The sequence below is a fragment of the Leucopleurus acutus genome, assembly GCF_964270905.1.
Source record: "Leucopleurus acutus genome assembly, chromosome: 7".
In the NCBI taxonomy this organism is placed as follows: domain Eukaryota; kingdom Metazoa; phylum Chordata; class Mammalia; order Artiodactyla; family Delphinidae; genus Leucopleurus; species Leucopleurus acutus.
This window is the reverse complement of record NC_139150.1, coordinates 80,824,532-80,884,106: the sequence shown is the minus strand read 5'-3', so window position 1 is coordinate 80,884,106 and position 59,575 is coordinate 80,824,532. Positions and strand designations below refer to the sequence as shown.

Sequence of the window (59,575 nt, the reverse complement as noted above, 5' to 3'; positions counted from 1 at the left end):
GATAACTTTTACAGGTTTTTAAAAGAAGGGTTTAATTAATTTTAAAGGCCAGAAGAGGGGCTTTCTGAGACAATGGCCATGCCTGACCAGACCACCAGAGGGCAGCCTCTTTCCAGCTTGGTGCTTCCCAGCCCAAAGGTTCTGTACCTGCTCCTCACGTGATCACTAAAAAAAAATTAGAGACCCATCCAAGCCAAGAGCACAGGAGGGACTGTGGGGCAGTATTAAGTATACAGACAAGAAACTCTAGGGATAAATCTAGTTCCATCAGATACATCAGCACTACTGAGAGCTAATAAAGCAGTCTGAATCCCAGTCCTGCCTGTGGAACACATAATTATGCATGATGCTGCTCAGAGGACAAGGGGCTTGTTCCTCATTTCTGAGTGATTCCCCTGAAGGCCCAGCCTGTCTCACCGCCACAGTCAGTCTTGCAGGAAGGCATATGTCTATGTCCTTGACCCAGAGACTGGGCTAGGTCAAGTTTAAACAGACCCTTGTCTACACCTGCCTTTACAAACCGAAAACCAGGGCAGACTGGGGGGCCAGCTCCTGGGTCCCATGGGCCTAAGAGTTGGAAGAAAGTACTGAAATGACAGAAAATGGTTAGCTCCTGTTCCATCCCCAGCAAATCCCTTTACCACTCACTCACTTCCACCCTGCAGTATAACAGTCCTTGACAATAAAGAAGTTATCACAGCAGGATATACCTTTTAGATTTTTATTAGTAGTTCTCTCTGAAAAATCAAAATAGTTAGCAAATTACTTTAGATTCATCAAGACTGTATATCCTTTGTATTTAGATCTTTAATGATGTACAACATAATACAAAACAAACCAAAGACTAATTTCTATGACTAGGTGTTATTCATTGTGTCATCCTAGAGCAGGGGGCTGGAGGGAGAGGCTGTTCTCCAGGGAGAACTGAGGTGGAGTTAGTGCTGGGTGACTAAATCACAGCCTCTTTCTTCCCCACTTGATGTGCTAGGAAGGGGCCAATGATTTCTTAAACTGACAACTGTTTTCTAGAGCAGGGGGCTCTAAAATCTCGGGTAGCAGAAGACTGTGGTCCAAACCAGGCCAAAGAAACAGGCTGGGGCAGGGAAGTATGGTAACTGCCTGGCAGAAAAGGCAAACTCAGGGCCCCAAGGGGAAAAGGGCATTCTTTGCACCTCAGAGACATTGCAGAACCAGTGTTAACACTAAGTGACATCGTTAAAGGGGGAAAAAAACAAAACCCTGGAAGAACCTTTCAATTGCACTCAACTTGGATTAGAGGTCAGTCCACCCTTGCAGAGAAGGGAAACATCTAGCCCCACAGCAGCACTGAGTCTGGCCCTCCCACCTCCTTCTCCCCAACTCCTTTTGGCAGCTGGGACAGGTTTCGGCTGAGGCCATACAGACCCCAGAAAGACCAGGGAAGTCTCTCTGGATGGCCAAGGTGGGAAGGACACTTCTCAGAATACAAATACTTTTACTGTGGACGGAGCCGGGACAGTTCCGGGGGCATATGCACGCCCAAATCTTCCCCACTTTTTCCCCAGCTCAGGACCTAGGCTCATAGAGACTTGGCAAACACAGTCTCTACACCTGACCTTCCACCCCCAAAAGAAAATCCGGAAGCGTGCCCCTTCTTCCCCACAGGTGGTCTCCTCAGGGCCTTCGGCGGGGGGGTGGGGGGGGGGCTCCGTGGCAGGGCCTAGGCAGAGCCTGGTCTCAGCTGGCTCCCGCCCGAGCCATGAGGTCTTCCAAAGCATTGTCCTGGTCATTGTTGTGTAATAGCAGAACTTCCTTAATATCTTTCAGTTCAAAGCCCATTTCCTTAAATTTGCTCATTAACTGAAGAAACTCCATCATCTAAGGGAAATAAGAGAATACAGACTCAAGAAAGGGGTCCAAGCCACACAGCACAGCTGAGTGGAGGAATATGTGTGTAAGGGGGCTGCTTGGGGGAGCGTTCTTTGCCAGAGCCTCATGAGCCTCTCTGAGGTCCCCTAGCAAGCAGAGGAGGGCCATAGAGGAAGCGAGGCTGTGGAGGAAGACAGGTTGATGCCATGGCCAATCGTCCATCAGGAGCCATGCCCAGTCCCAAACCTTGCTGACCTTCACTCAGGTCCCACCATCCACATCTGTGTTCCCACCCAGCAGGATACTGAACCCAGAAATGGCTGCTTTCTGGCTAGCAGCCTAGGTGAAGTGACTAGCAATCTCCCCCAACATCCAAAAATATGGCTTTTTGCCCAGGTCATTTTTCCCGTCTCTTCCCTGGGATTCTAGATAGTCTTCAACCCGATACTTTATCTGAGCAAAACTAGCCAAATGCCTTTCTGGACATGAGAAATTCTGTGCTTCAACTACCTCTGCCTACAGTCACTGGAAGGGATGAAGGTTGTAGTCCAGGAGGACCAAGACAGACTACTTTGTCCCTTCTTTCCAGAGGGTTCCCGTGAAGCATGAAGGTTCCTACCTTTTCCTCTGAACACTGCTGCATTTCCAGAGCCTCTTCCACTAAAAGAGGGTCAAAGCCCTTCTCACAGAGCTGTCCATGTGCAAAGAGATAGTCGAGAATCTAAGAAAAGAGAAAGGTTTAAGCACCTATTGCCACTCTTGTCTGCGCTTCCCAAAAGTCTTACACAAACCTACAAGTGTGACATCTGCTCCCCACCCTGGCTATTAGATCCTAGATAGGACTTGATTTTGTGCCTTGAATTGTGTCCAACACAGCAGTACCTCAGTGGCTACTTGCTGATAGGTACACCCTTCTAAACATGCATAGCCATTTTTCAAAGGAGTTCCTGTCACAGCTGACTCACATCTCCCAGCTGATGTCAATTCCACAGCCTAGGCAGGATATTCTTTTTTTTTTAATGGTGACTTTTCTTTTTTCTAAATTTATTTATTTATTATTATTAGCATCATTATCATCATTGGCTGCACTGGGTCTTCATTGCTGCGCACAGGCTTTCTCCCTAGTTGTGGTGTGCGGGTTTCTCACTGCAGTGACTTCTTGTCACAGAGCATGAGCTCTAGGCACATGGGCTTCAGTAGTGGTGGCACGTGGGCTCAGTACTCATGGCTCATGGGCTCTACAGCACAGGCTCAGTAGTTGTGGCGCACGGGCTTAGTTGCTCCGTGGCATGTGGGATCTTCCCGGACCGGGGCTCGAACCCGTGCCCCCTGCACTGGCAGGTGGATTCTTAACCACTGCGCCACCAGGGAAGTCCCAAGATATTCTTCTAAGAAACCACCCAAGTCAGAAAGTGCCCCCAAGGTTTAGGACTCCAGTACACTATTTTGGAACTCCCTGGGCAGTCCTGACAGGATAAACATTTCTGGAAGAAGACATCTGACCATACCTCAAGCCTAGAATGCTGTCTCAGGAGAGGCAGAGAAGGGGATAACTGGGTAACAGTCAACAACTCCAATACTCTCAAAGCTCTCCTTCAGCCTAGGTCTCAGAGCAGCCCCCAAAGCAGAAGCTGCAAAGCACTGCTGCTGAGGCTGCTGGTTTGCCCAACAAAGCACCCTGAGTCCTGCCCACACCCCCTCAAGTCACAGGAAAAGACAATGGTGCTGTGAGTCTGAGGGACTCTAGGATAAAGGCAAGACACTATTCCAGCTCCAGAGATGTGGGACCTCTCTCCTACCCCCGCCCTGCCCCATGGCTGACTAACCGCTCACCTGCTCAATATTCTCTCCTTTCTTCTTCATGGCTTTCAAGACACACTCATATGAGTAGCCCATGCTGACCACCGTCTCCACACAATGCCGCTCACTGGGGGACAGCGTCTGCAGTTCAGAGTAAGCCTGGGGACAGCTGGGAGTGTTGGGCACTTGTGACATTGAGAGATTAGGAGGTGTGACCTGGTGGTGGAGAAACAAAAGGATTAAGGCAAGAAGAAAGACATGTAGCCCAATCCAGGGGCTTGTCGTTTCTGACCTAATGAAACCTCCCAGTCAAGCAACCTGCCTGCAAGCAAGGGCCAGGTTTCTGGCCAGACATCTTGAAGAAGACTGAAGAGTGGTAGGGGAGCTCCAGCTGAGAGAGAGAAAAACTGGGAAGACACCTGCAACTGTGGCTGTCCTCTGCCTTCATCCCACCTTGCAGAGTGAGGAACCACCACAAGAGCCACATGCTCTTCCATGCCCAAACCCCCTGGGCTTGAGGTGGAGAAAGAAGTTCTGAAAACTACATTCGGGACTGATGCCCAAGCTGGCTGCTGTTATTTCTCTCCAAGGCTCCTTTATCCCTTTCGTAGCCTGCCGTATCTGAGTCCTAAAGGGATCAGTAACCTCAAACACCCCCACTCTGGACTGACTCTGCCAGTAATGTGTCCATCCTCGCTTCTACTATCGCTGGCTGGGCAGAGACTGCCAGCGCAGTTCCCACACTTGGCCAGCTCAGGGCTCCCATGCTCTGAGGGCACTCCATCTCTGCCCCACACCATGCACTGTGCTTTGATTCCCTGCAATAGCCGCTGTTGTATGGAGCCAAGACTGAAGGACTGCTACCCACTCCAGGCTGTGCCCTCAAGGACTGGACTGTGGTCTCTAGGGCCCTGCTGCTACTGGACCTTACTAACCCCAGCCTGACTGGTGGACAGATTCCCAGGATTAAATCCTCCCACCACTTCTGATAATGAGTCAGCCCCAAGGCAAAAAGGCAGCTCACTCCCAGGCCAAAGGACAGAACCACCATGGGAACAAGGTCACAAGCTGTTTGACAGCTTGGCCCAGCTCTGAAGAACCAGGGAAAGTTTTTCAACAAAATTTTCTTTCTTTTTTTTTTTGCGGGGGGCCGGGGTGGGGAAGGGAGGAGGGAAAGGAGCCTGCTATCCTAAAAGCATGTTCAAAATTATATAGCTCCGGACTTCCCTGGTGGTGCAGTGGTTTGAAATCCGCCTGCCAATGCAGGGGACACGGGTTCGAGCCCTGGTCCGGGAAGATCCCACATGCTGCAGAGCAACTAAGCCCGTGCACCACAACTACTGAGCCTGTGCACCAGAGCCCACGAGCCACAGCTACTGAAGCCCACGCTCCACAACTACTGAAGCCCACGTGCCTAGAGCCCGTGCTCCACAACAAGAGAAGCCACAGCAATGAGAAGCCCGCGCACCACAATGAAGAGTAGCCCCTGCTCGCCGCAACTAGAGAAAGCCTGTGCGCAGCAATGAAGACCCAAAGTGGCCAAAAACAAACAAATAAATATTTTAAAATATATTATTAAACTAAAAATAAAATATTAAAAACAAATTATATAGCTATAACCGGATGCTCTCCTCCAAGTCAGCTGGGAAAAACCAAGAAGATTCTACAGGCCTAAAAGCCAGTAGTTTCTGCTTAACCATCTCACCCACAGCATACTCCAGGCAGTCCAATCGTGGGGCTCAGTCATTAGGTTACAGGAGTCACGACAGGGCATGGGAACTGCATCACACCCTCTGGCCACTGCAGGCCCCAAGATTGTCTCTCTCTTTTCAGGGGCAGGCTCTACCTGGGCTTGAGAATACCAATAGCCAAACAGCATTTTGGTCGCACTGCTGGCACAGTACTTATTACACACAGTATGAGCTCCTAGAGGTTAGTTTCCATGACACATGCATTTCTAGATGCCTAAGGCCTGGCTTTGAGCTTGAAACTTACCCCTAATCAGTTACTGAATAAGTGGAGCTCTATTAGGATTTCAAAGGGGGGATTTTCATTTAACACAATAACTTGACACTGATTCTCCTCCCCTCCAAAACCCACTAAAATGATAATAAAACAATTAAAACTGTATTAACCTTTAAGGTCAAAGAAAAAGAGGGAACAGCAGAGGACAATATATTTCAATGAAATTTTAGAAGGTGGAATGCTAATGGAGGCAGAGTAATGGGCAGAGGCAATGAAGTTACACGCCCCTGGAGACCCCGAGAGAGACGGGTTCAGCATTTGGAAGCACCGGGTACTGTTGGGATAAGGCAAGAAACGAAGGCAGTGATCAGAGCAGAAAACCCTCAGGCAGACCTTCCCCACCTCACCTTTGCAGGAGGCAGAACATTAAGTCTCTAGAAAACGTGAGCCAAAAAGGACTAAGGATACCAAGCACAGCATATGGCAGAGTGAGGTGCAAGAACCAAAAGGGACTAAGTAACTACACCAGCATTCCCCACCTTCTTTAGCATTCAAGCAGAACTCTCTAGATAAATTTTAATAGCCCCCAAGACCTTCACATGTTGATGTTTTGCAGAGCTCCCCTCAAAGCCAACTAACCTTCAGCCTATAGTGAATCTTCATGATCAGCAAGCACACCCCAACATACACATTCTCCGTTTTGATTTATTTTAGTGCCTCACTCTTAAATGTGAATAGAAAGCCAAAGCCAACATAAGACCAAACCAGAAGACGGAAAAGACAAAACACTTGGAAATTTAAAATAAAGTAAAAATTTTATTTAAAAGATTATGATATTAAAAAAAAAAGGGTTATACACAGGCAAGGATATATCCCAGAAAGTAAAACATAAAGTCAAAGAGATAGAAAATACAAAAAAGAAAATACAAAGCAACGAACCACATCAACCAGATTTTGAAAACTGAGCTGAGCCTTTGGATCCAGGAGGGCCAAGCACAATGAATGAACAAAGCCCATCACTGGTAAATTTCTAATCTCCAGAAATGAAGAAAAGAAAGCTTGTGGGAGTAGGGGAAGAAATCAGAATAGCACTGTATTGCTAGAAATCAGTGGAGCTTATACTTAAATTTGAATTTTTTTTTTAAGGGAGCAATGTCTTAAAAATTCTTGAAGAAAAATGACCTTCAACTAAGAAATCTAAATCCAAAGTATTATTCACATGTGAGGGTAAAATTAAGACATTTTTAGATATTCAAGGACTCAAAAATAGGACTTCCCTGGTGGCGCAGTCGTTAAGAATCTGCCTGCCAACACAGGGGACACGGGTTTGATCCCTGGTCTGGGAAGATCCCACATGCTGTGGAGCAACTAAGCCCACGCGCCACAACTACTGAGCTTGTGTTCTGCAGCCCACGAGCCACAACTACTGAAACCTGCACACAACTACTGAGCCCATGCGCAGCAACTACTGAAGCCCGTGTGCCTAGAGCCCGTGCTCCGCAACGAGAAGCCCCTGCACTGAGAAGCCCGCGTGCCGCAACGAAGAGTAGCTCTCGCTCACTACAGGTAGAGAAAGCCCGCACGCAGCAACAAAGAACCCCCCCCCCCCAAAAAAGACAAAATCAGACAGGTTGACCAACATGCTTGAATGTATTTGAACAAGAAAATTATCATTAGGTCTTTGGCAGCTCTTTTGGAGCATTTGGACAAAATTAGCAACAGGCACAAAGAAACCATGCAGACTTTTTTAATGGGGCAGTTAAACTAGAGAAACAAAAAGCTACCAAAAAAATCATCATCATCACCAGAGTACACCATCTGAACTCAGTAATAAATATTTACCCAACCATAATAATATGAACAATAACATTAACTGAACCGAAATTTGTGATATAAATATGATGGGAGGTACAGGAAGAAGGTAGAGGAGGGGCTATTATCAGAGCTAAATCCTCAACTACTGCAACAGGAAGTATAAACCTGTCTAAAATTGATAAATTTAGAAAAATGTAAGCATCTAATTCAGAAATACAGAGATAAATCCCAGCATAAACAGTTTAAAGGTCAAAAGTGCCTGACTATGGGAAGCAAAACTGGAACTGGGGAGAGGTGAGGCAGGGAGCTACTGTTTTTCAATACAAGCCTTTTAAATGCTACTTGATTTCATTAAAATATGTTTGTAGTACTTTGATAAAAATAAATTCATTTTTTATTTTTATTTATTAAAAATTTTTTTCATTTGTTTATTTCTTTTTTGAGGCTTCCTATTTCTTCCTTTTCTTTTTCTTCTTTTTTTGGCTGTACCACATGGCTTGTGGGATCTTAGTTCCCCAACCAGGGATCGAACCTGGGGCCACAGCAGTGAAAGCGCCAAGTCCTAACCACTGGACTGGTAGGGAAGTCCCTCATTTTTTAAATCTAGAGATGGAGAAGGACTCTACTGTAAGTATTAAAGCAATGGCAACATAAGAAACGATCAACAGATTCAAACACCGAAAAGCTAAGAGATTGTATGTAATGAAAATTATTTAGGATACAATTTAAAAGCAAACTGGCACTACTCGTATGCTTCTTGGCCAAAATTAGTAAATTGAGAACTCAGAAGTATAAGGAAAAAGGCAAATATTTTGCTGAAGTAACTGTGAAAAAGTGGGAAATAGATATCCATAGCCGGAGAAAGAGAACCCAATGGCAGAATGAGCCTAACCTGTGAGCAGAGCAAGACTCCTTGAAGGGTTGAGGGGCAGTGGGAAGAGGCCCTGGTGCTAGGTCAGGCAGGTCTATGCTGGACACAGAATAAGGGCATATCACAAGATTGTTCCTCTTAACATGATCCCATGGAGTTCTCAACTTCTAAGATTAGTTTATATAAAACAGTGAAACATGAAATCAAAATCTAAAAAATGAGACCCAAACACTGGGCCTGAAATAGCCGACAAGAATCAAATTCCAGGAACACTTCCCTAGGAGTTCCTATTTGAAGAATGTATACAGTCCAGCTGACCACCGTCACCACCCACCTGCCTCAAGTCCCTATCTTGGAGAGAAGTGCTTCTCTCACTGGGAAGCTCCTACCGTGGGCCTCAAAGACTCGCACTAAGGATAGAAAGCCAGGATGGGAACTAGGCTTTGCTCCCTGGAGGTAAGGGTCATGACTTCCTTAAAAGATCACCAGAACTCTGGGCTTCCCTGGTGGTGCAGTGGTTGAGAGTCCGCCTGCCGATGCAGGGGACGCGGGTTCGTGCCCCGGTCCGGGAGGATCCCGCATGCCACAGAGCTGCTGGGCCCGTGAGCCATGGCCACTGAGCCTGTGCGTCCGGAGCCTGTGTTCCGCAGCAGGAGAGGCCACAACGGTGAGAGGCCCACATACCGCAAAAAAAAAAAAAAGATCATCAGAACTCCAACTCTGTTTATATTTGCCCCCCAAAGGCAGTCAGTCCCCAGGCCAGGGTGAAGCATGGTTTCCGCTGACACTCTAAGTCGGTGGGGGTGGGGGAACCTTTCAGAGTGCTTTTAATTCCTCTAAAGCACACAATGAGTCACAAAGCCAAGAGGAGTATCCTGCTGACCAAAGTCCAACCACAAACCAGGAGGAATTAGGATAAGGTCCACCCTAGGAGATGTTATGCACTCTATTTAGTTTCTCTGGGCCAGGGTCCATGGAAGTTTACGGGCAGCAGTAAGCTCTGACAATGGAAGCACTCACACAGAGAAAATCATTTACCAAGAATGTCACTGCTGGGAACTTGCACTCTTTGTAAGGCAGGCCAAGGCTCATCTTTTCTACCAGCTAATAGCTGGCTTATTATGGTCTCTCAGAGATTTCCCACTAATACAATCAGGCTCCTTTCTGGCTCTAAATACTGTCTTGATATGCTGTCATTTAAAAAATCTGAACTGGTGTAGCAAAAGGTTCTTGGTCTTCTGTGATTTCTATTCTATAATGCAATTGTTCTGTGGGGCTGAAACAACCACATAAAGTAACCTCCCTGTATATGTATGCATCTCTCTTGTGTGACAAATCAGATTTTCTTCAAGATGATACAAATTACAACTTTCGTATCAATCCACCCTTCAACACTAAATCTGACTTCCAACCTTCCCCTCTCCCTCCCTTTGGAGAAAACTGCACAATTCTTAGTAGTAAGAAAAAAAAAGTAATTGCAGGATTAAAACCTATAGGTTTAAAAATGACAAATTTCTATCTTTTGCTGAAACTTCCAATACAAATTATGCCCCAGTTACTAAAGTACCGCCCAGTTTGAAAAACATAACCCCAAATTAGTCAAACACAAAAGAGCCAAACTTCAAGGCAGAGTGAGATGGAAAGAGGAAGGAGAGGGAGGTAGGGAGAAGATAAAAGGAGGAATACCAAGCAACCATAAAAAAATTAAGAAAGCTAATAGGAAAAAGTAAAAAGGTACAAAGAAAGAAAGCCTTTAAAAAATGCAAACACAAGACATGGCAGCACAGAAAAGAACTAATTGATTAGGCAGGAAAACATCATTCACATGATACACATTATCTTTTTGAAGGAAAAGACCAAAAAGATGCAGGGAGGAACAAGCCAACATTAACCAGGTTAGGTGCAAAGCTAATAATCTCTGTCCTCAGAAAAATAAACAGAACTACATATACTTAATGTAAGCAAGGTCAATTTGGTCATGCCCCATCCTGCCCTAAACCTTGCAAAGAAGAATGTGAGGGTGGCAACTGCTGGGTAGAATTTAGAAATCTGTGGAGCTTTAATTCAGGGGGATTTAAAAGGCTTACCGTGGGACTTCCCTGGTGGCACAGTGGTTAAGAACCCGCCTGCCAATGCAGGGGACATGGATTTGATTCCTGGTCTGGGAAGATCCCACGTGCCGTGGAGCAACTAAGCCCGTGTGCCACAACTACTAAGCCCTAGAGCCCACGAGCCACAGCTACTGAGGCCGTGTGCCACAACTACTGAAGCCCGTGTGCCTAGAGCCCATGCTCCACAACAAGAGAAGCCACCACAATGAGAAGCCCGCGCACCACAATGAAGAGTAGCCCCCGCTCACCACAACTAGAGAAAGCCCGCCCGCAGCAATGAAGACCCAACGCAACCAAAAATAAATAAATAAATTTATAAAAGGCTTACCGTGGGACAGGTATTTGGAGGTGATGATTCTTCTGTGCACACAGACAAGACAGAGAGGGAAGGCATCTGGGAATGGGTGAGGGTTGGCACCTCTGTGCCACTGTCCAAGTTCAAAGCTGAAAGCCCAAGAGCATGATGCCCATTGAGCTCACTGGCACTGCTTTGGGTGGAAGGCTTTAGGGAATTCCGGAACGTGCCACTGCGGAGGCAGGATGTGCTATGGAAAGTGCTTGCCATCTTGGCTGTCTTCTGACTGCTGTCATCAGAGTCAAGTTTGGGGAAGGACAGGGACTTGATATTGCTTACTGCAGGGATGGGGGGAAGGGACACTTTGGAAGACAGCGACATCTTTTCACAGTTGCCCAACTGTGGTAAGGTTATAAAGCCATTGGGTTTGTGAAGAGGCTTGAAATCTAGGGTTGCCCGCTCCAGGGATGCCAGGACCTCCTCATCCTGTAACACAGACCCAGAGCCACCTCTAGGCAAGTTACTGTCCAATAACTGGGCCATAATGGGTCCACTGGTTCCTACCAGAATGTTTCTCAGCTCTTCCTTCTCATCAATAGTTTTTAACTCCAGATTATCAAACGGGTCTTCTTCACACTCAAAGTCAGCAGGATTGAAATCTGCCTTTGTGTGGGGTGGGCTGAGAACTTTCTGTTTTGTGGCACTGCTGCTGACCCGAGTCGGCATGAGGATGCTGTTGTGCTGTAAGCTGGCAAGGATGGGATTGATAGGAGGTGGCATTGTGGCTGTACCGTGAGTCTTGGAGAAGCTCATTTTGCTGTCACCCTCTGGGCCACTCTTAGAATTCACCTTAGCTTCTGCTTCCTCAGCCTTGCGCTCTGCTTCCCACTGGGCTTCTTGGATTTTCTTAATATCTTCAGCCCACTCAATGGTTTTCTTTTCCAAAGAGAAGTCATACTGCAAAGATATATCAGATAAAGGAAGTGTGAACCCAGGTGGCTGCCCCTCCCCCACCCAATTCCTCCACCCAATTCACTTCTTCCTCACCCTGGCAAGGCAGCATTTATTAAGGTGTCTGGGAGGATCCCCACTCAGGAAAACTAAGACTTCCTAATCTTACTTGATTTAATCAAACTATGCTCCCTGGTTACTTCTAGAAATTAACTAGAAAGGGCTCCTCTCACCTCTAATCCTACATACCAGGCCAAATGTACCTTGCCACTTCCCTTGCTTCTCTCCCCTCAGGCTATTTCCCTTCTTAGAATTCTTCATTGGTGGCTCAGGCAGAACTCAGCTGCCTCCTCTATAAAGCTTTCCTGATGGCCCATTCCTTCCTCTGAACTCTTACATAGTGTCTGTCTCTATTATTTGATGCTGAGCACATGTGACCACAAGTAGCTTTAGTCTTCCTCTAAACATTTCCCCAACACTATCACAAGCCTCTTGTGGGCAGCAACTGGGCTTTAGACCCTCTTAAGGTCTCCATTATCTAACACAATGCCCTAAATAGATCCCGCACTCAATAAAAACAACAGCCCCTAGTATTTAAGAAGCACTTACAAGGTGCCATGCATGATTCTAAGCACTTTTTATATATTAGTTCTCTAGATTTTTTCAGCAATTACAGGGGCTATGCTCAAGGTCATAAAGCTGTTCAGCGGTAGAGCCTGGATCTGAACCCAGGCAGTCTGACAACAGATTCTATGCTCTAAACCACTACCAAATTACAGTGAACAGACTGTACTCTAAATGTAGAAAAACTGCTTATTAAGAAATCTAGACATAACCAAATTAAGATTTTACGATACAAACTCAACAAAAAGCAAACAACCTGATTAAAAAATGGCCAGAGGATCTGAATAGACATTCTTCCAAAGAAGCCATATAGATGGCCAAGAGGCACATGAAGAGATGTTCAACATCACTAATTATTAGGGAAATGCAAATCAAAGCCACAATAAGATATCACCTCACACCCAGCGAAATGGCTATTATCAAAAAGGCAAGAAATAACAAGTGTTGGAGAGGATGGGGAGAAAAGGGAGCCTTCATACACACTGTTGGTGGCAGTGTAAACTGGCGCAGCCACTATGGAAAAGAGTAAAAGCTAAACAATGTGTGCACATTCAAGGTTGGAGGCGCGATAAGAGTAAAGAGGAGAAAGGGAGAGGAAGGAGGCCTACCATGACCTAGAGCCACGGTAGGCCTAGAGTTTTAGAGTAGAAGAAACAATAAAGTGCCTCAGGTCATCCCTAAACGTTTCAGCTTCAAACAACACAAAAGAAGCCTGGAAACGCACATGTCAAGAAGTTCACTTACACACCCTGAGCCAGTTACTGGGCCCCAAAAAGACACTTGGGGGATCACAGGGCTTCCTTTCTACCACTAACTGAATAGTGAGAAAATAGCACTGGGCAAAGGTTGCTGCTTCTAACTGTGGAGGAAATGCAATTATGCAACTGGTTTCCTCCATCAAAAACTGAGGCTGTGACCAACTTCCCACTGCCTGTAAACACAGATCTCTGAAGTTTTACTCCCAAAAACAAGTGTAAATTTCTTTCCTCTTTAGTGCTTTTTTGTTTTTTTATAATTACCAAAGTAATGTAGAATACTTGGAACATAAGAAAAAACAAAGGAAAAAACAGCAGAAATATTACAGTGAAAAACAATGTGATTTTTGAGTGTACAATAATAAATAATAACATCATCTAACATTTATGGAGTACCAGGAACCAGAATAAGCATTATAAATGCATTATTTTACTTAATCCTTATAAAAACCTTAAAATATGTACAAGATTACACAGCTATTACATGGCAATTCCAGCCCATGAATCGCTGAACCAGAGTCTGCTCTAAACCGTGACACTAAAGGCCACCCTCCACTACTGTGGCCACTACCACCATTTCAGTGAAAACTTTCCGGACCTGGGTGCAAAGGTTTATGTATGTTTTACTGGCTCACTTTGATGATTTTTAATCTGAAATCTCAAGTTTGTATTGTCATGCAAGGGCAAATATGAAAAAGTTACAGGAAGCTTCAAGCTGTCTAGGGCTCTAGGTCTGACTCTTCTCTGGATAGAGAGGGAGCCAGCGCCAACACCACACCAATACCACAGCCAAATCCCCCGCTGGAGACCCTAGGCAGTCAAAGTTTAAGGAAGCTATCTGCAATTAGAGAACAAAAACACTGCAGCCAGCCCACACAGGAATGGAGCTTGGAGCCTTGATCTCCTCTTTTGTTATTAGTGGGTGTGATGAGTATGACAGGCACAGTACCAGGCACTCATTAGTGCATCACACTGATCAAACAGAAAATTCCCAGCAAAGCCTATTAACAGCAACAATGTGGGATTCCAAACAAGCCTTCTGAATGAATCAATGAGGCAGCAAATAATATGAGGACTACTGAAATAAAATGGAGGTGTTATTTAAATCATATTGCTAGCAGTATTCTGCACACAGAGTGGTATTTACTGAATATTTGTTGCTGCCAATAAAAAAGCCACCAAGGAAACAGAACAAGGTAAAACTTCATAAGGGAAATCTCTATCTCTTCTGGCCCAATAAAGTCTCCATACACAAAAGGAGTATCGATTCAGTATTCAAAAACATCTAAGATAGTCAACATTATTAGTAGCTAGAGAAATGTACATCAAAACTACCATAAGAGGGGTAATTCCCTGGCGGTCCAGTGGTTAAGATGCCATGCTTCCACTGCAGGGGGCGTGGGTTCAAACCCTGGTCTGGCAACTAGGATCCCAAATGCCACGCGGCCAAAAAAACAAAAACAAAAACCGTAAGACCACTGCACACCCATTAGGATGTACATAAATAACTAAAAAGACAGATGATAACAAAAGTTGGCAAGGATGTAGAGGAACTGGAAACTTCATGCAGTGTAGGTAGGATTGTAAAATCGTGCAGCCACTTTGGAAATTAGTCTGGCAATTCCTCAAAAGGTTAAACATAGTTAATATATGACCCAGCAATTCCACTCCTATGTATATACCCAAGAAAGCTGAAAGCATATGTCTGCACAAAAACCTGTAGACAAATGTTCACAACACAGATTTCCCTGGTGGCGCAGTGGTTAAGAATCTGCCCGCCAATGCAGGGGACATGGGTTCGATCCCTGGTCAGGGAAGATCCCACATGCCGTGGAGCAAATAAGCCCGCTCACCACAACTACTGAGCCCACGTGCTGCAACTACGGAAGCCCGCTCGCCTAGAGCCCATGCTCTGCAACAAGAGAAGCCATCGCAATGAGAAGCCCACGCACCACAAGGAGGAGTAGCTCTGGCTTGCCACAACTAGAGAAAGCCCACACGCAGCAATGAAGACCCAATGCAGCCAAAAAAAAAAGTTCACAGCAGCATTATTCCTAAAAGCCAAAAAATTGGAAACCATCAAAAATGTCTATCAATTGGGGACTTCCCTGGTGGTCCAGTGGTTTTAAGACTCCACGCTTCCACCGTAGGGGGCGTGGGTTCGATCCCTGGTCGGGAACTAAGATCCCGTAAGCCACACAGCCAAAAAAAAAAGTCTATCAACTGATGAATGGATATACAAACTGTGGTATATATCAATACAATGGAATTATTCAGCCATAATAATGAATGAAGTACTAATACTTCATTCATACAATATAGATAAAACTTGAAAACACTGAAGTAAAATAAACCAGTCACATATATATTTATGAATAGTTATATATAAAAGACTAAATATTGTATTATTCCACTTATATGATATTCCAGAATAGGCAAATGCAGAGAGACAGAAAGTAGATTTAGTGGTTGCCAGGGGCTGGGGGAAGGGGAAAATAGGGAGTGACTGCTAATGGACACTGGGTCTCTTTTCAGGGTGATGAAAATATTCTGGAATGAGATGGTAATGATAGTTATGCAACTGTGAATATACTAAAAACAAATTTATTTGCATACCTTAAAAGGGAAAATTTTATGGTATGTGAATTATATCAATAAAACTTTTATTTAAAAAATATAACTGAAGTTCTCCCACTACGATTATTTCCTAAAAAAGACTGGAAGGTAAAACAAAGAATACATTTTATTTTATTTATTTATTTATTTTCATTATTATTATTTTTTTTGGCCACACTGCCTGGCTTGTGGGATCTTAGTTCCCCAACCAGGGACTGAACCCGGGCCCTTGGCAGTGAAAACACGGCATCCTTTCCACTGGACTACCAGGGAATTCCCAATTTTTTTTTTCAAAGAATACATTTTAGAGTAACATGGTAATTCCTTAGTAAATCCCCCTTCTTTGCCAGGAAGTTGTATTTTAAAAAATCTAGAGTCACAGGAAGAAGTGTTTGGGTGAGTAGCGTACCTTTCTGTTTTTCCATGTAACTCCTTCTCTAAACTGTAAGCTCCTTGAGGAAAGTGGTTAAGGCATTTATCTTTATCCTCAACCCTAGCAGAGCGTCACTCAAAAGCAGGCAGTCAATAAGTGTGTAGGAAGTCACGTAACATGGCGCTATTTGCTGCTTTCAAGATGTAATTTTATACATTTATAAATAACTGAGCTTTAAAAATGTAAGGGCTGAAAAAGAAGCTACTGAGGAGATGGCATTTAAGCACAGTCTAGAATAGATAAATTTTTAACAAGCAGACAGCTTTTAGTATGGTGAGAAAGAGAATAATATTTCAAGTGGGGATAACAACTCATGAGAAAAGCATGGTAAAGACAGGTAATACACACAGTACATTCAACAAATTGCTACAGTATCCTGGTTTGGAGGGAATATAGAGGAGATGATGAGCTAAGGTACTCGACCATAACCTTATGTCTAGACTTGATTCAGTAAGGTTGGTGAATCACTGTAAGTTTTTAAATTCAGGAATATTATTCTAGAAACAATATGAAAAATAGAAGGAAAATGCTGTAAGTAGAGGAGCCCATTAAAGAGGCTACTGAAATAGCCCAGGTGAAAAAATAAGGTAAGGAATAACTGAATGGCAAAGGGAAGACACAGCAGAGAGAAAATACTACGTAAGGTAATGAGGACATTAATAGAGAGAAGGAAAGAGAGGAAGAAGCACGTCAGATGAGCAATGGGGATTTGTTTTGGACAAGGTACAGAATCCCAGGAACATACAATCAGATTACACAAAATCTGTAACAGATATATAAACATATATAAATGTGCGTGTGTGTGTGTACGCACGCCTGTGTGTGAGTGAGTGAGACAGTGTGAGCCAAGCGATAACAGGAGCTATCAGAAACACAAATAAGAGACAGGAGAAATTTTTTTTCTATTTCACTATACAGCAAATTCTTACTCCTTAAAATGTTAAATGTACTAAACTTTAACTAAAAATTACCACTTACCTGTACTTCTCTGACAACCTGCAAACAATCAGGCAAGGAGAAGCCAATAGGTAGACCAACTTTAGCTGGTGTTTTGAATTTGTCTCCTATCTTAAATGGGACATCATCAAGGTAACTGAAAGTCCCTACAATCAAAAATAAAGTACAAAATATCAGCAAAGAACTTATTATTTGTTTTGGTATAATCTTACGTCTAGGATACAACATTAATTTATGCTATCCTAAGACTAGAAGTTACAGAGTTCCTTCTCTGACTGCTTACCTTCTCCTGACCCTAGATCTCTAATAAGGACTCCTATTTGAGGTTACTTGATCTTATTAGGGTTTATATTCACTTATACTTAGCATAAAAGCCAAAGTACTCATAGTAGCCTAAAAGTCCTCCCCAACGCCCATTACCTCTCTTGCCCTCAATTCCTGGCTCACTGAACTAAGTCACAGTGATCCTCTGTTCCTCAACTATGACATGGTCAAAACTACTTCAAAAATTCTGCACTGGCTGCTTCCTCTAACTGGAATGTTCTTCCCTCAGATATTCACATGGCTTACTCCTTCACCTCCTTCAAGTCTTTGCTCAAATGGCACTTTCTAAGTGAGGCTTACCCTGACCACCCTATTTAAAATTACTACCACACCCTCACCGCAGTAATCCCACATTATCATCTATCTTTTCTCCATAGCACTTATTACCTTCTAACATATATGTAATTTGCCTTTTAATTATATTTATTGTCTGTCTTGCCCAGTGGAATATAAGCTCCCTGCAGGTAAGTATTTAAGTCTGTTTTATTCACTGATGTACTCTCAAAACCTCAGCACTTCCTGGTACATATTAGGCACTTATTAAATATTGATGACAGAATCTTCACAAAAGAACCTCCTTGATTAGGATTTCTTTAGTAAGAATCATTTTTTAATTAACACAAAGAACTACTCTAGATTTTTTTTTAAGCTACATTCTAGAGATATGGAAATATTTAAGAAGTACAGCACTTATGGAAAAAAGGAAAACCAGACAAGACCATGAGAATCAGACCAGGATTATCAAGAGACACAAACCATACACAACTGAACTGCTTTAACTCCCTAAATGTTCTCTGCCCATCACAGATGCGTAATACAGAAAGATCGGGACATTATCATCGATTTATAGGGTCAGACAAAAATGAGAGTGGTTCTTGTATGTGACTCTCACTAGGTATACACTCCAAATCAGGTCATGATTTCTTTTCTGGACCAGGTTTGGGGCTAACTTAACTGGCAGAAGCATCAGGGAGAATGAAACATAGTTCATAAAATAAATTTTGCTTTTTGAGTATTAGCAGCTAGTAAAATAAGGCTTACTTCTGGGTCTCACACTAGTATATTTTCTTGAGTGCTCATGTCCAGAATAAGACAATTACACCTCTTCCATAAAGAGATTTCTCTTCCTTTTAAGAACTCTGTAGATTTCAAGACTTATCAAGCAAGGTCAGGATATACTTGTAATCTTGTCATCATTCCCATTTCCCAAGGTAGATATTGCTCTGATATACCTGAAATCCTCCAAAAGAAAGAATAGGCCCCCTCTCCCACTCCTGGGGGAGGGCGTCTACCTCTTTCCCATATAACTTCTAGCTAGAATTAAAACATTTTAACTATCTCTCACTCAGCTAGCAAATTAAATCTACAACTGTGTTCAATTTAATAATTTTTCTGAGGCATAACCATAACTGTTAACACTCTAGCAAAGTTTCCAAGTTGGTCATACCTTTGTAAGTGTTCTCTCAGGGGCAATGCCTGTCACATTCCCACCCTTATTTACTTGATTAATTATGTCTTGCCCTTTAAGAATGAGCTTAAGAACAACTCCCTTCTCAATCTCAGAATAGGTCTTACCATTCTGTATTGTTAATAGTTTGTTTCCTTATACTACTCCCCAACCTGCACCAGAGACTTTGATCAAGGATTTGATCAAATTCCTATCCACACCCCCCCAAGCTCAGCATAACATCCAGCAGATGAGATTTGCTCAATGAGAATAAATAAAGAAGACATGGTCTTACACTTCTCTTGTATTTAACTCTCACACTAACTCACACTCAATTAGTATTTATTAAAATTCAAAATGACTTACCTAAAATGGCAAAGCTAGTCCTGAAAATGTTTTAACAGAGTACTCATGCAAGATGTAAGCACATTTCTAAGGTTCTGCAGAAAGTCACAAAAATGTACCAGAGGTACCAAAAAAAAGTATCAGGTACCATCACAGCTTGCCAACAAAACTCTGGTTATAACACTAAAACCTTCTGCCACTTATAAAATGCTTTATATTATAGAGATCAAAAGCAACGCTCTTTTTAATTGTAGAGAACTTTTATCCGTCTTCCATGGAAACGGGTGCTCAAAAGTTACTGAAAGTTAGAGTCTAACTTTGGCTAGTGCCCTGATTAACTGGAAACAAAGCTGGAACTAGCATTTTCTAGGAAGCATTGGAAAGATTTACAGTCAAGTTAATAATCACAAAATTAAGTCTTTTGTTTAAGAAAATTTTAAGTATACATTCAAAGTAGGTTCATTATATAACGCACACATATTAGAAAAATCCTATCTATAATAATACTTATATGCATATATGATATACAAATCTAAGAAAACCTATCCACATTAATACTAACAAAATTTTCTTAAATGAATACTTCTATTATAGATTGGTAATGGGGAGTTGAGGGGAGAAAACCATCTGTTAAAAAGTACTATACTTGAGATATCTGAGCCAAATGATAATATCTTTCAAGAAGGGTGTTCAGTTTCCTTGCCTACCTTTCAGTTAGGAAACTATGACAGTGTTGTATACACTGACAATTTATATTCTATAAATGGAACTAGGCCCTGGCTTAGAGACAGACCAGATCAAGTAGAACATCTTGAAACAACTGCCGTTTCCCTTCATTAGCACCAATTACAGGTAATTGCTTTAAAAAGCAGTTTCATTTCACTAACAAAGCCAATGCCAAGGTGACTTAGCACATCTTCTAACCTTCCCCCTCCCCCCTTTAAGCTCTGTTAACCGGGAATGAGTAAACAGTTTTGTGATTATTGGGAGGAGGGGGTAGGGCTAAAGGGCAAAAGGCATTAAGAGGCGGCAACAAGAAAAGCAACTTTTTGAATGATGGCCAGAGACTACGTAAGTACAATGAATGATGTTGCTGTGAGGATTAAAAAGAACATTTTTGCAAATATAACCAACTATGCCTTAGGAACTATTCATTTTTATCCAATATATCAGAATATCTATTTAAAGACATCAATTTCTGTTATTTCTCAATACATTTTATTTTTTAAATAGATTCAATAAAAACTCAACCACATGGCCCAGAGAATTAAGCACTGTGGTTAACAATCTTCTGGCTCACCCCCAAGTACCTTTTAGTTTCAGTCTTTATTACTGAAAATCTTTCTAAGATGTCTGAGCCCATTTTCCTCAGTTCCATTTAGAAAAAAGAAAGTACATCTCTGATGGCTGTGGCAGTTCCTTGAAGTCAGGTTCTGCACACTGCTCACCATTATGCTATGGTGGAAGGAACTGGGCTGAACGTGTAATGACTCAGGATAAATTCTGGGAAGGTTTCATTCTGTTTCCTTTCTTTCTAAATTGCTGATAATGTTTATGATCTTGTGACCTGCCTGTTTTTCTGAAAAAAGGTAATTCCACGTGGGGAGAGAAATTCCTAATAGAGGGTAGCAACTGGATTAGGCTTAATTTAGATTTTACTGTGCGTTCAAATTGAGGTTTTTGAAAAAGAAGAATAAAACAGATCAAACTCAAAATTAACTGAAAATTGCAATCCCATGACTATCATTACCTTAAAGCTGTAAGTCAGGTAACACTTGCAAAATTACATCAATAGATAAATAGAGCGAGACACACGCATACACACACACACACACACACACACAATTATACAGATATCGATACAGGATGTGAAGTCAAAAGAAAATGTTACTCATGTCCTAACAAAAAACAAGATAACCTACAAAATCAGCTTTTTAATATGCAGTATCTGGCATTAAATTTTAAAAAAGACACACAAAAAAGGAAGAAAATGTGATCCATCATCAAGAGAAGAAACAGTCATCAGACCCAAATTCAGGGGTAGCCAAGATACTGGAATTATCAGAGAACTTTAAAATAACTATAATAAATAAGTTAAAGGATCTAATAGAATAGGTGAACATGTGTGAGCAGATAGGGAATTTCAACAGAGAGATGGAAATAGAAAGAGACAAATGGAAACACTAAAAATGAAAACTTAAGTATCATAGAAAAAAATTTTTGATAGTTCATAAGCCAGGCTATGCTAATCAGAAGACAATACTCATAAGATGAAAGAATCAAAGAACTTGAAATTAAGTCAAAAGAAATTAAAAGAATTGAAACACAAAGAGAAAAAAAGAAAAAAAAAATGGAACAGAGCCTTAAGAGATCTCTGGGACAATATCAAACAGCCTATGCATATGTGATTAGAGTCTCAAAAGGATAAGAGAGAGACATGGAGCAAAAGAAATGTGAGAAGAGATTATGGCTGCAAATTTTCAAAAGTCGTAAAAGACATCAACTAACAGATCCAAGAAGTTTAGCTAACTCCAAGCAGGATAAATACATAGAAAATCAAACCAAGGTACATCATAGTTAAAATGTTGCAAACAAAAGAAAGTCTTTAAAGAAGGGGGATGGGCAGCATATGACATACAGGAGAACAATGATTAACTGATGGCTGACTGCTCTACATTACTCTGTACTTAAAAAGCAATAACAGATTGGGATTTCCCCAGCAGTACAGTGGTTAAGACTCCGCACTTCCACTGCAGGGGGCACGGGTTCGATCCCTGGTCGGGGAACTAAGATCCCATATGCCGCACAGTGTGAACAAAAAATTAAAAAACAATAATAAAAATAAGAAAACAATCTAAAATAAAACACCTTTTTCTATCACTCAATAGAAAAAGTATTTCAATATCTTAGTAGAAATTAAACCAAGAGAAAAATAAACCTTTCCAGAAGTTAGCTAAATGGTCATAAATATGACAGCTTGGCATTTCAAAGGAGGGAGTTTAGTTTTATTAAGTCCAATTACAGAGACTTATTTTTTTTCCCAAATTAGAATATCAGGGCATTTTTCCAGATATTAAAAGAGTAACTTATCTGTTTGCTGAAACATTTTAAAAAATCCTTTAAAAGTCACTTCTGGAAAATAACTTTTTTCTTAGATTAAACAAGTGGAAAATGAGTCAAAAATTAAAGAGAATTGACAGTCGGAAAGGCGTGCTTTAAACTAAGCCAAAGGTTTGCAATTTGCATGATATAAGGACAATATTTTTAAAGGCCTTTGAAAAGTAACTGTTTGTATTTCTTATTCTATTATTTAGGGGTATGTGGTTATTAATGACAGTGGAAGAAGTTCAACCTCGGTTGAAAAGAATGAACTTGAAGAAAAATCAAATACTAGTGCTAAGACAGCACAGCATAAGATATAGTCAGCCCAAGTATTTAAACAGAATAAAAAGCATTTTCATATCCAGTCATGAGAGCAGTTGTCACCTCCTTGTCCACACCCCAAGTGCCCTAGAATTACACACTTACACTCCCTCTCTCTCTCTCTCTCTCTCTCTCTCTCTCACCCCGAGTCAGATAATACCTAACTTAGGGGGAACCAACCAGAGGCTCATAAACTAAAATGTTCCCGTCAGATACGCCCTTGACCAAAAGATACAAAAACTTCAGCTATATGATGCTAGCCACTATATGATCAAGCAAGAAGCACCATAACTGGGGTGGCCATTTTTAGCCCTGTGCACTCTACACAAGTAGGCCAAAAAAGCAAGTCTATACACAGAAGAATAAAAATGGAGCACATCTGCAGAGAAAAGCAGTGAAAAGATGGAGGGAGTAGTAGCCTCGGTTTCCTGGCTTTCTAATTTCAGCCTTGTAAGGCCAGTCTGAATTTGATTTCCTGCATGCAGATGCCTACAAGATTGCCTATTAAATATTCTCCACCTATTCCCTTTAATTTCTATTCCTTAAACTACATGATATCTAAAAATAAGATTCGTTATTCTAACAGCCCAACTAAAGCCACTGAAATTCAAGTAGGAGCTTAGCAAATTAAAGCAGAAGCAGCCAAAGAGAGAAAGAGAAAATCCTTCTCAAATTTTACTCAGGTAGAGCATTTCATTTAAACAATAAAATTTTGGTTAGGAATGTAAAGAGATGGAGGAAGTCCTAAAAAAATAAGTCATCATTGATCAGGTAACTTCAGAATTATAATCTTCTCTCTGGATTGTTGAGCTGGAACATATAAACTGGGGTCCAACTTATTTTCACTCCAATCAAAAAGGAGTTTCTAAAGATTCAAGATAGAAAACATATCTTTTGAAATAAGATTATAAATTTAAGTTTTTCATTTTTGCTCTTTTCTCTCCCTAGGTCTTTCCTCTCTCCTTGGCTCTGTCCTCTCTTTTCCCTTGAGAAAGTGATCAGAGGCAACTACAGATCTGCCTCTCTATATCATTTGAAGACTTTGAAAGAGCCCTGTAATAATCCTTAAACAACAGGAGATAGCTTACCTGAAGATCTGATGCCTGACAGGTTATACAGAATGCAAATTCCAGAGTCTAAATGACTTAATTCCAAAAGAATTTAACAAAACATACGCAAGCAATGTATGTAAGTATATGCACAGTGGCAGTTCAAAATATTAAAGCTGTTGTATAAAAATATACAAGCAAGTTAAAAACCAAGGAACTGCTGCACCACCCTGACTCAGAAAAGTGATATTATCAAGTAACCATTTGTAGATCAGAAGAGTATAACGATACATGTTGCCACACAGTCTAACAAATCATTCTTACAATGACACGATTTTTTAAATGGAACATTAGTTTTAAAACCCCTTTTAAAATAATTGTGTTGTCTGGATATTTCTGATGTTTAATTCTTATCTTTGTACAAAAAGAGGGTCTAATTTTAACTTCTTAGGCACCTCCATTCCTATCAAATGCAGATAATAAAAGTTTATTAATGTACTCCATTTTGGAAGGCCATATCTTAGAAAAAGATGATAAACTATTAGTTTCAAACGCAAAATTGTAATTACTACCACTGATACTTCTGGAATATATTGATCTGCTAATCATGTCTTATTTGTAGTAAATCATTTCTTTTTATGGGAGGAGAAACCTAAACCAAAACATCATAAAACGTTAACTAAAGGCTTAGAATTTTTCACATCTGATGGAGAAGAGATGGATTTTTCACACCTGATGGAGAAGAGATGGACCTTCTCCTGATGGAGAAGGAATGGTAACTACTTCAAAATACTGCTGAAAAACAACAAAAATAGGCAGGCTCCCTATCCACCTCCAGCAGTTTCAAGTACAATAAATACAGAGATACTCTAAAGTTTATCCATTTGAACTTCACATTAAAGTTATGTGAAGTCCTATGGAATGAATGTTACATTGTTGTACAACTTTATTTTCCTCAAGCCGCTCATTTAAATAAACAAAAAGGGACACTTACTTAATGTGATTTCAAATTCTCTGATCAGATCAAAACTTAAACCATGATATCTAACAGTCCACTTACCATGAAAATCTGCACCCAACTTCTTAGAAGCCATTTAGAACCTGAAAAACAAAGAAATATTTCTTAGGCGCATTATGCCTTGAGGGGATACAAACAAACCATTATAAGAAAATTGAGGATTTCCCAGGTTGCGCAGCGGTTAAGAACCCGCCTGCCAATGCAGAGGACGCGGGTTCGACCCCTGGTCCCGGAAGATCCCACATGCTGCGGAGCAACTAAGCCCGTGCGCCACAACTACTGAGCCTGCGCTCTAGAGCCCACAAGTCACAACTATTGAGCTCGTGCGGCACAACTACTGAGCCCACACACCGCAACTACTGAAGCCCTCGTGCCTAGAGCCCATGCTCCTCAACAAGAGAAGCCACTGCAATGAGAAGCCCATGCACTGCAACAAAGGGTAGTTTCCGCCTGCCGCAACTAGAGAAAGCCGCAGGCAGCAACAAAGACCCAACGCAGCCAATCAATCAATAAATAGCTTAAAAAAAGAAAATTCAGACTACAAAAAGAAACCAGAAGACTAAAAGGTTCCAGGACTGACATAACCCTCAAACTTCTCAGTCCCAAAGTCTCAAAAAAGAAAGCAGAAAGGGGGAGAAACCACTTTTCCAGAAAAAAAACATTTCTGAATCTGCATGTTCTGGAAAATAAAAACATTAGAACAGCAAACTGGCCATTGACCAATTTATACACAAACTGTCAAAAAAAAATTACTAAACATTTATCTTCCTGATATAAGCTACTAATGTCAATATTTGTAGTTCTGTCAAGATTTTTTATATCTCCCATTTTATTCAGTATGTAAATATAGACCTTTTACTGACAAATGTAACTGTAAGACTGACATTTCTGAATTAGGGAATCAATGACATACAACCTTCTGTACTGTTTTAATTTTGTATACAATTTCAAAAAAGGGGAATTCCCTGGCAATCCAGTGGTTAGGACTCGGAGCTTTCACTGCCAGGCTGGGTTTAATTCCTGGTCGGGGAACTGAGATCCCACAAGCCGTGTGGTGTGGCCAAAAAAAAAAAAAATCCAAAACAGGAAGAAGAAAAACCCATAAAACCACACATCTAGCTTAGTATTATCTTTGCACTTTGAGTAGTACAAAGTCCTTTTCTTGCAAAGACAATCTGAGACCTTCAACCTAAAAGTTTATTTCCCTTGATATGATGTTTAGACCTTTAACTTGCCTGAGACATAAGCATATAATGAATATATGGTATGATTTCTACTAGCCTGTATTACCTACAGTACAATGCAAGGCATCATACTTAAAATGATCTACAGGCATACCTCATTTTATTGCACTTCACTTTACTGCGCAAATTGAAGGTATGCTCAACCTTGCATTGAGCAAGTCTGAGGCCTAAGGCACCATCTTTCCAAGAGCATTTATTTGCTCACCTCGTGTCTGTGTCACATTTAGGTAATTCTCACAATATTTCAAACTTTTTCATTATAATTATATTTGTCATGGTGATCAATGACCTTCGATGTTACTATTATAATTGTTATGACATTTTTTAGCAATAACCTTTTTTTTTTTTTTTTTTTTGGCTGCATCAGGTCTTAGTTGCAGCACGTGGGAAATTCATTGTGGCACGCAGGCTTCTCTCTAGTTGTGGCTCGTGGGCTCTGTAGTTGCGGCACAAAGCTCTCTAGCTGTGGCCCACGTGCTCGGTAGTTGTGGCCCTCGGGCTTAGTTGCCCACCCCCCCACCCAGCATATGGGATCCTAGTCCCCTCACCAGAACATAACTTCTACATGCACTGGGCAACCAAAAAACCTTGCATGACTTGCTTTATTGTGATATTCGTTTTACTTCAGTGGTCTGGAACTGAACCCACAATATCTGAGGTATGCCTGTATGTTCTACTGTAAGTTTTTTTTAAAGAAGGCGAGTATATTGCACCTATCATGTGAAAAGTATTCAAAATAATTAAATCTGTACAGGATTTTAAGAAACTGACAAGTTGATTTTAAAATTTACATGTAAAGGCAAAGGAAACAATAGCCAAAACAATTTTGAAAAAGAACAAAGCTGGAGAACTTACCACCAAACTTCAAGACTTACTATTAGAGTAATTAAGACAGTATGGAAATGGCATAAATATATCACACAGACCAACAGAACAGAGTACAGATAGACCCATATGAAAAAAATGTCCCGAAGATGTACCATAACGACCAACCACGCAAGTACTTTAGGCTGTACTTCACTGAGAAAAGAATTCAAACTGACCCAGATATGTGTAGATCAGAAGAGCTGCGTGCTGTGAAGTATGCAACAAGTGGATTTTTTGTTCAAAATGAAATTAAAATAATGACAGTGAAAAAAAAAAGAAATATACCCATATGCATATAGTTAACTGATTTTCAACAAAGGTGCAAGGCAATTCAAAGGGGAAAGGATAGTCTTCTCAACAAATGGTGCCAGACATTTGTATGCAAAAAATAAACCTCAATCCATACCTTGCACCGTATATAAAAATTAACTCAGGGGGATGGGGAAATTATGGCTAAGAACTACAGGGTTTCTTTTGGGGGTGATGAAAATATTCTAAATGTGATTATGGTGATGACTGCACAACTCTGTGAATATACTAAAAGCCACTGGATTGTACACTTTAAATGGGTGGACTGTATGTGATATGCTAATACACAACAACTTGGATGAATCTCAAATGCATTATGGTAAGTGAAAGAAGCCAAACTCAAAAGGTTACATACATATATGTATGGAATAGGATTCCATTTACAATATTCCAGAATAGGCAAAACTACAAGAACAAAAAAGTAATCTAGCTACTGGACACTAATAGTGGGGGAAGGAACTGACTATATAAAAGGGAATATGGGAATTTTTTGAAGTTATTGAAACTTCTATATTTGATTGCACTAATGGTTACAGGACTATATGCATTTGTCACAAATCACAGAACTGAAAACAGGGTAAATTTTACTTTGTGTAAATTATACCTTCAAATTTTTAAAAAGTGTACATATATATACCCATCACATTGAAATTAGATAAAATAGAATCACTAAATAACATTAATAATATTTTAAGCTACTCCACTAGGAGTAGAATAAAGTTTCATTTTTAAAATGCCAAAATTCAAAATAACATATTATATGGCTGTACCAAATTCTATTAGTATGCTTTCTGCCTGATGACAAGGGTTTTCTACAGTGAAGTATGGTTTCTAACAATGGATTTCTTCCCAATTTAAAAGCAAAAAAAAAATTTTAAGTGCAAGTAAATCGGTTTATCTCTCTCTTAGCTTAGGCTCCTTTAGAAAGAAAGAATGTAACACAAGTTGAAAATTACAAATTCAATTAACATTATTTTAACATTATGTCTTTAACTGGTAAAATACCTTTTAAACTTCGCAAAGAGCAAGGCTAAAACCGTTTTTACAATGCAGTCATCATGGCTAGCAGGAACCAAATTTCTCTATGGGGTGATGAAAATGTTCTAAAACTGACTGTGGTGATAGTCCCAAAACTCTGTGAATATACTAAACACTGTTGAATTGTATTCTTAAATGGTTGAATTGTATGAGATATGAATTATATCAATAAAGCTGTTACCAAAAAAAAAAAGTAGCTCTGAATTTGATAAGGTATGCAAACTAAAGAATGATTATTTAGGTACAGAGGAAGGGAAAGAGAAAGATGAGTGATATTTTTTCACTTTCATAATGGCTATTATGAGTGAAATAAGTAACAATTTCAGTCATTGGTAAAAGAGAAATTTATTCATTAATTTTTACAATCTGAAGGATAATAAATTAACTCTCTTTAGTGGGGGGGGGGGGGGAAGCAGCTACCAAACAAACAAAACAAACCACTTCCAATAGCCCATTCTTGATTCTAACTTTGCCAAGGCCACTTCACAGAGGCATTTCCGTAGCTTATTTCACATCCCAACTTATCTGTCCTACATTGGTTAGAAAGTCATACTATAACAGTAGCAAGAGCATATATTTGTCCTGACGTCCAGTGATGCCACATTGTAGGTAGTGTAGGTGACCCCATATTAAGGCCTAATAGCCAGCAAATGTCATTCAAGTATAGTTTTAAGTGTCAACAGCGAACAATTACTGTGCCATTTCCATTAGTCACAGAAAGTTACTGGTTAGTTAACTGCTATGGACTTAACCACAACACTGAGTAGAAGACAAAGGTTGTGCTCAACCCCTTTAAGAAAAAAAGTATTATGGAAAAAGTAAGTATTCACAGATTTTAAAAGAAAGAAGACGTTTTTTAATTTGTGAAAAGAAAAACATCGCAAGGAAATATATTAAACATATTTAAAGTGGCTACCTCTAAGTGGTAGCACTAGGAATAATTCATAAAATTTTTCTACAGTTTCTGAACACTGTATGGCAAACAAATATTAATTTTATAATTTCTTCAACGCTTTACTTTAAAAGTTTTCCAGCATGATGTTGGCATGAAACATTCTGGTTGATATTCTACTAGTTAATGGAGAGCTAAAATTTTAAAGTATATGGATCATCAATTTTCAAAGAACCAACAAACCACACTGAAAATGATTTAACTTTCTTCTATGTATAGAAGACATTTCATAGACTCTTACAGGCTTCAGAGTCATCATAATGTACATAAACCACAACAATACAGGGAAACTTTTAAACCCAGAAGCAAGATTCTTGGCAGCCTCAATCTTCCCACAGAGGTACAGACCAGAAATGTATTTTTTCTAAATCTCTGTTGAAAGCAGCAGAATCTAAGCATCCAGCAATGAGACCTGGGAATATGCTCACAGACAGGTGCAGGAAATCAGTGTTTTCATCTCTGTGTTCCTAATATTTATTGATATTGTGGGATATCACCTGTTTGAAGCAGCAGCTGTTTTTGAGAGGTAAATGGCTTGGGAGAGGCTCTGATTTCTTTTTGGAGGGGGGGACTCTGATTTAATAAATAATTCTGTGAACAAGCTAACATCAGGAATGTTTTAAAGAAGTTCCACCAAATTTAAATGAATTTTTTTCCCTCGAAGAGTTTTGAATTTTATTTTGTTTTTTTATATAGCAGGTTCTTATTATTCATTTTATACATATTAGTGTATATATATCAATCAAATTTAAATGAATTTTTAATGGCTTTTTTAAAAAAGCCTCAACCAAAGAAAACCCACAGAAAGGGAGAAAATATTGAAAATTATCTATCTGAGGGACTTGTATCTAGAATATATAAATAACTCTACAATTCAATAATAAAAAGACATCCAATTAGAAAGTTGGCAAAAGAATCTGAATAGTCAATTCTCCAAAGAAGATACACAAATGACTAAGAAGCACATGATATGTTTAACACATTTTTCACTAGTCAGGGAAATGCAAATCAATAACTACACCCTACCCCATTAAAACATGCATATTGGGACTTCCCTGGTGGTGCAGTGGTTAAGAATCCACCTACCAATGCAGGGGACGCGGGTTTGATCCCTGGTCCAGGAAGGTCCCACATGCTGAGGAGCAACTAAGCCCGTATGCCACAACTACTGAAACCTGTGCATCTAGAGCCCATGCTCTGCAACAAGAGAAGCCACCACAATGAGAAGCATGCGCACCACAGCGAAGAGTAGCCCCCACTCACCTCAACTAGAGAAAGCCCACGTGCAGCAACGAAGACCCAACACAACCAAAAATAAATAATAAAATTAAATTAAAAAAAGAAACATGCATATTATCAGCAACAAAGCAAAATTTGTTGAAAAGACTAATAAATGAAAATTAAAACACAGTACCCCTTATTACTAAAAAACAGGTGAAAATTCTTTAAAATTATGCCTCAATAGAGCTGATAAAATGTAGATTATCTAGGGGTTTTCTTTAAATATTAAAAGAGTTCACTGAATGCAACTCCTATTATATTTTCCACAAACCATAAGAATATGAGAAATCCATCCATATTTGGTCACTTAAAGATTTTTCTAATGTCGGCTATGCAGTAACACTTCACTATCTCTGAAGTATCAAAAGCATTTTAGGGCTTCCCTGGTGGCGCAGTGGTTGAGAGTCCGCCTGCCAATGCAGGGGACACGGGTTCGTGCCCCAGTCCGGGAAGATCCCACATGCCGCGGAGCGGCTGGGCCCGTGAGCCATGGCCACTGAGCCTGCGCGTCTGGAGCCTGTGCTCCATAACGGGAGAGGCCACAACAGTGGGGGACCCGCGTACCACAAAAAAAAAAAAAAAAGCATTTTAATAGCTACTTAGGGTCAACTTTTTTTTCCTGGAACATCTGAGCAAAATTAAGTGGTGTGTGTGTGTGTGTGTGTGTGTGTGTGTGTGTGTGTGTGTGTGTGTGTGTGTGTGTGTGTGTGTGTGTGTGTGTGTGTATGAGCTACCACATAAACTTCCTATATTTTATTTAATTGTAAATACTTATTTTATAATACTTTCCTATAATCTAAATGTTCAATCATGAAAATGATTAAATTATGGAAAATTCAGAAAATAGGTTGTGATGGCACAAAGAGTGTTCATTAAAAGCATATAAGTGATGGGAAATAAGTATAAGTTTTAAAATGTTTTTACAAGTTGCTTTTCCTAAGTAACAAATGTACACAAAACAAGACTGAAAAAAATGTATTTGCCCCAAATGTAAAATTACAAATGCTCACGTGAGAAAAAAAATCTTAAGCATCATAAATTTCCGCTAAAATAAATATAAATGCTTCTATTAAATATAAATGCTTCTACTAACAATAACACACTTTTTTTTTTTTTTTTTTGCGGTACGCAGACCTCTCACTGTTGTGTCCTCTCCCGTTGCGTAGCACAGGCTCCGGACGTGCAGGCTCAGCAGCCATGGCTCACGGGCCCAGCCGCTCCACGGCATGTGGGATCTTCCCGGACCGGGGCACAAACCCGTGTCCCCTGCATCGGCAGGCGAACTCTCAACCACTGCACCACCAGGGAAGCCCCGTACACACATTTTTAATTCATAAACTTTACACTAATAAAGTGTAGAACTCCCTGAAGCAACCAAGAATTAAAAGCAATGTTTTATTTTGCTGGTTCAATGCCACTTTAGTTCATATGCTACAGGAAGAAAACCGGATAACTTAAAATTTTGAATCACTGATTAAAGACATCTAAGAACAAAGAGAGATGGGGAAATAGGTAACAAGAATAGAACTGCAGGGAGAGAAGGAGTTAGAATGCAAGAGGCAGAAGAGATAGAGTAAGGAATGAAAAAAGGGAAAGGTGAGGAGGGTAGGGGAAAGGAAGTAAGGGTAGGAGACCAGGAGAATGAAAACATATTAGCAAGGCCCAGGCAGCTTCGTAAGGGGAAGAGAAAGCCCAAGGGTAATTTAATATTAATGTTCTAATTTTCTTTCTTCCCTTTCTTGTATCATCATTAAATTACACACTACAAACATCTTCCCAATACAAAACAGCAATTTAACAACTCAGTAAGCTATCCCAATCACACAATGTGAGCTGTAATCAGGAATTTCCCAAGATGCAAATTAATCCTGGAAATTCTCCAATTTACAGAGAAAGATGGCTTTGGAAATCATCAAATTTCAAGTCTGAAAACCAAGTTAACACCCATACAACATATATATGACAAAAATCACATGTGTAGGGAATTCCCTGGCATAGTCCAGTGGTTGGGACTCAGTGGCTGGGACTCCAAGCTTTCACTGCCAAGGGCGCGGGTTCAATCCCTGGTCGGGGAGCCAAGACCCCACAAGCCCTGTGGCATGACCAAAGAAAAAGAAAACAAAATCACACGTAGATGCCATTAAAATGTCAAAGCCATGTGGCACAGCCAAAAGAAAAAAGAAAAAAAAATCACACATGTAAATGCCATGAAAATGTCAATACTAGACTATATTATACTCATTGACAAAAAGCTTTCTTCTCTCTCAGGTCTCAAGAGACATTTTGGAGCCTCAGTTTCTTCATGGGTAAGATAAGGGTAGTAGACTGAATAATCAGCCAACTCTAAACATACCATAAATCTATAATGGTATAATAAAATGAAGGAAAAATATTCATGTTTCCAAATTAAATATTCAGTATTCAGGTTAAATGATATCATTTACACAGTAACGTCTTAAAGATGTCTTTAGGGACATCCCTGGTGGTACAGTGGTTAAGAATCTGCCTGCCAATGCAGGGGACACGGGTTTGATCCCTGGTCTCGGAAGATCCCTCATTCCACAGAGCAAATAAGCCCGCAAGCCACAACTACTGAGCCCATGTGCCACAACTACTGAAGCATGCGCTCCTTGAGCCCATGCTTTGCGACAAGAGAAGCCACTGCAATGAGAAGCCCGTTCGCCGCAACTAGACAAAGCCCACGCGCAGCAACGAGGACCCAATGCAGCCAAAAATAAATAAATAAAACAAATTTATGGGGCTTCCCTGGTTGCACGGTGGTTGAGAGTCCGCCTGCCAATGCAGGGGACACGGGTTCGTGCCCCAGTCTGGGAAGATCCCACATGGCACGGAGCAGCTAGGCCGTGAGCCATGGCCGCTGAGCCTGCGCGTCCGGAGCCTGTGCTCCGCAATGGGAGAGGCCACAACAGTGAGAGGCCAGCGTACCACAAAAAAAAAAAAAAAAATTTATTGTATAAATAAATAAATAAAGATGTCTTTACTGGCAAAATTAAAAGTTGGCAACCATATGTTAAACACCTTGCCATTTTGGAAAAGAGGGCAGTATATCTATGTGAATATGGAAACAAGGATAAGACATAGTCTTATAATGGTGGTTATATCTGGGTGATGGGTTTACAGGTGAGGCTTTTGGTTTTCTCTTTTTATGCTATTTGCTTTCCAACTTTCCTATATTGAGAACAAATCTACCAACTGACATACATACACATACTTTGTAATTAAGGGGAAAAAAATATAGTGAGCAACAGAGGGAAAACAAACCCCAGACACTGATAAGAGAACTATTTTTTCTTATTTTTTTCCCCTTGTGCTGTCTGCTAAAATGAGCAAATGCCACAATAGTGCTTTTCCAAAGAAGCAGAACTATTAACAATTTATAGCCTGTCATGTAGGTTGTGTTTCAAACTGACGCTTGAATTTTCAATAGCTGTGGGGAAAATGATGTAAAACACAGAAAAGATGTACAATATTGCAGTGGGTTTTTTTAACTGTTAGTGCATTATTGCACTGAGCATAGTAAATATCTGTGATAGACTGAATATTAGTTCTAATCTTATTTTTGACTTTGGGAACCCAAAATAAAGGAAGTGATGTTTTCATGTTAAAACAAAACAAAACAAAAAGAGAAACAATATAGTATGTAACTAGTAAAAGGTTGTAATCTCAGAGACAGAAGAAAGAATAAATCGGAGGTTTCTAGACCACTAAGAATACCTGAAAACATACAAATGGTTCTAGGTAACAGACTTCATGGAAGTGTAATAGGTGTCCTACTTTACTGACGATAAAGAATGCAATCCATGATGAAGAGCAGAATACACCTTTTCAAGTACCCACAGAACACTTTACAAAAAACTGAGTAATTATTAGGCCACAAAGAAAATTTCAATGAATTTCAAAAATCAACAGTAGCACAGCCAATAGTCAAAAGGCAAAAAATTATAATTTAATTACATCAGAAAACAAAAAAGTCCTACTACCTGAATTACTAAACTGTCTCTTACAGAACTCATGGATCAAAGCAGGAACCAAAAGGGAATTCCCTGGCAGTCAAGTGGTTAGGACTCCACGCTTCCACTTCTGGGGACCCAGGTTCGATCCCTGGTCAGGGAACTAGGATCCCACAAGCCGCGTGGCAAAAAGATAACGACAATGAAAATACTGCACTTGAGATCCTACAACATGCAGCTAAAGCAGTACTCAGGAAAATCTATAGCACACAGCAGCCTCAGAGGAAAATTCACAGCATGAGAACCTAGGGTATAAATAACCACACCCACAGAAAACACAAGAATGGAAACAGCAAAGATATAAACAGAACATAATCAATTAAGAATCAGAAAAACAGGGCTTCCCTAGTGGCGCAGTGGTTGAGAGTCCACCTGCCGATGCAGGGGACACGGGTTCGTGCCCCGGTCCGGGAGGATCCCACATGCCACGGAGCGGCTAGGCCCGTGAGCCATGGCCGCTGAGCCTGCGCATCCGGAGCCTGTGCTCCGCAACGGGAGGGGCCACAACAGTGAGAGGCCCGCGTACCGCAAAAAAAAAAAAATAAGAAAAACAGATCAACTAATAAATAAACCCAAGAGCTGGTTCTTTGGAAAATTATAACCATCCAGCTAACTTAATTTTAAAAGGGGCGGGGGGGTGGATATGTATACAAAATAATAGAGGAAATTAAAATAATCCCAAGTCATTGCTTTGTTCCCTTTCTGTCAAATACATTTGAGAACCTGGATAAAATGGATTATCTTCTAGAAAAATATTAACTATCAAAACTGACCACAGACGAGGCAGAAATGTTAACCAGACCTATAACCAAAGAGGAAAGAGAAAAAAATTATCAAAGAGCTCTCGCCACCCAAAAGAAACCTTAGTCCAATGAGATTTTCATGGTTCTAAAACATAAGAAAAGAAGGAAGGTTTCTAATTTTTTTTAAGTAAGAATATGACGCCATAAAAGAAAAAAACTACAGAAAAATCTCATGTATAAATACAGATTAAAAAATCCTCAAAATAAAAAACACAAATTTAGTAGTACATTATAGGAATACATCATGTCCAAGTGGGATTTATTCCATGAATACAGGATAGTTCAACATTAGGAATCTGTTGATATAATTCACCATATATTAATAGATCTAAGAAGAAAAATCATATAGCCATGTCCTTAACATAAGGTTAAAACAATAACAAAAATCATCCCTCTCAATACCAAAGCCAGAGAATGCTGACTAATGGGGAAACTATACAAAGATTCCACTAAGCACAGGAACAAGACAAAGATGTCCATTATCACAATTGCTTTATTTAACATCAGATGAAAGAAGTAAAAAGTATAAAAAGTCAGAAGATAGACTTTCCCAAGGAAGACCAAAAACTGACTATTACAAATATAATACAAAAAGGTGTTTAATTACAAATGAATATTCTGAAACAAATACTCTTCATATATACAATGACCAGATAAGAAGTATAAAGGAAGCATGATATACCACAGGAGATAAGAAGTAGGAATAAACTAAGATGTAACGGAAGAAAACTAAAGCTACTGAGACACAAAAGAAGACTTATACAATTGCAGAAAAATATAGAATAATCTTGGCTAGGACACACAACATCATTAAGATCAATTCTTCCTAAGTTGCTATATTAATTTGGCATGATGCAAATGAAAACTGGAGTCTTCTGTTTTCATTTTTTTAACTAGACAAGCTGACTCTAAAGGTCATATGGAAATAACAATTAACAGTAGCCAAGAAAATTCCAAAGAAAATAATAAAAGGAGAATAGCCTATCAGATATTAAAATACTTATTACAAAATACAACACTTAAAGCTGTGCTGTACTGGCACATAAACAGATCAATGGAACAGAGTAGAAATCCCTAAAGATACCCCAAATGTAGACATTTAAAGTGCCATTTAAGGGACTTCCCTGGTGGTCCAGCAGTTAAGACTCCACGCTCCCAGTGCAGGGGGCCCAGGTTCGATCCCCGGTCAGGGAACTAGATCCTGCGTGCCACAAGTAAGACCTGGAGCAACCAAATAAATAAATATTTTTTTAAAAATAAATAAAGTGGGGCTTCCCTGGTGGCACAGTGGTTGAGAGTCCACCTGCCGGTGCAGGGGACACGGGTTCGTGCCTCGGTCCGGGAATATCCCACATGCCGTGGAGCGGCTGGGCCTGTGAGCCATGGCCGCTGAGCCTGCGCATCCGGAGCCTGTGTTCCGCAATGGGAGAGGCCACAACAGTGAGAGCCCCGCATACCGCCAAAAATAAATAATTAAATAAATAAATAAAGTGCCATTTAAAATCTGTGAAGTGATGAGACAGCTGAGTAGCCACCTAGAAAAAAGTAAAGTTGGATGCTCACCTCACACTTCCATACCAAAATAAATTCCAAACAAACAAAAGTACAGTAACAGTGCACAACTGCCCAAGTACATAAAAACTATTTCACTCTATACAGAAAGCTAGTGGGCAAAAACAACTTTCTGAGACTTAAAATCCAACAAAGTGCTTGCCTCATGAAAAACTTTGAAAACAAAAGGTTATTTTTAAAGTCAAATTCTGGTACTGTGCAAGGTTTCTCACTAATTTCTCTTGCAAATGAGGTTTTTACCAAAGCTACTAACCATATAGTATACTAAAGGCTTTAAAACAAGCAAATGTGACTGAATGCAAAGTTCATTTCACAGTTTAATAAAAACTGGTTATAGTTAAATATCAGCTCACTAAAATTTAAAAAGCAACAAGTAGTACATAAAAAAGATAATATAGTAGTGTCAAAGCAAGTTACTGACCCAATGTGATTTTATCAGAACTGCAGTTAAGAACTCTAGTTAATTCCAAAATGGGTCAAGAAAAATCCAAACAAGGATTTTCCTGGACTCTGGGCTCCTCTTAATCCTCTAAGCACAGTGTCTAATCTTTAGCAGAGGTGGCCTTTTCATATCTTCTTGCCCTCTCAAACTTTCTGAAAATATGATAATTTTATATCGCTAACTAATACGTAACTTGGGAATGAAACTAGACAAAACAATGCCCTTAAAAAAGTTAAACAATGATTTCCTGTAGTTACCAATAAATAGTATGAAATGGTAAGGCCTGTGAGGGTAACATAATGTAAGAACAGGAAAGTACTGACTAGCTAAAAGCTAGAATTGGGAGTCATGACATAAAGCATTAGCCAATTAAAAATTTCAAGTCAATATCTTAACCAATTCATTAAAATTCACTTAACATTCCCTTTAATGTAATTTAGAGTTCAGCAAGTAAGAGCACAACATCCCAAGAGGAAATAAAGCCATAAACCTATCCAACTTAATTTTTTAAACTATTAATAAACATTAACTGGGAAAAAATAATTTCAAGAAATTGCTGAACCAAAAATATCATCTCCTCCCCAACTCTTTCAAAAACCACATCACAACTTATGGCAGAATACAAGCGTGAAAAGAGCACTCTGGACAGTTAAAAACTTAGGTTCTAGTCTCACTTCTTTCATCAATTTGGTATGGCTTAGAGCCAGTCAAAACCTTTCAAAGAAAGAAGAAAAAGAAAAAAAAAATTCACGGCTTCTTCTGTAAAAAGAGAGGTCTGGAGTAAATTACCTCTGACAATCTTTGCAAAACCTTTAAGGGTCTAGACACATTCTTTTATAACTAAGTACTTCAATCATTTTTATAGTAATATATATAAGAAAGATATCACAAGACTTCATATTCTTAGTTATGAGGGCACATAAACACATGTAATTACTTGTTGAATCTATGACTCAGTAGGTATACACAGTCCACACCGATGTTTTTTGAAGGAGAAGAAAACGCTTACTATTTGACACTAATAAAACAATTTCACTCTACTAGAAGCCAATACAAAATAATTGATCAATTTAAAATACAAAAAAGCTAACTATCATACCAGAGGCTATTAATCTGACCTGAGAGAAGTAATCAAAAACATAATTTTTCTGTCTTTTCAAGAGTCTTCACACTCAGTGGATTGCATCATTCTGACTTTCAGTCATGTGAAATCTCAATGATTTTTCTCCCATAGAAACAAAGAAGTAACAGAGCCTTGGCTCACCAAACTTGAGAACTCATACCCCCAGGGGAACACTGTGCAATACCAGGGAACAAACAATATAAAAATGGCACAACTTCACAGAATATCAAGGATCTGAGGGGAGAAGGTAAGGGTTTTTAAGTAATTCCACAGGCAAATAAAATAATTTTATGTAAATATAAGCATCAGAATAGATGATTTTATTTAAAGTTCTAGCAAGTCTTTAAGCAACAAATTATTCCTATTTTACTTAAATTATTCCAACATGTAAAATGGAAACAAACACAGCTTTGCACTTTGTAGTTTTATACAGGGTTTATTTATTGCCTAGCTTTCCCCACTAGGCTTTAAGCACTATGAGTACAAGAACCACTTTGGTTTTGTTCACCATTTCACCAAGCATAGTGTCTGTAAATAGTGCTCAGTTAGTACCTATTGAATTAATGTTGCCAAATTTCCAAGTTACCATATGAGATTAGCATAATACTGATACCAAAATTTGACAAAGGAAGGAGAAAAAAAGGAAAATAAGAAACAAACCTCATATATTTGTATATATGTATACTTATATTTATATATAGACACTAAATTCTAATTGAAATAGTAGTAAATTGAATTAAACAGCAAACTCCTAGCTGTAAGACACTTTTCAGGAAAAACTGTTTCCTTCAACACAGAATTTCAAAGAAAAAAAAAAGAAAAATAGAAAGGAGGGAATCTGTAAGTTAAAAAAGAGCATAAGCAATAAATCTAAAGCAATCACAGGGACTTCTCTGGTGGTGCAGTGGTTAAGACTGCTCTCCCAATGCACGGGGCCCAGGTTCAATCCCTGGTCAAGGAACTAGATCCCACATGCATGCCGCAACTAAGAGTTTGCATGCCGAAACTAAGGAGCCCACGTGCTGCCACTAAGGAGCCGGCGAGCCACAACTAAGACCTGGCGCAACCAAATAAATTAATTAAATTAAATTAAAATTTTAAAAAATATTATTTAAATAAATAAAGCAATCACAACATACAGATCTTATTTGGATCCCAATCCGAACACACTGAAGAAAAAAGTGAAAACAATTGGGAAAATATGAACACTAACTGGATATCTGATAATATTAAATAAGTTAAATTTTAAGGTAGGACAATGGTATTACAGTTTTTTTATAATTCCTATCTTTCAGGGATACACAAAAATATATTTACAGATGGAATGATATGACTGAGATTTGCTCCAAAATAACTGGGAAGAGGGCATGTATATGAAATAAGATTGTTATAATAACTATAAATGGAGTATAACCTCTAAAAATTGTGACTCACTATGTTGTACACCTGAAATTTATTAAAAAGAAAGAAAGAAAGAAAAAGAGGAAGGGAGGGAGAGAGGGAGGAAGAAAGGCAGATTGACAGCTGTTATGGCTAGATCTACATTTATAAGTTTGGAACTTTCTAAAATAAAGAAATAAAAAGATGCTACTGCTATAGTGTAAAATGAAAGAGGCTGCAGAATAATCACATTTTAATTTTCTAAAACTGTGAATTAAACCTAACTCATAATTGGCAACCATCATATCAATAATCTGAAGAATCAGTATCAGTAGATATTAAAACAAGTGGGTTCAAGTTCCACAAGGGTAACGGGATATGTACATAGTCTCAGAGTATCTCCCACAATATATTTTTTATTAAGTATGGTGGAGAAAACAGTAACTTTATCTTGGCAGACACCACCTTAACCAAGTGATCAAAATTAACATTACCAGTAATGGAACAAACTGACACCTCCATATATGATACACTGAGAACACATCAATTCTGTGGTATTCCTGCCAAAAGTGAAACTATCATGAGGAAGTACCAAACAACCTGAATCTAATCACGAAGAAACATCAAACAAACCCATCTTGAGAGACATTCTATAAAATAAATGGTCTGTACTCTACAAATATGTCAAAGTCATAAGACAAAGACTAAGAAACTGTTTCAGATGAAAGGCAATTAAAACTACAAAACCACTAAATGTAATGCATGATCCAGGATGTTCTTTTGCTATAAGAATGCTGCTGGACAATGGGTGATTCAACAACAGTTAATTTCCTGATTTTGATCATTAGTATGTAGCTATGTAAGAAAATGTTCTTATTTTTACGAAGCACGCACTGTAAAGCAGTAATAGGGTACCGTGTCTTCAACTTACTTTTCTTTTTTTTTTTTCCTTTTTTTTTGTTAACTTATTTATTTTTGGCTGTGTTAGGTCTTCGTTGCTGTGCACAGGCTTTCTCTAGTTGCAGCAAGCAGGGGCTACTCTTCATTGCAGTGCACAGGCTTCTCATTGTGGTGGCTTCTCTTGTTGTGGAGCACGGGCTCTAGGCACACGGGCTTCAGTAGTTGTGGCACGTGGGCTCAGCAGTTGTGACATACAGGCTTGGTTGCTCTGCAGCATGTGGGACCTCCCCGGACCAGGGATCGAACCCATGTCCCCTGCATTGGCAGGTGGATTCTCAACCACTGCGCCACCAGGGAAGTCCCCAACTTACTTTCAAGCAATTATGAAAAAAATAATATGTATATGTAAATACAAATAGAGAACAGATAGATGATAGGAAAGGAGAATGAGTGAAGAACATAACAAAAATATGAAACATGTAGGTAATCTCAATAGAAGGTATACAGGAACTCTGTACTATTATTGTAAGTTTTCTGGTAAATGTGAAATTGTATCAAAATAAAAAGCTTTAAAAAACCTCAACAAAAAACAAACAAAAACAAAAAACAAACAAACAAAAAACCTCAAGCAGCACATATATTTGCATGGCTTTTTGTATGTACACAAAAATCAGAAAGGATTCATGGTTAGTTCTGGAAGAAGGTAAAAGAAGGCTTTCATGTTCAACTTTCTATACTTCAGTAGTTTTAATTCTGGAGCTAAAAATATACTAACTGAAACAAAAAGTTCACTAGATGGGTACGACAGCAGATCTGAGCAGGCAAAACGAAGAATCAGCAAACTTGAATATAGAGCAATGTCTACAAAGAAAGAATAAAGAAAAGCAGACTGAGCCTAAAAGACCTGTGGGATGCCATTAAGCATATCAACATCCACATTACAGGAGTCCCAGAAAAGAGAAAAGGGCAGAAAGACTATTTTAAAAAATAACGGCCAAGGGCTTCCCTGGTGGCGCAGTGGCTGAGAGTCCGCCTGCCGATGCAGGGGACACAGGTTCGTGCCCCGGTATGGGAAGATCCCACATGCCGTGGAGTGGCTAGGCCCGTAAGCCATGGCCGCTGAGCCTGTGCGTCCAGAGCCTGTGCTCCACAATGGGAGAAGCCGCAACAGTGAGAGGCCCGTGTACCACAAAAAAAAAAATAATAAAAAAATATAAATAAATAAAAAATAATGGCCAAAATCTTCCCAGATTTGATGAAAGACGAATCTACAAATCCAAGAAGCTCAATGAACTCCAAGTAGGATAAAGTCAAAGAGATTCAAACCAAGACACATTATAAGCAAACTGTTGAAAAAAAAGAATGAATCATTAAAAGCAAGAGAAGCAACTCATCATTTACAAGGGAGCCTCAACAGATTAACAGTCAATTTCTAATCAGAAACTATGGAGGACAGAAGAGAGGAGGATGACATATTTAAATTACCAAAAGAAAAAAAAACTGTCAACCAAGAATACTGTATCTGGCAAAAACTGTCCTTCAAAAATGACGGAGGCGTACTTTCCTGGTGGCGCAGTGGTTAGGAATCCATCTGCCAATGGAGGGGACACAGGTTTGAGCCCTGGTCCAGGAAGATCCCACATGCTACTGAGCAACTAAGCCTGTGCGCTCCAACTACTGAGCCTGCGCTCTAGAGCCCATGAGCCACAATTTCTGAGCCCTCATGCCACAACTACTGAAGTCTGCACACCTAGAGGCCGTGCTCTGCAACTAGAGAAGCCACCGCAATGAGAAGCCCGCACATTATGAAGAAGAGTAGTCCCCACTCGCAACAGCTAGAGAAAGCCCACGCACAGCAAGGAAGACCCAATGCAACCAAAAATAAATTCAAAAAATGAGGGAGGGGGACTCCCCTGGTGGTCCAGTGGTTAAGAATCCACCTTCCAATGAAGAGGACAGGTTCGATCCCTGGTCAGAGAACTAGGATCCCACATGCCACAGGGCAACTAAGCCTGCTCACCACAACTACAGAGCCCACATGCCACAACTACAGAGCCCTACGCTCTGGAGACTGCACGCCACAACTACAGAGCCCATGTGCTCTGGAGCCTGCACCAGAGCTACAGAGCCCATGTGCTCTGGAGCCCACGTGCCACAACCAGAGAGCCCACGTGCCACAACTACTGAGCCTGTACACCAGAAAGAGAGAAGCCCATGCATTGCCACGAAGAGCCCTCGCACTGCAATGAAAGATCCCACATGCCGCAACTAGGACCCTGACACAGCACAAAAAAAATAGATAATTTTTTTTTTTTTTAATGAGGGAGAAACTGAAACTTTCTCAGATAAATAAACCTGAGAGAGTTTGTTGCCTACAAGAAATGTTAAAAGTCCTTCAGGCTGAAATAGCAGAATACCACAGTAACTCAAAGCCTCAGGAAGAAATAAAGACCTCTGCTAAGAATAAATGGGCTAAGACTTCCCTGGTGGCACAGTGGTTAAGAATCTGCCTGCCAATGCAGGGGACACAGGTTTGAGCCCTGGTCTGGGAAGATCCCACATGCCGTGGAGCAACTAAGCCCGTGAGCCACAACTACTGAGCCCGCACTCTAGAGCCTGCAGGCCACAGCTACTGAGCCCACGTGCCACAACTACCGAAGCCTGTGCACCTAGAACCTCCACAACAAGAATCTCCACAACAAGAGAAGCCACTGCAATGAGAGGCCCGTGCACCACAGCGAAGAGTAGCCCCCACTCCCCGCAACTAGAGAAAGCCTGCACACAGCAACAAAGACCCAACACAGCCAAAATTAAATAAATTTATTTAAAAAAAAGAATAAATGGGCTAACAGCTAGTATTGTTTTTGGTTTCCAACTCCCCTTTTTATTTAGTACAGATTTTTTTTAATGCACAAAAATTATTATAAATCTATGTCACTGGACTTCCCTGGTGGCACAGTGCTTAAGAATCCACCTATGCAGAGAACACGGGTTTGAGCCCTGGTCTGTGAAGATCCCACATGCCGCAGAGCAACTAAGCCCGTGCGCCACAACTGCTAAGCCTGCGCTCTAGAGCCCACACACCACAACTACTGAAGCCTGCGTGCCCTAGAGCCCACGTGCCGCAACTACTGAGCCCACGTGCTGCAACTACTGAAGCCCACGTGCCTAGAGCCCATGCTCTGCAACAAGAGAAGCCACAGCAATGAGAAGCAAGCACACCTCAATGAAGAGTAGCCATCACTCACTGCAACTAAAGAAAGCCCACCCGCAGCAATGAAGACCCAACGCAACCAAAAAAAAAAAAAATCTATGCTATTGTCTTTCTATGCCTGGCTTATTTCACTTACCATAATGCCCTCCAGGTTCATCCATGTTGCACATAAGTTGCAATTTGTGACAACAACGTTTAAAGGGGGTAGTACAGAACCATACAGGATCAGAGTCTTTGTATGATACTGAAGTTAAGTCGGTTATCAGTTCAAACTAGACTGTTTGAAATTTAAGATGTTAATCCCTGAGAGAAATGAAAACATACATCCACATAGACAAAGTGGAAACAACCCAACTGTCCATCAACTGACAAATGGATAAATAAAACATGATACATACATACAATGGAATATTATTTGGCAATAAAAAACAATGGCATGGGGCTTCCCTGGTGGTGCAGTAGTTAAGAATGTGCCTGCCAATGCAGGGGACACAGGTTCGAGCCTTGGTCCGGGAAGATCCCACATGCCGCAGAGCAACTAAACCTATGTGCCACAACTACTGAGCCTGCATGCCACAACTACTGAAACCCACACACCTAGACCCCATGCTCCTCAACAAGAGAAGCCACTGCAAGCCCGCGCACCACAATGAAGAGTGGCCCCCGCTTGCTGCAACTAGGGAAAGCCCGTGCGCAGCAACGAAGACCCAACGCAGCCAAAAATAAATAAATAAAATAAACTTATGGGGAAAAAATGGCATGGTTGAACACAGAAAACACACTAAATGAAAGAAGCAAGTCACAAAAGACTACATATTTCCATTTATGTGAAATGTCTAAAATAGGCAAATCCAGAAACAGAAAGTAAATAAGTGGTTGCTAGGGGCTATGGGGAGAGTGGAATAGGGAGTGAATGCTAATGGACATGAGGTTTCTTTTTGGGGTACTGAAAATGCTCTGGAACATTTTCAACAGACTGTAGTGGCGGTTTCACCACACTGTGAATACTAAAAAAACACTGAACTGTACACTTTTTATTTTGAACTGTACATTTTTAATGACTGAATTTTGTGATATATGAACTATACCTTAATAAAGCTATTTTTAAAAATCCAGCCCTAAATACAGACGAGTTTAGAAGGTGAAAAAAATATGCCATGGTGAAAGTGTTTCAAGCTCAGGATCAATAGTTTTAAGCAGTTCTCAAATTGGTCTAACAGGACTTTCAGGAGAGAACTGAGAGTACGGAAAAAGAGAAATAAAACCTCTAAGAGCTAAATAAATAAATAACACAGTCTTGAAACTAGAAGAGGTGAGTACCAAGCAAAATGCACTGGTAAAAACTGAAATCTAGACACATCACAAAAATTTAGATCATCACCAGATTTTTAAAAGTCTGAACAACAAACAGCTTCCAGATAGAAAGTGGTTATATACAAAGGAAAGAGAATAAGACTAGCTTCAAGAACTCACTATCAACGACAGAGGCTATAAAATTATGGAGCAATTAGCTTCAAAAATCTGATTAAGGATAGTTGTAAAATTAGAGCCCTAGTATCCAAATAAGGGAAAAAAATGAAAACATTTCAAGATCTAAAGACTGAAAATTCACTCTTCATTGATTCCTCCCTGAAAAAAGAATTCAGAGATATAGTTTACCAAAGCATAAAATTAATCTAAAGTAGGAGAAATGGAAAACATCAGAAAAAGCAGTGGGCAAATAAATCAGTAAAATATACGTAGTCCAAGGCAACTCCTGACATAAAAGTAAATAAGTGATCTGGAAGTAAAATCTGAGATGACCTGAAAATGCGAGAAATTTGGGAGAGAGGAGGAAGTAAAACAAACTTGTCTTATTGTAGAGATTACATATACAGTACACATGGATTTTATGTATAAAAATTACATACATTGGACTTCCCTGGTGTCCAGTGGCTGATACTCCACGCTCCCAATGCAGGGGACCCAGGTTCGATCCCTGATCAGGGAACTGGATCCCACATGCCACAACTCAGAGTTCGCATGACACAACTAAAGATACCATACACCACAACGAAGATTCTGCATGCAGCAACTAAGACCCGGAACAGCCAAATAAATAAATAAATTTTAAAATTACATATAAAAATTTTAACAGCAACCAACATAAAAAAGGAATAGGATGAGCAACTTTCAAATAACTAAAGCAAAGAAGTCAAATACAGAAAATTAATCAAAAGGAAGAAAAAGATTTTAAAAAGCAAGAAAAAGGGAGGGTAAACAGAAAACGTAGAATAAGAATAAAACTAAATAGATTTATAAACATAATCAATATGATAGAATTTACTCTCCCTGTTCAAAGACCAATATTCGGCCTGGGTTCAAAAAAAGAAAAAGCATAAAAGACAAGCCTTTTAGAAAATGGGAAATTAGGATAGGAAATGTTATAGAAAAGATATCTGTGTGGTTAGAGTCTCGGAAACAAAATCAACAAAGGCTCCTCATCCTTTGAAAATTATCCACTAACAGATTTGCTTCAGATTACCGAACGTAGCAATTAACATAATAAGGTTATTGGCAATTGTCTTAAGAGCTCTACTTCTAGGGGCTTCCCTGGTGGCGCAGTGGTTGAGAGTCCATCTGCAGATGCAGGGGACACGGGTTCGTGCCCCGGTCCGGGAAGATCCCACATGCCGCGGAGCGGCTGGGCCCGTGAGCCATGGCCGCTGAGCCTGCGCGTCCAGAGCCTGTGCTCCGCAATGGGAGAGAGGCCGCAACAGTGAGAGGCCCGCGTACAGCAAAAAAAAAAAAAAAGAAAGAAAAGAGCTCTACTTCTAAAGCTAAAGGTACATACAATACATATACAAAAGAATTTTCTTCTATATTTTATAACTTCATATATTTTATTATGAAATGATTTCTAATAAAGGAAAACAAAAAGCACATGGCAGACCTTTCAACAAATCTTAGTTGTTGTACAAGTATCTATCAAAACGGGTTGTAATATATCTCTAATAACAAAACTCAACAAACACATTCTTCTTATAAGTAAAAGCAAAGATTAATAATATAAGAAATGTTAATATGAAGTAAATCAAAAGGGTTATTATAAGGACAAAATAAGGTAACACAAGCAACAGTTACCACTGTCTACTGGGACCTCCTCACCTTCCTAAACCAAATCTTATTTTAGTAAGAGTATTTCCCCACTTCAATGGCTTGTACGTATATACTCTAAAGAATAAAGAAAGCTGGTACCAAGAGACTGTCACCCATAATAAGAAACCCATTCATTTTTTACATTGACTTATAAGTGAGTCCCTGAAGATCAAATAGGAAACCCTCTATAAAGGTTAAAGATTAAAAATAAAAATTAAAAAAAGGTTGGGACTTCCTGGGTAGCAAGTGGTTAAGAATCCACCTGCCAATGCAGGGGACACGGGTTCGATCCCTGGTCCGGGAAGATCCCACATGCCACGGAGCAACTAGGCCTGTGCACCACAACTACTGAGCCTGCACTCTAGAGCCCGCGAGCTACAAGTACTGAGCCCGCGTGCTGCAACTACTGAAGCCTGCACACCTAGAGCCCCTGCTCCGCAACAAGAGAAGCCACCGCAATGAGAAGCCTGCAAACTGCAATGAAGAGTAGCCCCTGCTCGCTGCAACTAGAGAAAGCCCACGTGCAGCAAAGAAGACCCAACGCAGCCAAAAAATAATAAAAAGAAAGAAAACACAGGAATATGCAAATAGAATTCTACAGTGAAGAGAGATGTTATCTGGCTTTTATTCTTTTCCCCCAATTGAAAAACTAGCTAAATAATTACTTTTTTTTTTTTAATTTTGTGTGTGTGTGTGTGCACATTTTGGGTGAAAGGGAAAATTCTTTTTTTTTTCTTTTTTTAAATTTATTTATTTTTGGCTGCGTTGGGTCTTCGTTGCTGTGCATGGGCTTTCTCTAGTTGTGGCGAGTGGGGGCTACTCTTCCTTGTGGTGCTCGGGCTTCTCACTGTGGTGGCTTGTCTTTGTTGTGGAGCATGGACTGTAGGCGCGCGGGCCTCAGTAGTTGTAGCACGCAGGCTCAGTAGCTGTGGCCCATGGGCTTAGCTGCTCCACAGCATGTGGGATCTTCCTGGACCAGGGCTCAAACTTGTGTCCCCTGCATTGCAGGCGGATTCTTAACCACTGCACCAGCAGAGAAGTCCCTAAATAATTACTTTTTTGTTCCGCCCTTGCTGGTTCCCAATCAAATTTTGTTCACTTGAAAAACTATCCCTGCCTGGTCACAGCAAAAGGCAATTTCTCAGGCTTCATGCCTCATTCACTCAACATCTGTTTAAGGTGTACCTACAATTATTGCTTGGTACTTCTCTAAGTGGCAACTGTAACAGGACAAAATCCCTCATTAAAATTAATTCTAATGGAAAAAGACAAACATTAAGCATAAAAAAATAAATAAAAGTTACTGAGAATTCCTGGATAAAATGCAGTATATTAGCTTTAGAAAAATAAGAATGTTAGCTAACAGTGGAAAAGTATTACGCTTCTAACAAAGTATATGTTAAAAACTTTATAATTTTTAAAACTATATGTTAAAGTCTTAGGTACTTTTGAAAAGACCATCACATACATCATCTTATATGAACCTCACATGCTAGGAGATGTAAGCAGGTACCCCCATTCTACAAACTAAAAAGTTCAAGTCTGAAAGAGATGGTTAGTTTTAAATGGGAAACCAGAACTAGAACTTTAGATCTTTCAACTCACTGTCCAGAGTTCTGTCCATTACAATATAATCGCTCCTGGCAAAAGACGTTAATTAAAATGCTTATAATATATTTAGAAAACATCTCATAAAAAGGTCCCAAATCAACCTCACGTTATAGTAAATTCAAAACTTTACTATTGAGGGACTTCCCTGGTGGCTCAGTGGTTACGAATCTGTCTGCCAATGCAGGGGACACAGATTCGAGCCCTGGTCTGGGAAGATCCCACATGCCATGGAGCAACTAAGCCGGCGAGCCACAACTACTGATCCCGTGCACCGCAACTACTGAAGTCCACACACCTAGAGCCCGTGCTCCACAACAAGGAGAAGCCACCGCAATGAGAACCCCACGCCCCACAGCAAAGTGTAGCCCCCATTTGCTGCAACTAGAGAAAGCCCACGCACAGCAACAAAGACCCAACGCAGCCCAAAAATAAAATAAATTATTTTTTAAAATTACTATTCAAAGTATGGTCCTTGGGACATCAACATAACCTGGGAGCTTATTAAAAATACACAATCGCAAGCCCACCCAGAACTACTGAATCAGAATCTACATTTTACCACAATCTCCAGGTGATCTACACGCACAATAAAATTTGACAAGCATCTGTCGAGAACAGTGCTGTCCAAAAGAACTTTCCATAATGATAAAAATGTTTTATATCTGCACTATGTGGCTATCGTGTTGGACAGATCAAGAACGTCTCAAACTAGAACTGTGCCTAAATATAATTTCTTACAATACTAAATAAAATAAGCCTCAGTTACCCTAATATGTACACTCTTTCATTAAATTTTACTGCCAGTAATACAGACAGACCAAAAACATTTTTTTTTAAACAGAGACCCAACAACTCAAAAAGCATAGCTTCCTAGAGACATTTGGAGTAAGACCTACATTATTATGGAGTAAGCCATACATTATTACTGACTGCATTATAAAAGGTATAGTTATAAAAGATTCTCATTTAATAATCTACCAATAATTTTAACATGGGCTCTCAAAGAAGGAACGTTCCATTATCTTAAAATTCTGCTTATATAAAACACCGAGGGGGCTTCCCTGGTGGCGCAGTGGTTGAGAGTCTGCCTGCCAATGCAGGGGACACGGGTTCGTGCCCCGGTCCGGGAGGATCCCACGTGCCGTGGAGCGGCTGGGCCCGTGAGCCATGGCCGCTGAGCCTGTGTGTCCGGAGCCTGTGCTCCACAATGGGAGAGGCCACAACAGTGAGAGGCCCGTGTACAGAAAAAAAAAAAAACGAAACACCGAGGTCTCTGAATAAGCCAGGTAAGTGAAATATTATTGTAAAAACTATCTACTACAAGGATAAAGTTAGATTCCCTATTAAATTATAAGAACTAGCTAGAATTTCCAGTTTCAGAAAATGGATGGGACAGGATATAAACAATTCAAGACCTTCAGTAATTTTAAAGTATTTCAGAACAAAATTTGTGGTAAGTTGGCTGGTTGATTTCCTATTGTTATTATCACTTGGAAATAGAGTAACCTTTGATGGAAGAAAATTTTTTGAGAATTCACAAGCTACCCCTAAATTCCACTCCATATAATAATTTGTAATCTAGCTGACATTTGACTTTGAATTCCACCCACAGAAAGGAGTCATTTATCATACATGGTGTGGTATAAGGTATAATCTGCCTGAAGGAGAAAATAGGGAAGTTACTGCCCATATCCTTCGCCACTGAACTCTAGAAGGAAATATTAACACTCACAAACTATAGGAAGATGTCAGGATTAGGAAGATTCCATTCCTACTTAACGAAGGAAGAAATGAGGATATGAACCCTGCCTAGGACTAAGACCATGATGATAAGATGCAGCACAAGAAAAGCAAAGCCAGTCTGACCTTGAGTCTCCAAAGGGTTATTAAAAGAGGCTGGGGGGGCTTCCCTGGTGGCGCAGTGGTTGGGAGTCTGCCTGCCGATGCAGGGGACACGGGTTCGTGACCCAGTCCGGGAAGATCCCACATGCCGCAGAGCGGCTGGGCCCGTGGGCCGTGGCCGCTGGGCCTGCACGTCCAGAGCCTGTGCTTTGCGGCGGGAGAGGCCACAGCGGTGAGAGGCCACAGCGGTGAGAGGCCCGTGTACCGCAAAAAAAAAAAAAAAAGAGGCTGGGGATAGGCCAGCCAGCAGTGACAAACAGCAAAAGATTGGGAATTAAAGGTAGCTGAAGGCTGAGTTTAGCATCAAAATCTCTAACTTTGTTGTTCTCTTCTATTTACCCATCAAATCTGATGGTAACTAAAAATTTTCCATTATTCTCTTCTATAAGCTATGAGAGACATTCTAAAGTATGGCATTTATGCAAGGATTCTCAAAACTTTAGGGACATATCTTTCACAAATACCAAGGGTGTACTGTATATCACTATACAGTATTTACAGTATAATTAAAGTCTGGTGGATGTTTTATATTTCAACATGATCTTTGCCAGGATCAGAACATCCAACTGCTTAGAAGAACAGTTCCCAAAGTTCATAGTACTCCATAGTCTTCTCATGAAAAAAAGAAAAAAGTTTTTAGAGGCTTTAATACATGACAGAGTAAATCAAATCGCTCAAGATTTTTATAAAAATAACCTAAGAGATAAGGGTTTAATGGTGGATAGGAGCCACACAGTCCAAAGAACTGGGCAGGGAGTTTAAAAAACAAAACAGAAAAACTATATCCTCCCTCACATATGTTCTAGTCAGTTTGCAATGTTCATCATAATTTTTTTTTTTTTTGGCCACACCACGTGGTTCGCAGGATCTTAGTTCCCTGACCAGGGATTGAACCTGCTCCCTTGGCAGTGAAAGCTCGGAGTCCTAACCACTGGACCACTAGGGAATTCCCCATCATAACTTTAAACAGATGTAGTTTCTCCAATACTAAGAAGAGTATTTCATTCTTTTAAATGTATCTAATTTAAGTTAAATACCATAAACATACGAGCAAAAAACCCCAAAAACACCCCCACACACACAGGAACAAGTTGTTGTTTTGTTTTGTTTTGTTCTGGGGTTTTTTTTAATTATTTTATTTATTTTTGGCTGCTTTGGGTCGTCGTTGCTGCCTGCGGGCTTTCTCTAGTTGTGGCAAGAGGGGGCTACTCTTTGTTGTGGTGCACGGGCTTCTCATCGCAGTGGCTTCTCTTGTTGCAGAGCACGGGCTCTAGGCACGCAGGCTTCAGTAGTTGTGGCTCGCGGGCTCTACAGCACAGGCTCAGTAGTTGTGGCTCACAGGCTTAGTTGTTCTGCAGCCTGTGGGATTTTCCCAGACCAGGGCTTGAACCTGTGGCCCCTGCACTGGCAGGCGAATTCTTAACCACTGCACCACCAGGGAAGTCCAAAGTTGTTTAACTATGAAAATTTACATATTTCTCCTTTTTACTTAATGTAATTACATTCCACCTAATTTTATCCTAATTATATAATATTGTATTACTTGAAAATAAAAACAAAAAAACTCTTCCAAAATGTTTCCACGTCAGCTCTCTCACAAACCACAATTATTCTTTATGCTTCTTTTTTTTTTTTTTTTGGCAGTACGCGGGCCTCTCACTGTTGCGGCCTCTCCCATTGCGGAGCACAGGCTCCGGATGCACAGGCCCAACAGCCATGGCTCAGGAGCCCAGCCGCTCCGCGGCATGCGGGATCCTCCCGGACCGGGGCACAAACCCGTGTCCACTGCATCGGCAGGCGGACTCCCAGCCACTGCACCACCAGGGAAGACCCACAATTATTCTTGATAAACCCCACACCAGACAGGACTAGATATCAAAAAATCTTTCTGAACATATTTTAGTAGAAATCCTAACTGCTCAGAATGAGTGACTCATGAATTGTGCACACAAGAAAACTCTCTCACCGTCATACCACATTATTAACATTTTGTAAAATGCATACATCATTCACAAATCTATTAGTTTCCCAGTTTGGGGAAATATATGTAACCTGTGTATAAGGCACAACTCAAGCTGCTTTTAAAACCCTCTGGCCCAGGACTTCCCTGGCAGCGCAGTGGTTAAGAATCCGCCTGCCAATTCAGGGGACACAGGTTCGATCCCTGGTCTGGGAAGATCCCACGTGCTGCAGAGTAACTAGGCCCGTGCACCACAACTACTGAGTCCACGAGCCTAAGGCCCGTGCTCTGCAACAAGAGAAGCAACCACAACAAAGAGTAGTCCCCGCTCACCGCAACTATGCGCAGCAACGAAGACCCAATGCAGCCAAAACTAAATAAATAAATAAATTAACTTATTTTTTTTAAAAAGTCTGGCCCTGTAACTCCAAAGACAATACAAACACAACTCTTGAGAAGCTGGCCTTTCTAATCAAGCAAATATTGGTACTAAATGTCACATTAGATGCCACGTGACAGACACGTATACTCTTGTATTTATTAAAACAGCATGCCTAGTAGAAGAGGATTTCCTAAATATGAAAAGTTCAGTTCATTAAAATTATGAACTTTTCTCATCAAAAGACTATGAAGAGATGAGACAAGTCACAAATTGGGAGAGGATATTTGCAAACCATCAACTAACAAATAATTAGTATACAAAATAAATAAAGAACTCTTAAAAATCAGTAAGAAAAAGAGAAAACTCAAAAATAGGCAGAGAACTTGAATATACACATCACAGAAGCACAAATGGCCAAGGAACATACAAAAAGGATGCTCAACTTTGGGAAATGGTAATAAAAACACAGTAGATCCTATTTCAAACCCAAGAGATAAGAAAAAAATTTTAAACTCTGACAATATTAAGTGTTGGGGAGGAAATGAAACAACCAAAACACACACACTGCTGGCTCTTGACTCAGTAAACCACAAGATTCACAATTACCATGAGCCAATTCAGTGACTCAAACCCTGGAAGTGTTTGGTAAGCATTAAGCAACTGACAATGACCAACCCAAAATTCTGAGAACACATGAGGATTACTGCCAAATACAAATTTTGGCCCTTGCTGAAGCAGGTCCAACCTGACTCAGCAATACAAGTATAAAAACTTTTAGTCCCTTATCCAGTTTATCCAGTTTATTTTGTAAAGTACAAAATATTCAGGTATTTACTTCCTCCTAGAATACTGATGATACATTAAGTGACTAAAACTGTAATGAACTATTTATCATTCCAGTTACACTACTATTTCAGTGAGAACAAGTAGTTTAAAATGGTATTACTTTAAAACTCATGCTTATACTTTAAATTTACTTGATAGGAATTAAATGGCCCTGTGACCATCTAAGTGGGGCAAAATGATGTAACAGAAGCAGTAAAGGCACTGAAATTGGACAAATTTAGTAACCTTGGTTACGTTACTCAACTTTACTAATCCTCAGTTTCCTCAACACCTAAAAACCATGCCTCTCACGGCCTGCTTACCTAAACGAATTGTAAGGATTAAGTGAGATTATGTAAAGTGTTTAACAATGCCTAGCTCATTAATATAGACCCAATTTTAGCACACATCCCTTTGTAAATCCAGCTGCCCTCACCTAAAATTTTTTAAATCTGAAATTATAATTCTCAATTCATAGGAAAATATTATTCTTACATTCAAATTATTTTCCAATATTACAAGAAATTGTGTGCTACAGGTTAGAAGAGCAACACCCCGCTTACATCTTTCTCTGACTGAAAGGCTCTTTCCTATAACGAATTAGATTCTGGAAAAGAGGGTAGATTTTCACTTATCTTCGTGATACAGATGCAAGGATTCCCATGCTATGTGGGAAACTAAATCCAGTTATTTCTAAGCTTCAACTCAAGGTTTTCTTGACTCCAAGAAGAAGCTTATTTAATACCTAATTTAAGGTACTGTATGCTACCTTTTGCATTTCTTGAGAAAGACTGTCTGAAGAAAATTACCTGGTTAATGATAAACTGATGGTCTGGTTTTGGTTTTGGTTGCTCTGTGGGGAAAATGTTTACACTTAAAATAATCTACATATAAAAAAACCTCAAAACATTCAACAATATAATTAAATAACAGGAAAAATGTATAATACTGACTACACTCTGAGGTAATGAAGATACATTTATAATGCTGAAAAAATTCAGAGAATTTTAGTCACTGAATTAAACTTCAGGAATCCTCATTTTAAATACCTTACCACAGTCAAGATATCAAAGAAAAGTCACCCAAGATAAAGTGATGTTTGCCAGCCTGAGAAATGGGAACTAAAAACTACTGATGAGAATTGTCCACAGACCTAATATTATCATATTAGGATACTGTTACTGTCTTCTTCAAAATTAAAAACAAAAATAAAATCTTTCAGATATACATAAAGTATGTCATGATGAAATAATGAGTCAAATACTAAACAACAGAAAAATTCAGTAAGTTCTTATATTTACATAATTTTATAACACTTCCTTAGTCTTCATTTCCAAAAAACACTTTTTCTTCCAATGAGGCTGTGCAATTATATTCTCACTAGAGAAATATTAATTTTGCCATTTCCATAATTATAATGACTTATTAATGCAACACACATTTGGCAGTCAATAAACATTGAATAAATAAGTAACAAAGAATGAATAGGATGGATTAGAAACAATTAATTTATAAAATCCCACTTTAAAAAGTAGGTTAGGGCTTCCCTGGTGGCACAGTGGATGAGAGTCCGCCTGCCAATGGAGAGGACACGGGTTTGTGCCCCGGTCGGGGAAGATCCCACATGCCGCGGAGCGGCTGGGCCCGCGAGCCATGGCCGCCGAGCCTGCGCGTCCGGAGCCTGTGCTCCGCAACGGGAGAGAGGCCACTACAGCTAGAGGCCCGCGTACCGCAAAAAAAAAAAAACAAAAACAAAAACAAACAAACAAAAAAAAGTAGGTTAATGCACACAATGTAATTCTTTTAGACTTCAGACATTTTACATTCTTTGCTACAAAATAATACAGAAACTTTCAGTTTAACTAGTTTGGGACATTAACTAGAAAGAGCTGTCTATCACTAAAGACTAAGTGCCCCGTTTTTCACATCATCAAATCTGACAAAATTCTAAAGAGAAACATCCATCATATCTATCCAAATTCTCAAATTCTAATAATTAGAACTGAGGAAAGAAAGAAGCCCTAGTAAGGTGAGTTAGAACAGAAGCTATTTAATAGATAACTAAATTACCAAATCTGGTTTTGCAACACTCCGTGGTGTCTAAAAACTCTCAAAATTTTATTTCACTTTAATATAAAATGTATTTTTATGCCTAGCCACACTTTTAAGAAACTGTCTGGAAACAAAAATGTGGCGACAACACAAAGGTCAGAGATCGCTGACAGAGATCAAATAAATGAACTATAACTTAATGATCCACAAGAAAGATTAGGGGCTGTTTATGAAGCCCAGGGGGACTGTACAGATAAGTCTCCACCCAAGAAACAAACAAAAGAAGCAAGATTAACATACCTGGAGAAGACCAGGCAAGGCCAAATATATCCCCAAAGATCACTCGCCCCGGATCTGGTCTCCTCCCTTTCCCCCTAACCTCATCGCCTCAGGGAAAACTAAATCTGTATCTCACGTCCCCAGCTCACCCTCAAGTCGTCCCCATCACTAACCTTTACTAAAACCTGGGTCCCTCTCCCCAACATCCTCTAATTCCCACCGAGCTCTCGCTCCAGCCACATAGATGTCTACTGCGCCTATTTTCCAGTAGAGTATTAGTCCCCTTAATCCGAACTCATTTATTTTCCCGCGTCCCATCTGCCCTCCGCCCCTTCAACTCTGGTCCCCTCACTCCGACCCTTCTCCCAGAATCCTCCCCAAGTCACCCGCCTCTGGCCCCTTCGCCTTCACACCCCCTGAGCTGCCGCTCCTCTCATTCCACTCAGCCTCCAGCTTCCTCCCTATCCCTCCCCCATCCGTCTCCCGGTACCTGCTCCCTCCCCCAACTCCGCCCCTCTCCCCCTCCCCCAGCGGGAGGCCCCCTCACCTGAACGCTGGCGCCGCTGTCCCAGAAGCCGAAAGGTGCTGCCGCCGACCGGCCCCCCAGGCTCGGTCCCCGCTGAGCTCCTGACGGCCCCTAGGGAGAGCGAAGACCACCACCTCCAACTCTGCTCTCCCCAGGCCAGGCCGTCACCGTAGCCACCGCCACTGCCACAGCCGCCATGTTGAAGCCCCACTTCCCTCCTCCTTCCCCTCACCGCTCCTCCCCTTTGGGCGTCTGACGTCATAGCGCCGCGCTCCATCCCTCGAGCCAATGGGAGAAGTCAACAGTGACGTGACTAATCTCCACAAGGGCTGAACATTGCTAGGTTTCAGAGCGTCGCTGTTGGAACCAGTGAACCCGGCACACCCAAGGGGAGGGAGGAAAAGTGAGGGTCACTGAGAGGGTAATGCGTAAGGGTTGGAGAAGGGGCCCAGGTGGGAGTCCGAGAGACTTGAATCTCGAAGCGAAGCACAAAGGCTTACCAAGCAGACCCACTTGGAAATCAGGATGTCTGGCTTCTGGTCCTGGGTCATTGAGTTGGTACAAAGTCCTACCTTTCTGGGCCTCACTTTCCCCATTTACAAATTGTAAGGGAGCACGACCCTATGAGGCCTTACCAGAACAGACCCCCACCCATGTCCTCTGCCTGCCTTTTGTCTGTAAAAAAAAATTTAGTCGGAGAATAAATTTAATCAGAGAACTGAAAAAATGCAGAAAGAAAGAAAAACAGTCAAGCAAGACACAATAATAATACTTTAGCCATTAAACAAAGTCAAGGACCTTTAGTTCTTCCTGAAGGACTATAGATAATATTCTGAGCTATGTCCTTTGAGCTGTTTTGCAGATACTGAACCCCTGCCCCCACCAGGTGGAAGAAGTTAACTGTAGGCTGCCCACAAGCATGTAGACCCCAGACCAGTTGAAACCAGAAGGTTGATGATGCACTCCTGATTACCTCATCACCAACCAATCAGAAGAATGTCCACGAGCTGACCACTCCCTGCTCCTTGAACACTGTAAGACTCCTCACTACCTCCTCCAGGGCGGGACACACAGTCTTGAGGGCATTAGCCCACTGTGACCCCCTTTGCCTGGCAAAGCAATAAAGCTGTTCTTTTCTACTTCACCCAAAACTGTCTCCATGTTTCTATTAGGCACCAGTGAACAGAGGCCGAATTTCAGCAACACAATGAATGAGTTGAAAGGTGACCTCTAAATCTCCCTCCAGTTCTGACATTCAACGGGTTTAAACCAGGTAATCCAATCCCAAACCTTTACTGCCTTCTGTACTTATTGGATGTCTCCTAGAATCAAGTGCATTGAGGTTCATAACTGAATGAGATGAGTCATTGTTCCCAAAAGTTCCTAACTGGTGGGAAAAATAGAAGCATAAACAGTAACTCTAGAAAAAGTCAGGGTGATGATGACATCAGTTGCTCTGGAAAAATTGACCTTTGGCTAAAGGATTAGGAGAGATTTACATCTCTACACTTTCTTGGTACTGTAGTAAAGAATGTGTACACTCTGGTGTCTAATTCTCTAGCCCTGTTTTCTCTCCAGAACTCCAGAGAAGATTAATTGTATTTTGAAGAGTGCAGCAGTTTTAATCCACAATGAGAGAAAGTGGGCATTCCAGAAGGGGGCAGTTAAAATGAACAGAGAGGGACTTCCCTGGTGATCCAGTGGGTAACACTCTGTGCTCCCTGTGCAGGTGTCCAGGGTTCAATCCCTGGTCGGGGAACTAGATCCCACATGCATGCTGCAACTAAGAGTTTGCATGCCGCAACTATGAGCCCGCATGCCGCAACTAAAAAAGAAATTCCGGGCTTCCCTGGTGGTGCAGTGGTTGAGAGTTCGCCTGCCGATGCAGGGACGCGGGTTCGTGCCCCAGTCCGGGAGGATCGCACATGCCGCGGAGCGGCTGGGCCCGTGAACCATGGCCGCTGAGCCTGCACGTCCGGAACCTGTGCTCCGCAAAACGGGAGACGCCACAACAGTGAGAGGCCCGCGTACCGCAAAACAAACAAACAAACAAACAAACAAAAATCCCACATGCCACAAGGAAGATCCCACGTGCTGCAACGAAGACCCGGCACAGCCAAAATAAATAAATAAATAAAAATACATATTAAGGGACTTCCCTGGTGGCACAGTGGTTACAAATGTGCCTGCCGGGCTTCCCTGGTGGCGCAGTGGTTAAGAATCTGCCTGCCAATGCAGGGGACACGGATTTGAGCCCTGGTCCAGGAAGACCCCACATGCCCCGGAGCAACTAAGCCTGTGCGCTGCAACTACTGAGCCTGCGCTCTAGAGACCATGAGCCACAACTACTGAAGCCCATGCACCACAACTACTAAAGGCCACGCGCCTAGAGCCCATGCTCCTCAGCAAGAGAAGCCACCGCAATGAGAAGCCCGCGCACCACAACAAAGAGTAGCCCCCGCTCCTGCAACTAGAGAAAGCCCACACGCAGCAACGAAGACCAAATGTAGCTATAAGTAAGTAAATAAATAAAACATTTTTTAAAATACATGTTAAAAAAATAAACTGAACAGAGAATAGCAAATCATCACTTTTGGACTGCTTTCCTACTTAATTCAACAGATAATGGGCAGCCACAGAAGGTTTGTGGAGAGAGCAGTATCTGAGCAAATCTCTTCATCAGGAGAATTAAAATGGTAGCAGTGAATAAAATGGATTGGAGACTACCTTGTAGACTTCTACACTGAGTAAAAGACTTACACCTGAACTAAAGCATAGACAGTGGGAATGGAGACTAGGAGATAAGCTGGAGCAAGACTTAGGAAATGGACTCAACAAGATTTAGAGACCTGCTATATGGAGGGAGAGATCACAAAGAAGAAAGAGCCAAGTTTTGGAGGTGTCTTATTAACAGAAATAAGGCCTAAGGTTTACTGAAGCACTAGGGGAGATAATAATGAGTCTAGCTGGCCAAACTGAGATTAAGACGATGGCAGATTTTCTGCAGAGATGCTCAGGAGGAAATGTGAGCTTGGAAATCAGGAAAGAGATAAGGAGTACACAGGTATAACATAGTGGTACTCCTTGAACAAATAAA

The 59,575-nt window shown here is 40.5% G+C and overlaps 1 protein-coding gene across 4 annotated transcripts; it reads right to left on the bottom strand.

The window, feature by feature from the left end:
• Positions 1-677: 677 nt before the first annotated feature.
• UBAP1 (ubiquitin associated protein 1) lies at positions 678-56,619 on the bottom strand. Of its 4 annotated transcripts, none has more exons than XM_082842567.1 (7): positions 56,500-56,619; positions 24,690-24,730; positions 17,063-17,187; positions 10,739-11,662; positions 3,682-3,864; positions 2,468-2,569; positions 678-1,857 (listed from the first exon to the last, which is right to left on the bottom strand). In XM_082842567.1, the coding sequence occupies exons 2-7, from the start codon at positions 24,721-24,723 to the stop codon at positions 1,717-1,719; spliced, it is 1,509 nt and encodes a 502-aa protein (XP_082698693.1). In that variant the 5' UTR covers positions 24,724-24,730; positions 56,500-56,619; the 3' UTR covers positions 678-1,716. The 4 variants fall into 4 exon arrangements, with proteins under 4 accessions (XP_082698693.1, XP_082698694.1, XP_082698695.1 ...); XM_082842568.1 differs by lacking the exon at positions 56,500-56,619 and adding an exon at positions 55,974-56,036; XM_082842569.1 differs by lacking the exon at positions 10,739-11,662.
• Between the last annotated feature and the right edge of the window lie 2,956 nt (positions 56,620-59,575).

Coding starts and splice junctions, on each gene's coding strand:
- UBAP1 (XM_082842566.1), bottom strand. CDS start 17,269: ATGTTGTATCCTAGACGTAAGATTATACCAAAACAAATAATAAGTTCT. Junction 11,663..17,062: donor AGGTTGTCAGAGAAGTACAG/GTAAGTGGTAAT, acceptor ATATCTTTGCAG/TATGACTTCTCTTTGGAAAA. Junction 1,858..2,467: donor AGCAGTGTTCAGAGGAAAAG/GTAGGAACCTTC, acceptor TATTTCCCTTAG/ATGATGGAGTTTCTTCAGTT.